At 44.8% G+C, this 72,089-nt stretch overlaps 1 protein-coding gene across 1 annotated transcript; it reads left to right on the top strand.

Annotated features, from left to right (window-relative positions):
- Positions 1–21,284: 21,284 nt before the first annotated feature.
- On the top strand, positions 21,285–50,983 carry LOC122941914 (gastrula zinc finger protein XlCGF26.1-like). Its single transcript, XM_044299411.1, has 3 exons — positions 21,285–21,381; positions 30,081–30,137; positions 46,925–50,983. The coding sequence occupies exons 1-3, from the start codon at positions 21,285–21,287 to the stop codon at positions 48,508–48,510; spliced, it is 1,740 nt and encodes a 579-aa protein (XP_044155346.1). The 3' UTR covers positions 48,511–50,983.
- Positions 50,984–72,089: the final 21,106 nt, after the last annotated feature.

Genomic DNA, 72,089 nt, shown 5'->3' with positions numbered 1-72,089 from the left:
ATATTGGTTTCATTTTGTTCCTTAACCTTTTATTCCCATACAGTATGTACCTCTCACAATGAGATTTTAAGATGCTTTTAAAAGATATCCCATTTTGTGTCTGTGTTTTTATTTTTGAGGACTTTGTCCCAGTTAGTTTGGCCTATGGTCTCTCTTAGTTGGCTAAATTTTGCTTTTTTGAAGTTTGGTATTTTTGCTCCTCCGTGTAGAAACGCTCTTTTCAATGATAATTGGAAGGTTATTACTTTATGGTCACTATTTCCCAGGTGTCCCCCAACCTGCACATCTGTTGTTCTGTCAGGCCTATTGGTTAATACTAGGTCCAGTATGGCCGTCCCTCTAGTCGGGTCCTGAACCAGTTGGGAGAGGTAATTGTCTTTGGTTATTGCCAAAAACCTGTTTCCTTTATGAGATATACAAGTTTCAGTTTCCCAGTCTATATCTTGAAGTCCCCCATAATAACCACCTCATTATGATTTGCTGCCTTGTCAATCTCATTTAGTAGTAGATTTTCTGTGGACTCTGGTATATTAGGTGGTTTATAGTAAACTCCTATTAGTAATTTATTATTGTTTTTAGCTCCATGTATCTCTACCCACAGTGACTCCACATGTTCATGTCCATCACTTATATCTTCTCGGACTGTGGGCTTTAGACAATACTTTACATAAAGGCAGACCCCTCCCCCTCTCCGGTTTTGACGATCCTTTCTAAACAGACTGTAACCTTGTACATTAACCGCCCAGTCATAGCTATCATCCAGCCATGTCTCAGTTATTCCCACTATGTCATAGTCCTCCTCACACATCACTAATTCCAGTTCACCAGTTTTATTAGTCAGGCTTCTGGCATTAGTATACATACATTTGAGAGGTTTATGTATATTTTTTACTCTACACCTTTCCTTCTGAACTGTTCTAGTCCCTCCTTCCATTCCTCCCCCAGTCCCACTACCTTGCCCCCGGTCTCTATCTGCACTATCTTCCCCTTCTATAATGTAATTTCCCTCCCACCCAGTCCCTAGTTTAAACACTCCTCCAACCTTCTAGCCATCTTTCTCCCCAGCACAGCTGCCCCTTCCCCATTGAGGTGCAGCCCGTCCCTACGATAGAGCCTGTAGCCGACAGAGAAGTTGGCCCAGTTCTCCAGGAACCCAAACCCCTCCTTCCTACACCAGTTCTTGAGCCACTTATTAATCTCCCGCTGCCTCTCTTGTGTGGCTCGTGGTACAGCCAGTATTTCGGAAAATACTATCTTTGAGGTCCTTGCCCTAAGCTTTTGACCTAAATCCCTGAAATCATTTTTAAGGACCCTCCACCTACCTCTAACTTTGTCATTTGTTCCGATATGGACCATGACCGCTGGATCTTCTCCAGCCCCTCCCAGTAATCTGTCAACCCATTCCGCGATGTGTCAAACTCTAGCGCCAGGAAGACAACACACTGTTTGGTGATCACGGTCTTTGTTACAGATTTCCCTATCTGTTCCCCTAATAATGGAGTCTCCCACTACCAGCACCGGTCTGCCCTGCTCTCCTGGTTCTCTGCTTACTGGAGCTGACATTCCCCTGACTGTCAGAGGAGATTTCCGGCTGCAGCAGTGCTGTCCCTGGACTGACATCCCCCTCATCTGCCAAACGTGCAAACTTGTTGGGGTGTATCAGATCAGGGCTAGCCTCACTACGTCACGTGCCTGCTCCTCCCAATTTATGAATGAAGCAAATGGAGCAGGCGCGTGACGTAGTGAATGACGTTATGCTGCCGCCGCCCGCCTGGCCTGCCTACAGGAGTTTCAAGTGCGTACCGTACTACATGGATTTCTCTATGCTGCAGAGGATTACTATAGTTTAAAACAGCAGCCATGCCTACACGTTACCTATTAATACTACGGTGAGCGGGGCCCGGTGTAATAGAATAAAGTGACTGCACCGGGCCCCGCTGCCATTACAACACCAGATGCCGGCTCCCTCCCTGTTGATTTACCGCCAGCTGCGCTGAGCAGCACTGCGGTCGGTGACGTATCAGTGTAAATGGCAGTATTTACCCTATAATACACACTGGCATCACCCCCCCCCACTTTTGGGGGGAAAAAGTGCGTCTTATAGGGCAAAAAATATGGCATATATATATACTTAAATAATAAGTAATTTTTATGATTATTTGCATATAAGATAGGATGTCCCTTATATTTTTAGTCTACATGGCATTGTATGGATTTTGTTATTCTGTTATATGCACTTTTTACTATTTTGTCTTGAATAATTGGATTTGCATCTGTTGCATCTTAATAGCCAGAAACGAGCAATTACGTTTATAAGATGTCACTCTCTCGGTGCAGCTCTGGTTGTGACTATGAATAGCTGTGTGTGAATGCGTTGTTTAGTTACAGGAAAGTTGGGTACTTGTATGAAGGCAAGTAAAGCATGCGTGCATACTAACAGTAAGTCATATTAATAGCAAGGAAAAGGGAATGTATAAATTGAGGTAGTAAATGTGTGGAGAGGAACCACTTACATTTCTATAATGTTTTATGTGTGTTATGTAATGTGCAGGTGTCATGTTTTTATTTGGCGCTTCAAGAACTCCGATGTGTGTGTGACAGGGGCCCTTTATGTTTGCCTGTTTCTATGTCTGTGGACTGTTGGTCTGACCTCATACAGTTGTTAGGCCTGGGCCTTTTGCCATACCTCCCTCTGTCTCACCTGTCATATCCCAGCATCTCCTGCCTCGCTGCCCGTTGCTGTCTCCGCCAGATAGGGCAGGCGCGTGCCTGCCAGACGAATCCTTCGGCCATGCTGCCTCTGTGCTCCATCCCATGCTAGCGTTCCATAGTGGTGTGCGCCCACAGCTTCCTGTCATTTATGATTCCAGGGGTGCGTGCTTCCTGCCCTGAGTGGGGTTACAAGTTTAAATAGCGGCTTCCTCTCCTAGGAAGTTGCCTGAGCATTGAGAAACTACCAGCAATAGCGAATGTGTCCTGTTCTGATCTTCTGTGTTTGACCCAGCCTGTTTGACCATTCTGTTTGCCTGCTGCCTGCATCGAACACCGGACCTGTCTGACACTGAACCTGTCTGATCCTCTGTACCGCACTCCTACCTGGTACCGGCTTCTGATCTCTGGCATGTCTCTGACCACGCTTCATCTTCTGTCTCTGACAACCATCATCATCTGCTACCATTACTCCAGTCCTCTCTGCAAAATACCACTTCTCACCACCCTGTCTGCAATTGGACTCAGTTCACACTAACTGCGGTTCTAACCGCATCTTGAGCTATTTGAGTGTTACCTGTTGTCTGACTCAGTGAGTCAGCTGTCAGCCATGTTTACTAATCCTGTAGGTAGTGGTTCAGTTTCTGTCTTGCTGAGTTCTGTCTTCTCTGAATAACACCCTAGGGGATCAGTGGCTGCCATCCCTAGGTTGACACAGAGAATCCAAAATATCTCTGGTTTGACCATCGGGTCCCACCTACTGGTCATAACAGTACGCTCAGGCCATGGATTCCTCTGACTCATAACCCGACATGGCCAAAGTCCTATGTGAGCTGCAACAACAGCGTACCATTTTAAAGCAAGTAACATCTTATCAGCATGTGACTGCTCATCTGGATTACTTTTCTGCGACTATTCAACCTCCACAGACTCCTATGGTTTCATCTGCCACTACTCCTGTGACTATTACTGCTCATTCTACTACTGGTCCACGTTTGTCTCCGTCTCGTCACTACAATGGAGATCCCAAGTCATGCAGAGGATTCCTAAAACTGTGCATCATCCCTTTTTTAACTTTTATGTTACCAATTTCCTTCTGAACATGCTAAAGTGGTAATTATTATTTCCCATATAGAAGGAAAGTCCTTCGCATTGGCAAATGCTATCTGGGAGAGAGCCAGTCCCATCACTAACAATATTGCTCTATTTCTGGACTCATTTCGCAAAGTGATTGAACCAGATTGTCTCTTATCTGCTTCCTCAGCTCTCCCATGCATCTGGTCAAGGTGCACGCTCTGTTGGACAATCTGCCATTAAATTCCGTACCTCATCCTCTAAACTGTCCTGGAATGAAAATGCTCTCATTGCTACCTTCTGGGAAGGCCTTAATGGCAAAATCAAGGATGTATTTGGAGGGAAAAGAGATTCCATCTGCTTTGGAAGCCTTAGTGACTCTGGCTACTAGAATCTACATCAGTCTGTCTGAAAGATCCCATGAATCCTTCAGAAGACTCTCTGAGCCCTGGGTGGCTCCATCTTTTGTGTCTGCTGTTCCTAAACCCATGCAGGTGAATCACATTAGGCTGTCAGATGAGGAAAGACGGCACCATCTCTCTGTTTGTCTTTGCCTTTACTGTGGTGGTTCCAGCCATCATGTCCACAACTGTCCTAGGAAGTTTGGACTCCAGTGCATTGGGTCATTAGTAGAGGTGACCCTAATTGAAGATAGTTAATCTCTGAAAACCTCTGTTTTACTGTCATTTGGTAATGCTAGGTTCTCTGTGACAGCCTCCATTGACTCTGGTTCAGCAGGAAACTTTCTGCATCAGGCTGTGGTGGATCAGTATCGAATCCCAGTTCAACTACTCAAGAATCCCTTGGTTGTGACGTCGGTCAACTGCAAAGCCCTATCCAAATTTGTGTTCTATGACACTGAGCCTCTGGATCTTCAAGTTGGAGTTCTACATTCTGAGGAGATTTCCCTGTATGTACTTCTCGAACTGTATCGCCCTGTCATGTTGGGGCTGCCCTGGCTCTGAGTCCATGAACCCATCCTGGAATGGAAATCAGGAGAGATAATCCGCTGGGAACAGTTGTGCCAGGGTGAGTGCCTGACCGCTGTACAGCCAAAAGTTCACTCCCAACCACCTGCAAATTTAGAAGGTCTACCTATCGTATACAATCGGTTTGCGTATGTCTTCAATAAAAAAAGGAGCAGAGACTCTTCCGCCTCATCATCCATACAATTTCCCCTTTGATCTCTTGTCTGGATCTACTCCTCTATGTGGTAGGGTGTATCCCTTCTCACCCGAATCTCAAGCAATGGCTGACTACATCAAGGAGAATCTGGAAAGAAGGTTAATTCGCAAGTCCATATATCTAGCTGGGGCTGGCTTCTTTTTTGTAAAAAAGGATGGATCTTCATCTTTGATTTCTGAACTTTTCTGATCTAAATTGGATCTGCATGGAGCCTACAATTTAATCCGTATTTGTGTAGGCAACAAGTGGAAAACGGCCTTCAGTACCCGTAACGGACATGAGTACCTAGCAATGCCGTTTGGTCTGTGCAACGCACCCCCCATTTTTTAGGAGTTTGTACATTACATTTTCAGAGACTTACTAAATTCATCAGTGGTCGATATACCTGGATGACATCCTCATCCTTTCCAAAGATCTTCCTTCTCACCGCAAACATGTTCAACAGTTACTCAAAAGTAAACCCTGACGTCCGTAGATTATCTCAATTCCGGACTTAACAATGTTGGTACATAACTGACTGCACTGCTCGCTGCACTTGAGGAATGCCCCAAGCCGCTTACCAAAACGCAGTCGTGAGACACGATACCAGTTGCCTGTGACAAAGCCTGGTCTGTGGAGACTGTCTCAACTCCACATTGGTAGCATAACAATAAACCAACACCACATCAATATCACAGTTCTTTGGACAGGACAATTATAACATATAAGACTCACACAGATCCTGAGCAGTCAACACAGGGAGGTACAGAGGGTCATTTTGTAAGAATAAAATTTCCTACCGTGCAGCTGCATTATGGTCTGTCCGTCCCGGTGGAGCACATGCCGTTGTTGATCCGAACGGTCTTACTAGATCTCCTGCCCCTCGTTGGGTGCCAATTTCTGTTGCAAACCGACCTTCTGATGTGATGCGGTGTCCTAAAAGTTCTGAAGTTGAGTGAGCTGGCTCGAGGTCAAGACCCAGAGACACATGCAAGATGTGTTTCTCATAATGGACCCTTTATTGTAATGAGCTGTGCAAGTATTTATACATGGAAAAACACAATAAAGGTGCCCTAGTGTAGACAAGGTTTAACCCCTTAAGGACCAGGCCATTTTTTGCAAATCTGACCGGTGTCACTTTATGTAGTGATAACTTTAAAACACTTTGACTTATCCAGCCATTCTGAGATAGTTTTTTCGTCACATATTGTACTTCATGACACTGGTAAAATGGAGTAAAAAAAATTAATTTTTATTTATAAAAAAAAATAAAAAATTTGCCCAAAATTTTCTAAAATTAGCAAATTTCCAAGTTTCAATTTCTCTACTTCTATAATACATAGTAATACCTACAAAAATAGTTATTACTTTACATTCACCATATGTCTACTTCATGTTTGGATCATTTTGGGAATGGCATTTTATTTTTTGGGGATGTTGCAAGGCTTAGAAGTTTAGAAGCAAATCTTGAAATTTTTCTGAAATTTTAAAAAACCCACTTTTTAAGGACCAGTTCAGGTCTGAAGTCACTTTGTGAGGCTTACATAATAGAAACCACCCAAAAATGACCCCATTCTAGAAACTACACCTCTTAAGGTATTCAAAACTGATTTTACAAATGTTGTTAACCCTTCAGGTGTTCCACAAGAATTAATGGAAAATAGAGATTCAATTTCAAAATGTCACTTTTTGGAAGGTTTTCCATTTAATTTTTTTTCCCCAGTTACAAAGCAAGGGTTAACAGCCAAACAAAACTCAATATTTATGGCTCTGATTCTGTAGTTTACAAAAACACCCCATATGTGGTCGTAAAATGCACGGCAGGGCGCAGAAGGAAAGGAATGCCATACGGTTTTTGGAAGGCAGATTTTGCTGGACTGGTTTTTTGACACCATGTCCCATTTGAAGCCCCCCTGATGCACCCCTAGGGTATAAACTCCAAAAAAGTGACCCCATTTTAGAAACTACGGGATAGGGTGGCAGTTTTGTTGGTACTATTTTAGGGTACATATGATTTTTGGTTGCTCTATATTACACTTTTTGTGAGGCAAGGTAACAAGAAATAGCTGTTTTGGCACCGTTTTTATATTTTATTTACAACATTCATCTGACAGTTTAGATCATGTGGAATTTTTATAGAGCAGGTTGTCACGGACGCGACAATACCAAATTTGGTTGTTTGTTTCAGTTTTACAGAACAAAACATTTTTTTATGATTTTAGTGTCAACACATTTTGAAAGCCATAGTTTATTTTTATTTATTTTTTGGGCAACTGTCGGGGCTAATTTTTTTGGGAATGAGATGACGGTTTGATTGGCATTATTTTGGGGTGCGTATAACTTTTTGATTGCTTGCTATAACACTTTTTATTTATGTAAGTTTTACACAATGATTTCATTTTTGAAACAAAAATAAATAAATCATGTTTTAGTGTCTCCATAGTCTGAGAGCCATAGTTCTTTCAGTTTTTGGGAAAATATCTTAGGTAGAGTCTCATTTTTTGTGGGATGAGATGACGGTTAGATTGGCATATGCCTTTTTGATCGCTTGCTGTTGTACTTTTTGTGATGTAAGGTGACAAAAAAACAAATTACTTACCGGTAATTCCCTTTTCATGAATCCTCCATGACGGCATCCCATGAGAGATGACCCGCCTCCAACCAGGTAGGGACAGGAAGTATAAATTTGACCCTCCTTCTGCTCTTCCTCAGTGTATTTCTGGACCGGCAGCCTAGAGAGTCTTATCCTCACATATAAAGGATTATTATATATCTATATTATATTTTTTTTATATATTTTTTTTGCATTCACACCAACACACTCCTTCACCTATTTATTAACCTATATGTGTGTCTCCATATACATATCCCTACATATATTTATTCATATACGTGCTTTTGGGTGGGAAATCCGTGCCGTCATGGAGGATTCATGAAAAACGAATTACCGGTAAGTAATTTGGTTTTTCCCTTTCATCCTCCATGACGGCATACCATGAGATATAACAGATTAATACTTCTATATAATGTTTAATAAATATATGAGGACTTGACCATGTTGCCGCTTTGCATATCTGTTCTAATGAGGCGCTCGCCCTCTCAGCCCAGGATGCTGCCACAGATCTTGTGGAATGTGCCGTAAAGGATTTTAGTGGAGGAATATCTAACACTTTATATGACTCCAAAATCGCCATTTTTATCCATCTGGATAAAGAGTTTTTTGTGGCTTTCTGCCCTTTATGTGTACCACTGAATTGGACGAATAGATAGTCTGTTTTTCTGAACGTTTTTGTAACCTTTAGATAGAGTAACACGGCCCTATGTATATCTTACTTGTGGAAATTCACTTCCCCTTCTGTTTCTGGGTTTGAGCAAAATGATGGGACAATGATCTCCTCCTGTCTGTGGAAGTTTGATACCACTTTAGGAAGAAAAGAATTGTCCAATCTGAATACAATTCTGTCAGGGAACACGATGCAGAAGGGTTCGACTATTTTTAGAGCTTGAATTTCACTTACTCTACGCGCTGAGGTAATTGACACCAAAAATAAAGTCTTTAGCGACACATGTCTCAACGAGGTTTCTGATGAAGGTTAAAACGGGGCGTTTGTCAAACCAGATAGTACCAAATTGAGATCTCAAAGGGGAAATTGTAGGTCTTAGGAATGGTCTTAACCTATCTGCACCTCTTAGAAAACGGATAACCCATGGATGTTCCACAATTTTTATCTCCAAATACTGCACTTAAGGCGGATATGTGCACCCTTAAAGTGTTCCTTTTTCGAAGCCTGACTGCAGGAATCCTAGAACTGCTTGAACCGAAAACTTCTGAGAAGAAGTTTTTTCCTGAATACACTAACAGCAGAACTTACTCCACACTTTACGTTAAATTTTTGAAGTTACATCTTTTCTGCTGGCTGACATAGGGTTGATAATGGCTTCTGATAGACCCTTTGATCTCAAAATCATCTTTTCAGGTTCCAGGCTGTTAGGTGTAACCTTTATATTTGGGGATGGTAGATCGGGCCCTGGGACAGTAAATCCTGTTGCCAAGGAAGAATCCTTGGGCTCTGGACTGAAAGGGTCTTCAATAATAGAAACCACGTTTTTTTCGGCCATAGAGGGGCTATTAGAATCACATGAGCCCTGTCTAGTCGAAGCTTTTTTAGGACCCTGGGAAATAATTGAAGAGGGGGAAGAGCATAGGCCAGTTGAAAGTCCCATTTTTGTGACAGCGCATCTATCCCTATGTTTCCGTCGAACGGATTTAGGGAAAAAAATAAGTTTTAGTTTTGTATTTGTGGCTAAAGCAAAAAGATCTACTTGTGGTGTTCACCACAATTCCGTGATTTGGAGAAAAACATGTTTTTCTAGGCTCCATTCTGTTGATTTTAAGGAAGTTCTGCTTTTATGTTTTGGGACCCTTTTAGATCAATCCGCCCAGGAAAATATTTTTTCCGTTAGTTTGCTCAGTGCTAAACTTCTTGTTCTGCCTTGATGGTTTAGGTAAACAACTACTGTTGTATTGTCTGTTCTTACCTGAACTGTTTTGTATGAGATGGGCAAACACCTTTATTGCTTCCCAGACTGCTGTCAATTCTCTTTGATTTGAAGACAGAGATTTTTGAGTGACAGACCATTTTCCTTTCCATAACTGCAGGGACTGAAATACTGGGGCAGGGATCTGAATTTTTAGCTCTAGAGAATCCGGGCTTCTGTTCTAACACTCTAATATCCATTGTTGTAGGATCTGGGTGTGGAACTTTGCCCATTTCACGGCCGGGATGCATGAGGTCAGGGAACCCAGTAGCTTCATTGCTTCCCTGATTGTACATATGGGTTGATTTTGGAAATTTGTCACCTTTTCGCTTATCCCCATTACCTTCTGGGTTGTAAGAACTGTCTCTTGGCGAATCGTAATTAGACAAACCCCTAGGTAGGTAAAATTCTAAGATGGGCAGGGATTTGACTTTTTCCAGTTTATTAACCAACCTGTTCGATACAGTGTCTGGCAAGTCAAAAACAGATTGTTTTCGAGAGCTGTCTCTGAATTCCCTGCAATCAACAGGTCGTCTAGGTAGGGTAAAATTAGGATGTTTCGTCTTTAAGTGAGCCACTACCTCCAGCATTACCTTGGTAAACACCCATGGGGCGGAAGTGATTCCAAATGAAAGTACTTGAAACGGAAAATCCCCCAAAAAACGCAATGCGGAGACATTTTTGAGATTCTTTGCATACCGGAATATGGAAATAAGCCTCTTTTAGGTCTATTGATGCTAAGAAATCTCCATCTTTTAACAGATTTATTATGGATCTTATCGTTTCCATTTTAAACCTGACATATTTTATAAATTTGTTTAATCTTTTTAAGTTTATTATTAGTCGAGATTTTCCGTCCGTTTTTTTTACCAGTAAAATAGTCAAATAATAACCTTTTCTCTGTTGTGAGAGAGGAATCGGAATAATGGCTTTTTGAGCCAACAGATTCCGAATCCCCTCTTCCAATTTCTCCTGTAAGACGGCCGATCTTTGGATGGGGGTTATTCTGAATACGTTTGGGGGAGGAGGAAGGCGAAAGGTAATGTTGTAACCCTTTGAAATAATATTTAACACCCAGGGATTTACTGTGAGATCTTTCCAGTCTTTTAAGAAAAACTTTAGTCTTCCTCCTACCTCCCTGGCGTCATTGTTTGGTAGAGTCTGTATTCCTTGGGGTAAATAGGAAACGAAAAGAACTCCCTTTTTTAATTCTCCAAAAGGGAAATTTCCTTTTATTTGTATCTTTAGGGAAGGACTTTTTTAAATCCGAGGCCTTCTAAAATAGACTCTAAGTCTTGGCCAAACATTAGTTTTCCATGAAAGGGTAAACTACAAAGTCTCGTCTTGGAACTGGTATCGCCAGACCAGGATTTCAGCCAGAAAGGTCTCCTAGCTACTACTGCTAGGCCTGAGGTCTTTGCTGCCATTCTGACCAACTCTGCAGTAAAGTCTGACAGAAAATGTATGGCTTTCACGAGAAGGGGAAATGAGTCTTTTAGTGTATCATAAGAGGCTCCTTCCTTTCGAAGAACTTCTAACTGTAACAGCCACCTTTTTAAAGATCTAGACACGGATGTGGCCGCCAGATTGGGCTTAAATAGCGCAGTGCTAGCATCCCGGACCTTTTTTAGAACCTGATCAGCCTTTTTGTCCATGGGGTCTTTTAAAATCCCCATATCTTCGAATGGGAGAGCATTAGCCCCTTTAAGTAGTTTAGATAGAGATACGTCGACTTTGGGGCAAGTTGTTAGTAGGGTCTCATCTTCTTTACAGAAGTGAAGGCGACGTTTCATCGTCTTTGGAATAAACTGTTTTCTGGAGATTTCCATTCTCTTTTAATTAATTCCATTTTAATTAATGTTTTTATGGACCGGAAATACTCTCTTTTTCCTTTGTTCTAGACCGCTATACATTTGGACCTGGACGGACCTCTGCACTTTTTCGTCCGAAAGCCCCATAGTAGCTCTGATAGCTTTTACTAATTTTTTTTTGGAGGAAAAAAGGAAGTTTTTATATTCTGAATCGGACCCCGAAGATACCTCAGAATCCGGATCCTCTGAATCCGATTCCAGTTCTGAGTCAGAGGATGATGACCCGGAGATGCTCATTTTAGTATCTCTGTGTTTTGAGCTAGATGTCCCAGGGGTAACTACAGGATGTTCTGCCATGTGTAGTGTCCCACTAGGTAGGAGTGGGCACTACACAAGGGTAAATTGGGTCACGTGTTATTTCTGCTCACAAGGGACAGTGATATTATATTTATCTATGCATTTAATGTATTTTTCTATGTGTTATTACATGTGTTGGTTCCCCATATATGCTCAGCAGGCCTATAGGGGTGTAGTTAAGACATCCTAGACACTAGAGGGAGATAGGGAGCCCCTAGTATAAATGTCCAGGCCCAGACAGGGAAGGGTTAGTCTGTAGTCAGGAGTCTGTGGAGACAGAAGTGAGAAGGCACCAGCCAGAGATATGCTGAGGGCCTCCTCCTGACATGCAGCTGGATAGTCCAGGCTTCTAGTCGCACCAGGAGGCTAGAGAAGGAGTACAGCCTGCCTGGAGACCAGTAAATCCAGCTAGCACAGATGAAGTAACCCCAGTAGTAGGAATGGACCTCCTGGGAGCAACCTGCAGCCACCTTCAAACCCAGCACAAGAACAGAACAACCAGCTCAGAGAAGTAAGCTGATGGGCAGAGGTACTATAAGATAGAAGCAAGGGTCAATACTGGAGGAAGATTTATATACCAAGGATTAAAGCCAGCATTTAGGCATCCGGGCCTTGGGATCCTGCCAGCTAGAATAGCTGAGGGGATAGTGCAGCATAGCTCTGCGAAGCATTAGCTGTTTACCCTCCAAGTATCTTGCAAGATTTATACCTGCCATATTGTGAAGTGAACCTGCTGTGGCATTTGTGACATAAGGGACTGCATCATCATCAACTGTCTGTAAAAAGTTGGGCTGTTCTTCCAAAGTAAAGCAACGTTTGGTTGACTTCAAGGATGGAAGATTTCTCCTCAGGCTATACACTAAACCCCTTACCTTACCAATAACCACTCTGACACCTTCTTGCTTGGCAAAATGACCCTTAGGCCAACTTTATTGTACACACAAATAACATAATAACAATAATCACTTTAAATACATCCTTCAACATCATGAACCACAGTGCCGTAACAATGATCCTGGAGGGCAACCCAAACAAGCGGTATCTTCCGTAACCATCTCTCCTTATACTTCAAGATTACCCTTGGCCGCACTCACCGACCCAAGGGCACCAAATCCTTGAAGTATCCAAGTATCTCCTCCTGTAGACCTTTTAGCCCAACAGGAGCCCCATCCTCGGCATTCACAAACCACATGAGATACAGGCTCCAACATGTCCTGCATCTCTTAAACCATTGTATTGCTCCCCCAGGATCTCATATCCATCAGCCCCAACATCCACTACCACACCAACCCCAAATCACCAAACTCAAGGGTGGGAGGGCGGGAAACACTCTGCCTTGCACTGACCCTGCTTACTCAAACCACTCCCCCACAGCCTATATACTGCCCGCGAAAACCTCTCTCCTCCCCTTCAACCAGCTTCCAACCTTAACCCTTTCCTAGCCTGACGACTTCCACCCAAGTCAAAGCGCACTCCGCTATATCTGCGCCTCGCTCCATTGCTATTCTGACTTCAAGGATGGAAGATTTCTCCTCAGGCTATACACTAAACCCCTTCCTTACCAATAACCACTCTGACACCTTCTTGCTTGGTAAAATGACCCTTAGGCCAACTTTATTGTACATACAAATAACATAATAACAATAATCACTTTAAATACATCCTTCAACATCATGAACCACAGTGCCGTAACAATGATCCTGGAGGGCAACCCAAACAAGCGGTATCTTCCGTAACCATCTCTCCTTATACTTCAAGATTACCCTTGGCCGCACTCACCGACCCAAGGGCACCAAATCCTTGAAGTATCCAAGTATCTCCTCCTGTAGACCTTTTAGCCCAAACAGGAGCCCCATCCTCGGCATTCACAAACCACATGAGATACAGGCTCCAACATGTCCTGCATCTCTTAAACCATTGTATTGCTCCCCCAGGATCTCATATCCATCAGCCACCAGAAGACCACTGGTGACACCTCACCTGTGGGCGTCCAGCCACACCCTAAGAGCCGTCTCCAGCCCCTCCTGGATACCTAAAGCCCACATATCAATACCTACATCATTCAAATGCACGCCATCAGATCTCAAGAATTGAGGCGACGCCGCCTCCAATTCCCGATGACGAACCACCACACCACCTTGTCTGCGGACAAAACGCCCCACCTCCTTATTCAACTTCGCCCGGGCTTTGTTGATTCGTTCCACAGACCTTGCAAAACGCCAATTGCTCCTCGCAACCACCTCCGACCAAACCAACAGCAAGCCCGGAAATTCCGACACCAAACGCAATACGTCCAACTTGATGTCCCGAATCACATCTCGCGACCGACGTACCCCCAAATCATTGCCCCCCGCATGCAGAACCAAAATGTCAGGCGAGCGATCCAACAAGACATTCGTATGTATTTCCGGCAGAACCCGCCCCCAGAGAACCCCCCGTACACCAATCCACCGAACTTGCAGATCCTCCATTGAGAAACCCAATTGACGGCCGTTCCGCCAAACATCCGCTCGCAAAGCCCCCCAGTAGACATATGAATGCCCAAAAATCCACGCAAGACAAGGTGCCGCCCCTGTAAAACAAACAAAATCAAATAAAACAATCGCCACTACCAGTGCCGATCCCCACACATTAATCATGAAAAAACAATACATCCCCACACACTACAAGAGATGAGGCCGAACATATGATCGAAAACAATCAGACTCCCACCGCCCTATAAGTTTTATGACCTCCTCTCCAAGCCCCCACCTGGAAGCCTCAGTCGCAGCCCCAATCCTGAAAGAGTGCGATGCAAATTCCTTCGCCGGAAAACCCGCAGCCGACAAACATTTCCTAAAAACAGCCACAAACTGGAACCGAGACAAACACGAACCATCCACATGAACCAGCAGCACACCCGCGCTGCCCGGCCGCAATGCCAAAAATTCCCTGACACAACGCACTGGGCACACGACCGACTCAGCAAGCGGCCTCAGCCATACCACCACACCCTTACCTACCTGATCTGTTTTCGACTTGCGCAGCAAACATCTCAAAGCACCATCCACCAGCGCAACGTCCTCCCACAACAAACCGTGCGACTTGCCGCCACCAGCTCAGAGATCCGAAAAGCCACGAAAAAGGCCAACACAAACGCCGCCCTAAACAGACACACTTCGTACCCCGATTTACAAACCAACCCCGCTTCCTTCCACAGCATCTGTAAGACCCCAAAAGAAACCGGCCTTCTAGTATCCTTCCGTACCACACTACGACGGTAACCCTTCAAGGCCTGCCGCACCATGAAACACTTAGACACATCAGCCAAGCCCCTCAGGCGCAACCAGAAAGCAACAGCCGCTACCCTCTTTGACGCCACCGAAAACGACAAACCTTCCGCATAAAACTGACCCACCCAAAATATCAACAACAACCTAAAATCTTCAAAAGAACTACAACCACCCGTCTGTTCAATCAAGTCCTCCCACAACGCCCAAACTGAGGAATAAGCCAACCACGTACCTCTGCTCAGAGATTGTCTAATCAGGCCCGCCGACACCCCAAGGCCACGCTCCAGAGCCACTGGGGGCAGGGCAACCCTCTGACCTCGGCACCCGGCGCCAGGCCGCGGAAACGATCCCACTGAAAGCGAGAAAGGGAATCAGCAAGTGAGTTATCCACTCTCGGCACATGCACCGCAACAAAACATGCATTTAACTGCAAACCACGTAAAACCAAATGCCGCAGCAAATTCAAAACTGGGGGCGAATTCGCCGTCTGGCTGTTAATTGCCTGAACCACACCCATGTTATCACAATAGAAGCGAACCCGCCGATTCCTAAGCAAGTCCCCCCACAACTCAGTAGCCAAAACAATCGGAAAAAGCTCCAATAATACCAAATTAGTAAGGAAACCGGTCTGCTTCCATTCCACCGGCCAAGCACCCGCACTCCACTGACCCGCACAAAAAACCCCATAGCCAAAGGAACCCGACGCATCAGAGAACAATTCCAGAACAACACTATCAACCACCGCTTCCATCCACACCGACCGGCCATTATATTCCAACAAAAAATTCTCCCACACCACTAAATCCTCCTTCACCGCAGCAGGCAAACGCAAGTAGTGAAAAGGTGCCGCAACGCCCGCAGTTGCCAGGGCCAAGCGACGACAAAACACCTGCCCCATCGACAAGATCCGACAAGCGAAGTTCAATTTACCTAAAACCGACTGAACCCGTTTGAGCTGGACCTTCTTAGCCTTCCGCAAGAACTGCACTTCATTCAACAGATCCGACACCTTATCAACAGGCAACCGGCACTCCATGGCCACACTGTCAATCTCAATCCCCAAAAACTTTATAACCGTGGAAGGGCCCTCCGTCTTATCAGCCGCCAACGGAATACCAAAGCGAGCCGCCACCCTCTCCATGGTATGTAACAAAACAGAACACACCCTAGATCCAGCCGGACCCAAGAACAGAAAATCATCTAAGTAGTGCAATACCGAACTCCAACCCGCTTCCTTCTTTATCACTCATTCCAAAAACGAACTAAACGACTCAAACAAGGAGCACGAAATCGCACAGCCCATCGGCAAACAACAATCAACGTAATAACAGCCATCCCACTGAAAACCCAATAAATGCAAGCTATCAGGGTGAATAGGCAACAACCGAAAGGCGGCCTCAATGTCCGTCTTTGCAAGTAGAGCGCCCTGCCCGAAACGTCGAACCCACCGCACTGCCTCATCAAAAGATGTGTACGACACTGAGCACAACTCATCCGCTATACCATCATTCACCGAACCCCCAAGCGGATAGGACAAATGATGAATTAGCCGAAACTTATTAGGCTCCTTCTTGGGCACCAAACCCAAAGGAGAAACCCACAAATCCGGCAACGGACACTCAACAAAGGGGCCTACAACCCTGCCAGCAGCAACCTCCCCGGCAATCTTGTCCCTCACCACAGCCGGATAGAGCAATGCCGAAGACAGATTCCGCAAAGCCCGATTGACACCCGCCAAACCGCATGGAATAACAAAACCTTCAGTAAAACCTTTCAACAACAACTGAGCCGCCTCCCTATTTGGATACATCCTTAAATACGGCTCCATCTCTTCCACCCTCACTGGCGTCACCCCTCTTCTGCACAACCTCGGATCCCTTACCCTTACCCCGCTTAAAGCATTGGGACAAGCTATGGGCACCGCCACACCCGGAACACTCATGTTTGTACCGGCAGTCGGACAAGAACCTGCAATGCCCCTCATTGTACTGCCAACAACAACCCCTCCTGCTACCCCCAGAAAACTCTGAGGCCGAGCCACCCCCGGCCCCTCCACGAAAGGGCTGAGGACCCCATTTCGGTGCCGCCATCAACTGCATCCACAGACCAATATCCTTATGGTCCCAACGAATGCTAGGCCTGACCGCCTTCCGCTGCCGGAACTGCTCGTCATACCTAAGCCACGACACACCTCCATAAGTCCGATGCGCCTCACCTATAGCATCCATATAACAGAAGAGAGCCGAGCATTGCTCAGGCGCCTTCTCCCCAACTACACTAGCCAGAATTGCAAAGGCCTGAAGCCAATTCTGAAAAGTACACGGAATTAGCCTGTACCGCCTCCTTTCTTCCTCCTCCTTCCTGCTCTCATCCGGCCTCCCCCTATCCAAATTAAATTTTTCCAAGGGAAGCAATGCAAAAATCTCCACATACTCATCCCTCCATATCTTATCCTTAATCTCCTGCTTCAAGTGAGACCCCAGCGGCCCCTCGAAACATACATAAATCTCCCCTTTCGCCGCATCAGCCAACCGAACACCATCACCCACATCCTTTGCTACCGCTACCGCTCCCGACCCAGATCCAATACCATCACCTGCCCCAACAGGCACCAGCGCCGCACCCTGCTCCCGTTCAACAGCCTGCACCGGAGCCCATACAGGTACTGGAGACCCCGCAGGCCCGGAACCTAACCGAGATAATAAAGACACCACCCCTGACAATACCTCCCGCACTAAAGCATCAGAACCCCCCACATTAATACCAACAGAGCCCACATCCCCCCCAACATGACTTTGCCCAGCCGGTCTCTCACCTGGCCGTCCCCGGACATCATCACCGGCAGCCGCAGAACTCATCCCAGACGTCCTCAGTGGCGTAGTCGAACAGCACGGCACTGCCAATTCCCTTTGAGGGACCTCCATGGCGCCTGCTGCCAAATCTTCACCCGGCTCCACCTCTCCTTCCTCCAACGGCGACATATCCCCATCACCCTGCTCCTGCAAGAGACCGTCGTCCTGGAATTCATAAGCCGGACCGGCCCCAACACATGGCCGCACGCTTCCTTCTTCCATCCTCCCCACCATAACCTGCTCTCCAGCCGGATTGCCGGAAGCCACATCCCGAAATGACCGACCAGGGGACCAGGCAACCACCCTATCTTCTTCCACGCTGTCATGTCGCCGACCCACCGCCAGGGGCCGCGACGCACTCACAATGCGCTCTCCTCTTCTGCGCACGTCCGTCCTCCTGCGCTCCAGCCGCCGACCAGAAGCCGCCGGCCGCGGCGCAGAAGACCTCGCTGACCTGCTTCCAGGAAGGCCCAGGCCGCCAGGCCGCACCACCCCTCCGAACCACAGGTAAGGCCGCCAGGGTTCGCTCACCACTCCGGACCGCATCCGGTGAGACGCCTGCTCGCCCGCGCTCCCTGCCTCTCGTCGCCTGGGAGACGGGACCAGGGTCAACCCGTCCCTCTCCCGCCGCTCCACCACGCACCGAAGCAGTCCTCCCGCTGCGCCTGGGAGCACTGCTGGGAACAGACACCTCAGGCCGCAGCGGAGGGTTCACAGGGGGACTCCGGAGACGCCGGCGCACATGTGGGGTAGACTCAGGGCTCAGCCGCTCCGGGGGAACCGACCTCCTAGACCTGGAAGGTCGCTCCGTCACCACCGCCATAGGAGAAGGGGCAAGAGCCGCCTGAATGGTCTCATGCAGACGCTCCGCACCATGTACTTGAACTGCCGCCCTGACTGCTGCCAACAGATCCTCCAGAGACGACATCCTGCTGCTCAAACACTTTGCCTTGCACTGACCCTGCTCACTCAAACCACTCCCCCATTCCTATATACTGCCCGCGAAAAACCTCTCTCCTCCCCCTCAACCAGCTTCCAACCTTAACCCTTTCCTAGCCTGACGACTTCCACCCAAGTCAAAGCGCACTCCACTATATCTGCGCCTCGCTCCATTGCTGTTCTTACCATCTGTGTACTCCATTACTACTCCTATAAACCGGTGTGCCACCGTTACAGGCACTGGCGTCACGATCCTTAAAGGGACCTTGCCTCAGGCACTCAAAACACCTGCAACAGCCAGGGCACCTCATCCACCATCAGGCCTGGTCCCTACATCCAGAGTGTGCCCCACAGGAACTTGTGTCTACCTCTCCTTCACTGCCGCATGCCTGCCCAGGGTTCCCCTCTAAAAAGTGAGTAACCCTCGATTGCCCATAACCGTGACCTCACTATCGCAATACCCTGCAGGTCTGGCGTGCAGCACATGGCAGATCTCATTTCTTCTCTTATTACATCTCTTAGCTCCTCTCTAATAGACGGGACTAAGTCCTTCACCATATTAGAGGTACATTTCTTACAGAGCTTTTTGTTATATGTGTCGGGCAATCTAACTGAGCACATAACACATTTTTTCGTATTTGGACTAGCTTTTTTCTGAGCTACATCCTTCTCACTCTGCGATCACACAGGGAGAGAAATAGAGAGAGAGAGAGAGAGAGAGACAGGTATATACTGGGGTTAGCAAAAGGTAATGTAAACAGCATCCCCCCCTCCCCAGGAGACCTTGACTTACGATAGAGGGTCCCTGAGAGGCTTCCATCTGACCAGCTTGTTCAGACATGTTTACACTATCCTCTCTAAACCCCTCTTAAATACTCTCACCTGCAGACCTCAGATCAGTGGGCGACTTCTGCCATTATCCAGCGAGCCGATTGTAGCTCCGCTCTCTCTCAGCGTGCGTTCCACAGACCGGAAGTACCTTTTGGAACGCACGTGAGCCGCATACGACTTCCGGTGGCGTCATCGTGAGAGCCGAAACTATCGGATCACTATGAGGAGCTTTGCGAACAGACCGGAGGGACTTCTTGAGCGTCCGGTCGCACATGGACTTCCGCGCCCCCGACGCGCACTGCGGGAGGTAAGGAGCAGCGATACCTGGCCATCTTCACAGCACCTCAATACCCAACTAGGGTACGGGCGCTGTTGCTCCCTCATGTGCAGATAAGGCATTCTTTTTCTTCTTACCGCCTGCCTGAAAACAGAACGGGATCATAGCATGTGCCATGAGGATGATCCTTCTCCTACCTGGATGGACAGGAAGACACAGAGGAAAAGCTGAAGGAGGGTAAAATTTATACTTCCTGTCCCTACCTAGTTGGAGGCAGGTCATCTCTCATGGCATGCCGTCATGGAGGATGAAAGGGAAAAAAATTGTTTATTTAGCACAGTTTTTTTTTTTTTTTTACGGTGTTCATCTGAGGGGTTAGGTCATGTGATATGTTTATAGAGCCGGTCGATACGGACGTGGCGATACCTAATATACTTTTTTTCTTCCCTATTTTGTTACTTTATTTGGGGAAAATGACGTTTTTGTTTTATTTTACTCAAAACTTTATTTCTTGGGGGGCAACTTTTTTTTACTTTACTTTTTGTCCCACTTTGGGACTTGAGCTTTTGGGGGTATATTCCTTTACAATGCATTCCAATACTTCTGTATTGGAATGCATTGGCTGTATGAGTAATACTGTGCTGCATTCCCTGCTACCGGGTCCCCCCTATAGCAGTATGGGGACCCGATAGCCACTGCACTCGCCGCCCGAACCACCCGGAAACGCCGCAAACCACAGGTCTGAATTGACAGGACCCCTCCGGCCTGATTTCAGCAGGCACCCAGTTCCAATCACTGCGTGGCAGTGATCAGAAATACACATGACGTACCGGTACGTCATATGTCCCCAACACGTTACGTTACTATGTTTGGTTAAGAAAAGAAATGGTCAGAATGGGGGGAGTATAGGTCTACGGCACTGCTACATACACATCACAGCTCTACGGCACTGCTACATACACATCACAGCTCTACGGCACTGCTACATACACATCACAGCTCTACGGCACTGCTACATACACATCACAGCTCTACGGCACTGCTACATACACATCACAGCTCAACGGCACTGCTACATACACATCACAGCTCAACGGCACTGGTACATACACATCACAGCTCTACCGCATTGCTACATACACATCACAGCTCTACCGCACTGCTACATACACATCACAGCTCTACCGCACTGCTACATACACACTGGTATTACAAACAGCACAGCAGAGCCCTGCATACACGGAGCAGATAAACCTGGTCATGTGATCTCTATTACTCCGCCCACACATGATCACATGGTGATGACATCACCACAGGTCTTTTACTTCCACCTACAGCACAACCTGGAGTCTGACTCCTCCCACACGTGATCACATGGTCATGACATCACCACAGGTCCTTTACTTCCACCTACAGCACAACCTGGAGTCTGACTCCTCCCACACGTGATCACATGGTCATGACATCATCACAGGTCCTGTACTGCTTCCTGACTCACAGAACTTACAGGACAGTTAATGGTGCAGGGTCATCAGAGCAGGACATGCCCCACCCAGGTAAGTGGAACACTCACCGGATCCACACATATAAAAGTCCCTTTACACAGGACTAGAGATGAGCGAATCTCATATTTTGACATTTGTTTACACTTCGTTTGTTGGTAAAAGGTGAATTGCGTTATGGATTCCGTTACCACGGACCATAACGGAATGCCGTTAGAGGCATTTATTATTAATTCCATCATAATAGAAGTCTATGGGCTGCAAAACGGATCCGTCTGGTTTCCGTTATGCATTCTGTCTTGGAATTGCCTTATGGTCCGTGGTAACGGAATCCATAACGCAATTCAGTAAATACCACAACACAAACCCGCACACAAACTTCAAAATATGAAATTCGCTCATCCCTAATAGTGATACCTCATAAAATAGTTTATTTTTTGGGGACGTTAGATGGATTGGAAGTTTAGAAGCAATTGTTAAAATTTTTAAGAAAATTTCCAAAACCCACTTTTTTAAGGACTAGTTCAGTTCTGAAGTCACTTTGTGGGGCTACACAGTAGAAACCACCCATAAATGACCCCATTTTAGAAACCACACCCCTCAAGTTATTCAAAACTGATTTGACTAACTTTATTAACCCTTTAGGTATTTCGCAAGAATTAAAGGAAAATGGAGGTGAAACTTTTTGGGCACATTTTCCATTTTAATAATTTTTTTCCCCTGTAGGACAGCAAGGGTTAACAGCCAAGCAAACCTCAATATCTATTACCCTGATTCTGCAGTTTGCAGATACACCCCATGTGGGGTAGAAAACTCATGTAAGGGCAGACGGCAGGGCACAGAAGAAAAGGTGCGCCGTATGGATTTTGGAAGGCAGATTTTGCTGGACTGGTTTTTTGACACCATGTCCCATTTGAAGCCCCCCTGATGACATCCCTATAGTAGAAACTCTCAAAAAGTTACACCATTTTGGAAACTACAAATAAGGGTACTTTCACACTAGCGTTTTTCTTTTCCGGCATAGAGTTCCGTCACAGGAGCTCTATACCGGAAAAGAACTGATCAGTTTTATCCCCATGCATTCTGAATGGAGAGCAATCCGTTCAGTTTGCATCAGGACGTCTTCAGTTCAGTCATTTTGACTGATCAGGCAAAAGAGAAAACCGCAGCATGCTACGGTTTTCTCTCCGGCGAAAAAAACTGAAGACTTGCCTGAACGCCGGATCCGGCATTTTTTCCCATAGGAATGTATTAGCGCCGGATCCGGCATTCAGAATACCGGAATGCTGGATCCGTCGTTCCGGCATGCGCAGATCGGTAAAAATGAGAAAAAATGTACAAGACGGATCCGTCGGTCCGTATGACAAGCGGAGAGACGGATCCGTCCTTGCAATGCATTTGTCAGACGGATCCGCATCCGGATCCATCTCACAAATGCTTTCAGTCAGCGGCAGATCGGCGGATCCGGCGGCCAGTTCCGACGACGGAACTGCCCGCCGGATCACACTGACAGGTTAGATCATGTGAGGTTTTATAGAGCAGGTTGTTACGGATGAAGAGATACCGAATATGTCTGTTTTTTGTTTCAGTTTACATAATTTTCGAAAAGACATCATGTTTTGTGTCTCCAAATTATTTTCATTTTATGGCCAATTGTTTTATTTAGAGGCTCATTTTTTGCGGGATGAGGAGACGGTTTGATTGGTCCTAATTTGGTGTACATATGACTTTTTTTATCACTTTATATATCACTTTTGGGGAAGTGAGGTGGGCAAAATTGCAATTCCATCAAAGTTTTTTGTTTTTTTTATTGCCTTCACCGTGCAGTAAAAGTAATGTGATGTTTTTATAGATCAGGTGGTTACGAATGCGGCGATACCAAACATGTATAGTGTATTTAATTTTATTTTTTTCATTTTACCTTTTTATTTATTTTAAACACTTTTTGGAACCAGACCTTGGTTCTTGAAGATCCAGTGGGTCTGATGGCTCTTCAGTACACTGTATAGTGTACTGCAGTGTATTTTTGCTTACACTACTCCTGATCAGGCTCAGATACCATGGCAAGCCGGTATGCCTGTGAAGCCATCAGGTTGACATGGTAACCATCGGGGCACTGCCACAGCAGAGCAGAGGTTCGAAGGGGGAGGGAACTCCCCCCTGTAATCCCTTTCATACAGTGGTCCCTATGGACCACGGCATAGTAAGGGTTAAACCGCCGACAACGGTCCAGCACATGCGTATTTTACAGCTGACACTCTGCTTTTACCGAACGGTAAAAGCAGAGTGTCAGCTGTAAAATACATATGTGCTGGACCGTTGTTGGCCGTTTAACCCTTACTATGCCGTGGTCCATAGGGACCACCTGTATAAAAGGGATTACAGGGGGGGAGTTCCCTCCCCCTTCGAGCCTCTGCTCTTCAACACTCACTGAGGAGATCGGATCATGCGCTGTTGAATGCTGCAATTGGTCAGTCAAAGCTGACTGACAAGTCGCAGTGATCCGAAGGCAGGGACCGCACTAATTGGTCCCCTGCTGGGTGCCTGGATAGCTCTGCCATCCGTGACAGCCGTTTAGATGCTGATACTTTGATCTCATTACATACTGCATATATCATGATGCGTTAACTACCACTACATCATGACGTACACAGTATGTCATTGATCATTAAAGGGTTAAAGGGGTTGTCTCACTTCAGCAAATAGCATTTATTATGTAGATAAATTTAATACAAGGCACTTACTAATGTATTGTGATTCTCCATATTGCCTCCTTTGCTGGATTGATGTATTTTCCATCGATACAACCACCCTGCAATCCATCACCAGTGGCTGCACTTGCACACTATAGGAAAAAGCACCAGCCTACGTGCGCTCCCACAGTTCTGGCACCCAGAGAGGCAGACACATTTCTTTTCTAGTGTGCAAGCACGACCCCCACTGATGGATTGCAGGGTGGTCATAACCATATAAACAAGCAGTGTATAATGTGATGGGAAAAATAATTCCAGTGAGCAAAGAAAGAAATATGGAAAATCACAATACATTAGTAAGTGCCTGGTATTAACTTTCTCTACGTGATAAACGCCACTTGGTGAAGTGAGACAACCCCTTTAAGGCTCCACAGTCGTAAAGATCCGCAGCTCCACGCACCAGAAAGCAACTGATTCCAGAGAACATGAACCATGGAAGTAAAAACGCAGGCTTCTGGGGCAGGACACGAGCTTAAAATTTATATAATAAAATACAAATCCCAAGAGGTTGATTCTAGTGTATAACGCGTTTCGATGGGCCTGTTTTGATGATAAGAGCAAGACTTCAGGTTCGGATACTCTTTAGAGAGAGACTCTTAACTGAACTACAGCTAAACTTCAAAGGAAGGTTTATAATATGATTTAATTAAATATAATCAGTAGTATATACATATAGCCATTAGGGATGAGTGAATCGACCTCGGATGAAACATCCGCAGTCGAGTCACATAAAACTTTGTTCCAATACTGTACGGAGCAGGAGCTCCGTACAGTATTAGAAAGTATTGGCTCCGATGAGCCAAAGTTATTGCTTTGAAGTCTCGCGAGACTTCGGTAATATCATAAATTGATTTGTACTGTAAAATACCCATTTCCGGAACACGAGTTCAGGATAACAAGGATAAAGAACATAATACACAATAACATCAACACTTCAGCTGGAGTTCTGACTACATCCCGAATGAAGGTATATACATTTCCGATCGAGTTAACATCATCTGACAGAGACACATCAGCTGGGAAGTCCACTTCAGTGAAAGCAGTCACAGTCTCGATCGGGAAAGCACCGATGTAGGATGAGCTTCTGACTTAAAGGGTTACAGCTTTATACGGATTAAACAAAAATCTCCATTCCCCAGTGGAACGTAGCCAGCGCATGAGCTCCATAATTGTCACTGTGTATGTGTTCATCCAGCCAGTTTCCAGGTCCACAGCAAGTCATAATCCCAAAACAACCTTGAGAAAATATGTAGACAAAGCCCTATTCCCTTGCACCTGCATTCACAGGTCTTAAAATGGAATTCAGATGATCAGAAACGACATCTTCACACTTTAGGGCCGTCCCCTTTCTCAGGTGTAACAAAAGCCTGGTGCATGGGACATTATATAGAAGACATATCCAGGAGATCTCCGAGACATGGACTGTACCAGGGGGAGTTACATAGAAGACATATCCAGGAGATCTCCGAGACATGGACTGGACCAGGGGGCGTTACATAGAAGACATATCCAGGAGATCTCAGAGATGTGGACTGGAGCAGGGGGTGTTATATAGAAGACATATCCAGGAGATCTCAGAGATGTGGACTGGAGGAGGGGGCGTTATATAGAAGACATATCCAGGAGATCTCAGAGATGTGGACTGGAGCAGGGGACTTTATGTAGATGACATATTCAGGAGATCTTAGAGACGTGGACTGGAGCAGGGTCGTTACATAGAAGACATATCCAGGAGATCTCAGAGATGTGGACTGGAGGAGGGGACTTTATGTAGAGGACATATCCAGGAGATCTCAGAGACGTGGACTACAGCAGGGGACGTTATAAAGAAGACATCTCCAGGAGATCTCATAAAACGGCGAAAGGAAATTCACAAGTAAACTGACTGAAATAAATAATGGTAAAATACAATGAGATAAAATTACCAACCCATATGACAGGCACATCTGTAGGGAATGCGTCTTCCCCAAAGTGCGTTTAAGCTGCCGCATTTGTCTTGGGGGTGGCGATCAGTGTCGTACCTCCCAAAGAGGCAGACCATGTAGCTGCTATGGGGCCTGTGGGGAATGGGACCCCCCACAGTGGAGGATAGGCCCCTTTCATCCCATACCTTCAATACTGGCTCCCATCAAGCTTCAGCCTACAATTCCTATTGTCAGTGGAAAAAGCTAAAGGACCTTTGATATCATCACAGGTCCTGTACATCTAGCAAGGGAACTGCCAGAGAATAGTGTAGTTCCCAGGACCTGTGATGATATCATCACAGGTCCTTTAACACCTGACAGCAAGGATTAGAAGTGCACAATGTGCTGTGCATTGATCCATAGAGATTGGAATATAGTGGTAAGAGAAGGTACTCCACTCTTCTCTTCATTCCCCCCCATGTCCTCTTTTACTCAGTGCTTATATATAATACTGATCACATTGCGTGCAAAACCATCAGTTTTGTTCGGAACAGAGGCCTACTGCTTGTTCAGGGGTGTTGGGAGTTGGATCCCGATATTGATTTTGTATTGATGACTTATCCTGAGTACATAGTGTAACTAGAAATGACTGGACGCCATGGCAAATTTTTGAACGCCCTTCAGCAACGTCTTTTCCACCCCCACTCTTGTGGCTACTTAAAATCGCTTTGTTAGACCAAGCCTGGCAGCTGCTCCTCCCGTTTCCTACAGTGTCACTATATAGCACTACTATATGTACTGGTGCCCTGACAATAAAATATTTCAGTCCTTCTCCTGAGTGGGTCCCTTCTGAATTTGGGCCCCAAAGCAGATGCTTACCCTACAGCTACATCCCTGTGCCAGAACCCTTTAATGATATTTCATCATGCCGCTTGTTAAAAATAAATCTATTAAACATCAACATCTGTGTGGTCGTGAGGAGCTGTCAAACAAAATCTGCCAACCCAATGTCTGTCTAAATGGTAATAACTGACAACGTCTTTTATCAGCTGTAGGGTCTTGTGAAGGTGTGACATAACATGAAACTGCTTTGACCTCTGTTTCAAAATGTGAATTCAAAAGATATGAACATGAATAAGCCTAGTTGGATAAGTGAATAAATATATTTACGAAGTGTGATTAAATATAAGATAACACAGACAAATCACATACAGAATAATAAAAACTAAATAAACCTCACTAGCCAAAGGGGTAGGACTTCAGTCACTATGCCATAGCACATGGCTGACACCCGAGGGCCTACAAGAGATATGGCTAATCAATAATTACATCCTACCTAGGGTGAAGTTCCAAGTGGTGTCCCACCAGTTATTCCCATCAACCCCAACTTCAGTGTGGATCATGCATGTCTCTGAGATCACTCAAGAATGCGGTCATATCAGCACAATGGGGGGTGGGTACTAACTAACTTTCTCTAACTCACCCCATTAGGCTAGTTTCACACTAGCGTTCGGCTGTCCGCTAGTGAGCTCCGTTTGAAGGGGCTCACGAGCGGACCCGAATGCTTCCGTCCAGCCCTGATGCAGTCTGAATGGATGCGGATCCGCTCAGACTGCATCAGTCTGGCGGCGTTCAGCCTCCGCTCCGCTCAGCAGGCGGACACCTGAACGCTGCTTGCAGCGTTCGGGTGTCCGTCTGGCCGTGTGGAGACGTGCGGATCCGTCCAGACTTACAATGTAAGTCAATGGGGATGGATCCGTTTGAAGATGCCACAATATGGCTCAATCTTCAAGCGGATCCGTCCCCCATTGACTTTCAATGTAAAAGTCTGGACGGATCCGCTCAGGCTAATTTCACACAAGCTTTTTTTTTGCCAATATAATGCAGATGGATCCGTTCTGATCGGAGCCTCCGTCTGCATTATTATGATCGGATCCGTTCAGAACGGATCCGATCGAACGCTAGTGTGAAAGTAGCCTTAGAAGGCACTTTATTATACAGAATACTACAGGTTAAATTCAAGAGACAGAATTAAAGGGGGACAGAACCAATCAGGGACTAAAAAATACCCTTACCATACAACCTCACACATCGAGGAACGACCTTGACTAAGCTATTCAACTCTGGTTCCAATTTATACAAAGAGAGAGAACACATCGACACTTTATTATCTCCTCCCATGTCTCCTCTTATCTCCAGTATTTTACATGGGATTTTGTAGGATTTTCCATCGCTTAATCTTCTTTCCATTTGGGTTCCTACAATATAGGACCTGCTCAGTGGAGATCTTCTATATAAGACCCTTCTCCTGATTGACCCATCAAGGATGGACAGGGACAAGATGGCGGAGAGTATAATAAATCTCATCCTAGAGATCCTCTTCCGGCTTACTGGAGAGGTGAGAGATTCTGATGATGTCACATTACATCATCTTATCTATGTTACTAACAGATGGACATGACTGGAGAGGTGAGGGACTCTGGAGATGTATGGCGTGATATTTATTACTGTGTCTCTTCATAACCAGGACTATACAGTAGTGAAGAAGACCTCTAGTGAGCGCTGTCAGGCCCCTGTGTCTGAAGGATGGGGAAGAACCCTGAGCCCAATCACGGGGCCTCCACTTCATCCTCTGATACATGAGGAAATCAATAGAGAGAAGATCCTAGAACTCACCAACAAGATGATTGAGCTGCTGACTGGAGAGGTGACACTGCTGGGAATGCTGGGACATTATACAGGAACGCTAAGAAGAGATCTGGGTAATGACTGTATCATTGTGTTGTCAGGTTCCTATAAGGTGTCAGGATGTCACAGTCTATTTCTCCATGGAGGAGTGGGAGTATTTAGAAGGACACAAAGATCTGTACAAGGACGTCATGATGGAGGATCACCGGTCCCTCACATCACCAGGTAATAGACATGACTAAATCCACACGTCCTCTCATTGTCTGTATGTAAGGAATGAATTCAGTCACTGGATGTGTTTCCTACAGTTAAGGAAGAGAGAAGAACACCGGAGAGATGTCCCAGTCCTCTTCTTCCACAGGATGGTTCAGAAGAACATTACAATGTCCCACAGGATGATCAGGTAGATGGAGATAAGGTCTCATGAAATGTCTCCTATGATCTGTAGAAGGCTGTGAAGATCCTGCGTTCAGTCTTGTTACATCCACCAGTATTATATGTTGTATAATGAGTAATGTGGAGATGGCAGCTGACCATAGCTTTTTGGTTCTTCTCACAATTTAGAGACTTTAGAGTTGGGTTCCTCTGTGAACTGCTGCAGAATTTTTGTGGTTGCACAAGGGTAGAACTACAGTTCTTGTAGCAGTTCTCAGCTGGAACCATGTGATACTACAATTTGTCAACCAGTGTTGAGTTATGCACAGATTGTCAGCTTTTGCCTGTCCTACAATGCATCTTTAGATATCCAGGATGCTACTACCTTCCTATGGCCTTCCCTGCCTGGGAATTTCAGAGTGCACCATTCACTGAGAAAGTTCTATTGATGATAATAAGTATTCACCTCTCATTTTATCCCTCCTTTCCTAATTCTTTAAACAGTGATCTGTAGAGTGTTTAATTAATAATAGATAATCAGTTGTCATCTCTCCACTGTTTTCCCCTGTCCTTATAGTATAAATAGTGATAGCCAGGGTGTTCTAGTGGTAATAGATAATCAGTTCTCTCCTCTCCTGTGTTGTCCCCTGTTTTATATTATAAACTGTGATAAGCAGGGTACCCACAGCCCTGGGGTGGCTAGTAAGGGCAAGATGTGCAAAAACAATGTCCTGTTATACATGCACACAATTTATTGTCAGGGGTAGAATATAAGGGCTACTCTCTCTGCATTGTAAACTTCTGGTTGGAATAACGAAGCAATAAGATTGGATTTATACAGGAGACCTGCAGATATTTGGGTCAGATAAGTCCTGCTGTCCGATCATTTTTGTGCAGCATTCTAATTACTGATCTTCTCTGGTCATATAAAACCTTCCACACGACTTCTCCAACCGTCTGATGACTTATACAATATTTATTTCACAGCTTGTGAATCCGGGTGAAGATCTGAACATTATATATGTTACAGAGACATATGTGAGGGGTGATGAGCACAGTACAGAGGACATTCCTACAGATAACTGCCCAGGTGAGTAGTGACCACTAAGTAAAGCAGAGAGGTCTCTAAGATTCTACTCCTTCACTGGATACTACAATTTTATGTTAAGTTTTTCAGTTTTGTCTTCTTTTAATTGTTTTTAGCATTATTACATAGTTACATAGTTAATATGGTTGAAAAAAGAAAAAAGTCCATCAAGTTTAACCAAGGGATAGGTGGGGACGCAAATCCCAGAAGGAGTGTAGATTTCTACACATTTCCATAAGCATTAATGTTGTTTACTTTAAAGAAATCATTTAAACCCTTATTAAAACTGTCCACTGTTCCTGCTGTGACCACGTCCTGAGGAAGGCTATTCCACAGATTCACAGTTCTTACAGTAAAGAAGTTTTGACACTTCTCGAGACTGAACTTTTTCTTCTTCAGTCGGAGGCAGTGCCCCTTTATCTTTTGAGCGCATTTCACATGGAACTGTTTTTCACCGTATTTTTTTTATGGACCATTTATATACCGTATTTGTATAGGTTAATCATGTCTTAGACGTCTCTCCTCAATACTAAATAAATTCAATTATTTTAATCTTTCTTCATAACTAAGACCCTACATGCCCCTGATCAGTTTAGTCGCTCTTCTCTGTACTTTTTCCAGCTACAGTGCCTCCTTTCTATGGACTGGTGCCCAGAACTGAACTGCATATTCCAAATGAGGCTGCACCAACACTTTGTAAAGTGGTAATATTACATCCCTGTCCTGCAAGTCCATGCCTTGTTTAATGCATGACAATATCCTGGTGGCCTTAGAAGCAGCTGATTGACATTGTATGCTGTAATTTAATCTACCATCCACAAGGACACCCAAATCCTTCTCTATAAGTGACTCTCCCAGTGTTACATCACCTAGGACATAGATATGAAGCACAGAGATTATTACTACCAAGATGCAGAACTTTACATTTATCCACATTGAACCTCATTTGCCAAGATGATGCCGAATCACTCAGTGTTCAAGTCAGCTTGTAGTTTGTGGACTTCTTCCTTAGACTGCACAGTACTACATAGCTTAGTGTCATCTGCAAAAATAGAAATGGTGCTATTAATCTCTTCTTCGATATCATTAGTAAATTAATTAATAGAGAGTCCATCACTTAACCTTGGAGTACACCACTAATAACCTGGCACTATTCTGAATATAAATCATTGACCACAACTCTCTGGACACGATCCTTCAGACAGTTTTCAATCCAATTACAAACTGTACTTTCCAAGCCTATAAACCTTACATTACCTATTAAACGTCTATGAGGGACAGTATCAAAAGCCTTTGCAAAATCCAGAAACTCTACATCCACAGCCGCCCCTCTGTCCAGGCTTCTACTCACCTCACTACATCCACAGTCGCCCCCCTGTCCAGGCTACTACTCACCTCCTCATAAAAACAAATCAGGTTAGTCTGACAACTTCTGTCCTTGGTAAACCCATGTTAGTTATCACTTATAATATTATTTACAGTCACATACTCTGTATATAGTCCCTTAAGAGTTCCTTCAAACATTTTTCACATAACAGAAGTTTAACTAACTGGTATAGAATTGCCTGTGAAGGACCTTTTATCCTTTTTTGAATATGGGCACCACGTTTGCCTTGGCACTGTACTAATACCTAGAGAATCTGTAAAAATTATAAACAGGGGCACATCAATGACTGAACTGAGCTCTTTAAGCACTCTTGGGTGTAATCCATCTGCACCCAGAGCCTTGTTCACATTTACCCTATTTAACTTCTCTTGGACCATATCTACAGTTAGCCAATTGAGTATATCACTGGATGTACTAACAGCCCTAGCACCACAGATATCTGCTCCTTTCTCTTCTTTTGTATATACAGAGCTAGAAAACACATTTAGTAACTCTGCCTTTTTCTTATCTTCAGTAACTACCCCCTTTACCATTATTTAGGGCACCTACCTGCTCAGACCTTGGTTTTTTAGCATTTATATATTTAAAGATTTGTTTAGGATTTGTTTTGCTCTGTTTAGCTACCTGCTGTTCATTTTGTATTTTTGCTAATTTTATCTCCTTTTTCAAGATTTTATTGCCCTTTTCAAAGTAGCTGTAAGCCATGGGGGGGGGGGGGGGATAATTTTAGCCGTTTATAGTTGTTACCTAAAGGGATACATTTTTAGTGCAATTACTCAATGTGGATTTAAAGCTCTCCCATATATACTCAGTATTATTATGTGACAGTAGCTGCTCCCACTCTATGCCATGAAATGCTGCTCTCAATCCAGGGAAATTAGCCTTTTTAAAATTCAGCGTCTTTGCTCTGCCTGACAGAGATTGCGTCTTATAGTTTAGGAGGAATATCATTATATTGTCAACAAGCTCTGCATCATTAGAGATTACCAGATCCAACAGAGCATTGCTCCTAGTGGGATCTTCTACAAACTGGTCCATAACGTGAGCCAATTCAGTTAAAATTCAAATTAAATATGTATGAAAATGTGATAGCGTTACAGGTGATCTGTCATAGGGCGCAGCTCAGTCTGATTCAGTTGAAAGTGTCTGAGCTGCAATGCCAAGTACATTCACTATCTAATAGACAGCGCTGTGCATGGTAAGCTCTCAGGAGGGCTTGGCGTGCACTGGAGCTCCGGCGAGCCCTGAGGCTTCCTAAGTTGATTGGTGGGGTGCAGGGAGCTGGACCTCCGCTGATCTCATATTGATGACCTATGGTGAGGAAAATCTTGGAGAACACCTTTAATGATTTGCAAATTATAAAAAAGTGGCAACAAAATAAGTGGAAACAAGAAACTCTAATTAGTGTCAAGTATGACAGCAAAGTGCATAAATACATTCACATACTAACCTTGGCATGCTATCAGTGAGGTTACTAATAATTGAGGACTTCTCCCTTGCTGAATGCATTTAGGGAAGCAAATCATCAAGATCTGCTGCTGGTACCTAACTTTCCAATTTCTGACCGATGGGAGACAAGTCCAGAGACACTTCAGGACATGGTAGAACATTTAGGCCATGCAGGCTTCTGACAGTAGCACAAGCAACATGAGGCCTTGTGCTGTCCTGTTGAAAAACTGCTCCTGGGACATTTTGTAGGAATGACTGTACCAAAAGTTCCAAGGCCAAATCAATGTAAAGACAAGCTGTAAGAGTATCCGAAGTAGAGGGACCTGACTACTGTACATTATGCCACCCAGGAGTGGGACTAGTGTGGGAGTCTTTTGTGAAGACTTTTTCATGGCGTTACCCACGTGGTCTTCAGACCCATCTCCAGCTCTCATTGTATCCAAGACAAAAGCAGGACACATTGCTGAAGGGGATAAACCACCACTGCAGCCTCCATTGCTGTCTTGTTGTGCTCCATGATAATCTTTAAGTGAGGTGGAGTGAGGTCAAAGGAACACCTGTAGTTGTACATCTGACTTGTAGCTCAGTGTCATGCAAATGTCTTATCATTTGTGTAGACATTGTTTGCCGCTCTAATCTTGGGATGTGATGTCAATTTCAGATCTCTATGGGCCAGTCTTGTAATCAAACGATCTGTCCAGGAAGAGGTTCTCCCTGCACCTCATGCTGCTGTTCCAGTTTGTCATAGTTCTCCCAACTACCGGGACACACAATGTTGAACAGTGCTGACGTCTCAGCCTAATTGTGTAATGATGTGCCGGAGTTCAGTTCAAGGGTTTTGTCCCTCCCAATCTGCAACAATTAATGATAATTGGCACGTCGATGATATGGTCATGGGGACTCATCCTGGCATGTACTGCCTGGTGACGGAGCAAAATTTATTTTCTTGTTTGTTCCTGTATATTGCTAGTGGCTGCTGTCATTTATTCTCACTCCTGCATTGATTTTTAAATTGTGTACCTGGAACCTGTTTTCCTTCTGGCTTTGATCCTTGGCCATGTTTCTGAACATGCTCTTGTCCTTTTGGCCAGTTGCATTTTGACAGAACTACTACTGATGAGCCTTGGCTCCTGCGTGACCTCCACCTCTTCCGTCGAACTGCACACGTCACTCAGATGACCTGGATCCCATGTGAGGTCTAGGGACCTCATCATCCTCCACATCATCTCCTGCCCTCCTTGCCAGTCTGCACACTGCAGAAAGCCGCAGCATTTGACACCTATGTTTCGACATCATCAGAGACATGCTGCAGCAGTCCTCCCACAGCCTCATCCTCAAACATAAGTGGTTGGGCATCAGTGCATCTCTGTAACTTCTGGGGCAGGGCCAGGTGGATGGCCCACAAACCCCGCCAGCAGAGTCGTCAAAAAGCATAAGTGGCTGCTGCATGACTTGGGACTGATGTGCAAGGGGTTGAGGTGGAAGATGCCCATGGGCTGCAGGTGCCAACTCTGTGCTTTCAGCATAGGATCAGGTGGGAGACAATGTGCATGAATTGGAGCCACTGTCAGCCATCCTATCTCTAATTGTTCAGGCCTCACCATTTGTAGAGCGGTATTCGGGCCTAGAAAATGATTCAGAACGTCCTGTCGTCTGCGTGCACCAGAGGAAGATGTGTCATTTGGGCGCGTAGCTGGCACAGATCGACAACATGCTCTTCTTGCAGCAGGAGCTTCACCAACACCAGCAGCACCATGGCCATGTCCCTTATTTGATGCTCTCCTCTTTTTTTATGGTCGCCCTCAAAAGTGTCTGACAGGCGACCATTTGTATTTTTGTGTCATGGGTGCAAATGAGGTGTATCTCCCCCCCCCCCCCCCCCCCAAAAAAAATTGCTTTATGTCACCGACACAGTTAATGGACTGATTTAAAATTCTATTTCAAAGGCGGGTTTTAGACCTCCAAAATTGGCTTTATGTAACGGACACAATTAAGGCTACTTTCACACTAGCGTTCAGAGCGGGTCCGTCTGATGTTTCATCAGACGGATCCGCTCCTATAATGCAGACGGTGGCTCCGTTCAGAACGGATCCGTCTGCATTATAACTTAGAAAAATTTCTAAGTGTGAAAGTAGCCTGAGTTACATTGAAAGTCAATAGGGGACGGACCCGCTTGAAGATTGAGCCATATGGTGTCATCTTCAAGCAGATCCGTCCCCATTGACTTCCATTATAAGTCTGGACGGATCCGCACGGCCAGGCGGACACCCGAACGCTGCTCACTGAGCGGAGCGGAGGCTGACCGCTGGCAGACGGATGCATTCTCAGTGGATCCGCCTCCACTGAGAATGCATTAGGGCCAGACGGCTGCGTTCAGGGCCGCTCGTGAGCCCCTTCAAACGGAGCTCACGAGCGGACACCTGAACGCAGGTGTGAAAGGAGCCTAACAGACTGATTATTGGATTTCTGTGTCACTGGTGCACAGGAGGTGTAGTGCACCGATCACAAATGCCTACAGGTCACCCACAGACTGAACAGCCACAATAAAAGCCTAACACTGTCCCTCACTGCAGCAGCGTCCTGTCCCTACACTAGTCAGAGCAGAATGGTGGCGCACCATGTGATTCGGCATTTATGCATGCATGGTCACATGGTGATCCGGCTAATCACAGCCATGCCAATACTAGGCATGACTGTGATGGCTTCCAAGTGCTCGCAGCTTAAAAGCTTGTTGATTGGCTGCACAGCAGACTTTCAACAAGCTTTATTTCAAATTCAAACACGGACTTTCGCGCCAATGTCTGTGTTCGGGAGGCCGGACTCTGTAATGTTCTGTACGAACCAGAATATTCTGGTTCGGGTCTGCTCATTCCTAATCAGAATTGCACCTGAAACTAATTTCAAGAAAATCATTCACCGCTAATGATACACTTTTCATCATCTTTGGATGGTGTGTGTTAGAGATGAGCGACGTTTGGAATAATTAGATTCGGACGATCGGACGTAATTCATCAATAAATTCGATTTGATCTGAATTAATTTGTCATGAATCACTATTCATTATATTCCGCAGACTGCAGCAGTGAGCCCGCTCCAAACGTGGCGGGTGCCAGCTGTATCATACAGCAGACAGACAGCCGCAATGATGGGGAACGGCGATTGCACCGCCCCCGTCATTTACCCCTCAGATGACATGATCAACACCGATCAAGGCATCTGTTAGGCAGAGGGATGCGGTTCCCACAGTGAAATCTCAGGGCTCCGGTTGGTTACCATGGCAGCCTCAATGCTTGTAAAGATTTCCATGGCTGCCATGGTATCCTCCCTGCTGCGCTGTGTCAAAATTCTATTCACCCTAATAGATCCAAAGATCCAAGGTTCTAGCCCCCTAAGGGGGTTAAACTTTATCATTTTAAACGTAAAAAAAATAATTTAAAGTTTAAATCATCCCCCTGATTTCTATATTTGAAGTCTAAAATTTTTTAAATATATACTAATTACCGAATGGTATTTTACTTTTAAAATGTATTTGGGTTAAAACCTGAGTGGTTGAACATGGTGACCGCTGAATTATTGCCGTAAGGGAGAGGAGCATGCCATATAATATATCAAACAGCTGTTGCTGCTATGAGGTTTGGCTGGTTAGGTGGGCCCACAATTTACCAACTAATGTAGTTGTGGCCATCAATCTTTTTTAAAAAAAAACATTTTTAAACTTGAATTTTTATTAGTATTTATAAAAAAAATATATATTATTAATATAGTTGTCTTATTTTTAAGTAGTATTAAATTGTCTGTTTCGTTATTCCGTTGGGTCAAAACATACAACATTACAATACTGAGGGCTCATGCACGCGACCGTATGTATTTTGCGGTCCCAAAAAAACGCTGTTGATGTCCGTGTGACATCCATATTGCATCTGTTTTTTTTTTATTTGCGGATCCATTGTAACAATGGCTATACTTGTCCCCAAAACGGATAAGAATAGGACATGTTCTCTCTTTTTTTGCGGAACGACCATGCGGATATACGGAAACTGAAATGCACGCAGTAGGGCTGAAACGATTATTCGAGTAATCGTTACATCACATGATCACGGAGCAGGAGTGAAATTAAGCGTCTCACTCACCGCTTCCGTGTCCTCCGGAGGCCAGAGAGGCAGGACTTTGTGTAATGCGCAGTTGTGCTCATACATCATCAGCACGCTGGCTAACGATGTGTGTCTGACGTCACTTAAGGTCCCAGTTAGGGGTGGGCGGTATAGGCGATATGAATTTGGGCCACGATATGGATTTTCGCCATATCGCCTATATCGCTGGACCGCGATATGATCATTTTCTCCTGAGCCGGTCGGCACAGCGGAGGGAGGAGGAGGAGGGAGTCTCTCCCTCCCCACTGTGCGCGGCTGCCGCTGAACACCAATGAGGACAGAGTAGGAGGAGGAGGGGAGGGACTGTGGCCACTACGCCACCAATGAATGTGCCGGCCATATCCCACAGGGTCCCCCTCCTCCCCCCCATCATTGGTGGCAGTTTGCAGTTCCGATCGGAGCCCCAGCAGTGTAATGCTGGGGCTCCGATCGGTTACCATGGCAGCCAGGAGTCACGCTACTGAAGTCCTGGCTGCCATGGTATGTTAATGAGCAGAGAGCAGCGCATTATACTCACGTGCGCTGTGGCCGCCGGTCGCTCCTTCTGTCTGTGCGGCGGATTGCTAATGCTTACAGCATTAGCAATGCGCCGCACAGACCTATGAGAAGAAGGAGCGACCGGCGGCCACGGCGCACGTGAGTATAATGCTGCTCATTAACATACCATGGCAGCCAGGACTTCAGTAGCGTGACTCCTGGCTGCCATGGTAACCGATCGGAGCCCCAGCATTACACTGCTGGGGCTCCGATCGGAACTGCAAACTGCCACCAATGATGGGGGGGAGGAGGGGGACCCTGTGGCCACTGCCACCAGTGATTAATACTGGGGAGGGAGGGGGGGGGGGTTTGCGTTACCAGAGGGGGCAGATCAGAGGCGGGGGGGAGGCAGATCAGAGGCTGGGGGGGAGGCAGATCAGAGGCTGGGAGGGCACATGAGAGGCTGCCGCCATGGTCAGCTGCATGCTGTTGTGTGCACTATGCACAGGGCAGCAGGGAGAGTGTAAAGTCCTATTCACCCTAATAGAGCTCTATTAGGGTGAATATGACAAGAGTTCTAGCCCTTAAGGAGGCCAATAGTTAATAAATAAAAAGTAAAATAAAAGTTTAAACACACCCCCCCCCCCCCCCCAATATAGAAAACAATATATTGCATATCGCACATGCTTAAAATTATATCGCAATATAGATTTTAGGCCATATCGCCCACCCCTAGTCCCAGTGCGTGCTGGGATGAAGACGGTCTCGGACTCCATGTGTCTGCGGCTGCGCCCTCCTCACTAGTGCCAGTGCCATTAGGTAATTTAAGTTAACAGCACTTAAGGCACACCAGGGGGGAATCAGGGGCACTAAGTCACTGTAAATTGATATTGAAATGAAAGGCAGATGGAGAGAGAGTGGTTAATGGAGGCTGCAGGCACCACCTTGGCATGTATAAAGTTATTGGTTTAGAGAGGGGTTAATGAAGGCACCTCCAAGGTGCTTTCATTAACCTCTTCAAACCAATAACTTTATACATGCCTATTGGGTTTGGAGGGGTTAATGGAAGCACCTTGGCATTAGGCATGTATAAAGTTATTAACCCCTTCAAACCAATAACTTTATACATGCCTAATGCCAAGGTGCTTCCATTAACCCCTCCAAACCCAATGGGCATGTATAAAGTTATTGGTTTGGAGGGGTTAATGGAAGCACCTTGGCATTAGGCATGTATAAAGTTATTGGTTTGAAGGGGTTAATAACTTTATACATGCCTAATGCCAAGGTGCTTCCATTAACCCCTCCAAACCAATAACTTTATACATGCCAAGGTGCTTCCATTAACCCCTCCAAACCAATAACTTTATACATACCTAATGCCAAGGTGTTTCCATTAACCCCTTCAAACCAATAACTTTATACATGCCTAATTACGTACGTTATTTTAAGTAGCTTTTTCTTATTAGATTACTCGATGAATCGAGAAATATAATCGATAGAATACTCGATTACAAAAATATTCGTTTACTGCAGCCCTAGCACGCAGACTAATTTCCATTTTTTGTGGACACATTGAAATTAATCGTTTCGCATACGGGCTGCAAAAAAACACGCACAGGAAAAAAAAATACATAATACAGGGGTGTGGAAATTTTTAAAAAAACTACTTGTCGAAGGACTAAAGCGGGGTCTCAATCTACTTGTCCCTCATGACAATCTGCTTGTCCTGATACAAAAAGTAATTTTAAATCAAAACCATATTTAAGTGAATCCCTTTAATGTGCATGCCATACTGGGCCAGTGAATCCCTTTAATGTACATGCCATACTGGGCCAGTGAATCCCTTTAATGTACATGCCATACTGGGCCAGTGAATCCCTTTAATGTGCATGCCATACTGGGCCAGTGAATCCCTTTAATGTGCATGCCATACTGGGCCAGTGAATCCCTTTAATGTGCATGCCATACTGGGCCAGTGAATCCCTTTAATGTACATGCCATACTGGGCCAGTGAATCCCTTTAATGTACATGCCATACTGGGCCAGTGAATCCCCTTGATGTACATGCCAGTATGGGGAAGTCCCCCCTATTCATGGAGGGTGAGTGGCTGGAAGTTGGAACCTGGCAGCACTCCTATTGACACTTCAATGCCAGGGAGAAGAAGCAGAGCGGCAGCCTGACAGCAGAGCATAGCTGACCCAGAGCAGTCACCACACACTACCTGCTGGGCTATCTATCACGGCACGGGCTGCCACCATGTCAGGAGCTCCTACTACAGCCGCTGACTAACGTGTGCCTCCGCTGGGAGCTGACTTCCGGCCCGTGGCGCCCGACTTCCGGCCTGCACAGGAGCGCTGATAACTAGTGATGGGAAGTTAGGATCTTTTAGGTGAATCGGTTCATTTGAATCAGCTCATTCAAATGAACCGATTCATGAATCGGATCTTCGGTTCACTTGGTGAGTCAGACTGCTGAGCTGACTCGCAAGTGAACCGCAGACTCTAGGTGCCGGTGCGCATGCGCAGATGCTATACACATTCGATTCACTTGCTGCTGCTGACTCAGTGCAGTCGGCTCTTCAGCTCTCTGAACTCTGATTAGTATTGAGTGAGTCAGGAAGAGTGATTTATTATAGTAAAGGGAAGCTGAGGCTGACGCCGGACAGGAGGACAATAGACTTATGGCGTAAAGCAAAATGGAAGGCTTTAAAAGGCATTCCATTTGCTTTCCGTCCTAATAGAAGTCTATGCAAATCAAAATGGATCCGTCTGGGTCCCGTTATGCAAGACGGAAAACTAAGTCCTGTCGACACGACAGGACCCAGACGGATCTGTTATGATTTCCATAGACTTTTACGATGACTGAAAGCAAAACGGAATGCCTCTTAAAGGTTTCCGTTTTGCATTCCATTTTATGGATTACGTTATTTTCTGTTATAACCCTTTTATAACGGAAAGCCATAACGGAATCCATAAAGGTGATGTGAACCCACCCTTAGTTATATAGCTACTGAATTAGATACCTTTAACATATATATCTCCTGAGAAGCCAATTTGATTCTAAAGGGTTAATTTAATTCAACCTGTAATCTAAACACTGTTTCATCTGTCCCTTCTCTTATCTCTCTGCTCCTTTCCCTTAATCTTATCACTGCTGCAACAAAAGAAGCCAGACAGCCTCAGCCTCAGTGTAATGTAACCTGTTCTAGTGACTCACGGCTCTTTTAACTCAATGAATCGATTGAGTCACAAACTAAGTCGGATCTTTAGATTCTTTTAACTTGTGACTCATTCGATTCATTTCTATTCTTAGACTCCCTGCACTTGTGTGACTCAGACAGAGCTGCTAGTGCTTTCCCCGCCCCCTCAGCTCTGGTCGGTGATTGGTTGGTGGGCGGGGAGGGGTGGGGCTGGCAGAACCCAGCTTCCACTCTAAGATCATATTACGCTCCTCCCCGTCCCTCCCTCAGGCTCCTCCCTGCTGCCAGCCTCTGTGTGACTGAGCTGAGCCGTTTCAAACGGATCGGATCAGTCAAATTCGATTCGTTCATGGACCGGACGATTCGTTCATGAACCGGACATCACTACAAAACACTGCGGTAAGCAGCCCGGACTTGCTGCACCGGGCTGTGTATTAGAGGAAAACACGGCACAACCCTAGCCCTGCTACTTGCCCGCAGGGCTAAGCTGCCTGCACAAACTACCTGCCCGGCACCCGGAACTGCATGTCCCGGGCGTCGGGGGATAGGAATTCCACACCCCTGTAATATATAAACCAAAATGAACAGAAGGAACTAACAGAAAGGAAAAAGAACGATGGAGGACTCTGCTGCTGATCCCTGTGTATATATACTAATTGATCTCTCCGTGGATGTGCTGCTAAATCTTTAATCAAGCACTGCTCTTGATTATCAAAGGACAGCTGTGACTTACTGGCCGGGGAACTGTGTACTAAGGAGGTCGGTGAAGATTCTGAGCGCACAGCGTCTCCCTTGGTGCCTCTCTGCTGCATGCTGCTGCCGCCATCTTGATTGCTGCAGGGAGCCGACATGAAGGCTTCTATTTTATTTGGCATCGATTCTTTCCTTCTGGTTCGGCCCATTTTGTGCAGTTAAGCAAGTTGTGCACTGAAAGGCCCTGTGGACTATGGTACAGAGTGAATCTTTGGATTCAGGAGTGCTTTTTGCAGTGTTAGCTAGCGGTACCCATTGGATCTAACTTAGACTTCATGCACACGGCCATTGTCCAGCCGTGGCTGTATTGCAGCCCGCAAACGGCATGTCCGCAATATGCGGGCACCGGCCTTGTGCTCCCCGCATCACGGATGCAGACCCATTCGGTCCGCAAAATGGAGCTGCGGTGCAGACAAGAGGCATGGAACCCCACGGAAGCACTACAGAAGCACCTGAAGCATGGAACCCCACGGAAGCAACGGCCACCGCACGGATGTTACCCATGCATTGGGGACCGGAAATTGTGGTCCCCAATGCAAGGAACGGCCGCACAACAGCCGTGTGCATGAGGCCTTACTGAGCGTCCGCTTAGCTTCTCATCCGGGCCTGCCTCGTTAGATTGCCTGTTGAGACCGAGTCTGATGCATAGTAAAGTCTTTGTATATAATAACAGGTTAAGTATGAATGGAGAAGTAGGTGAATTAGATAAACGCAGCGATATGTTAGACCGCCTGTTGAGACTAAATCTGATGCACAGTAAGTCTATGTATATAATAGATTAAGTATGAATGGCGCAGCCGGTGAATAACACGGTGATATATTACAACTCCCTTTAATACTGAGTCTGACGCACAGTAAAAAAAAAATATAATAATTTTATATATATATATATATATATATATATTAGATTAAGTATTAATGATGCAGCAGGTGAAGAAGATAAATGCGGCAAATATGGTCTGATGCACAGTATGTCTATGTATAAAGGAACAGATTAAGTATGAATGATCTCCCTGCACGCTCCCATATTCTTTAACTGTTTGTAGTAACACTGTCCCTTGCGCATTTGCACTTTTTTTTTATTTTTTATATACAATCTTTATTATGTATTGTCTTACGACGTACAAAACATTGTACACATTTAACATTACAACAAGTACATATTTACCCCCCTCCCAATTTCCCTTTTATTTGCTACAAAAAAACAAACAGAAACTTGAATAATCCCTCCCCGCGTTCTCTCACTCCCCATCTCCCGGGGTCCCAGCCCCCAGAAGAAAGAGTACCCAAAAAAGGAAAGAACAAAACATAACCAAGAGAAGCTTACAATAACCATAACTTCCATAGTTTTGCAAATCTATTTTTCTTTTGGATATTTACCAAATGGGATTCTTCTCTGGTTAATACACTTTTTGTGCGTCTCTCCCATTCCTTAATCGAGGGGGTAGTCTTGCTTCCCCAATGTCTCATAATACATTTCCTAGCCTGAAAGAGGAACTTGGATGTAATTTCTTGATGTTGGAGGGTATCCCTTTTGTCCATCACTCCCAATACACAAATCTCGAATTAATTGGGTATTATAAACTGATGAAATTGTTCTATTTTGTCCCTAACCTGTCCCCAGAATTCCTGAGTCCTTCTACATGTCCAGAGTATATGGACATCGTCCACTCCTATTTCCCCACATTTTAAACAGCTAAATACTTTAGGTTTATAACATTTCATATGTTTACCAGGGGAGTAATAGAGGCGGTTTAGTATATAAAATTGGGTAATCCTTTGTGAAAAATTCTTTGAAACCCTATTTTTTTGCTGTATTGCTGATACCCAGAACTCTTCTTGCTGGGGGTTTATCACCTCCCTCCACTTATACATTAGGCTGGATATTGCTTTTCCCTTGGTCTTTTGGTGTAACAAACATTCATATATTTTTGACACTAACTTCCCCTTTACCGTTAATCTGGATATATTAAGCAGCGGCTGCAGAAGGGTCTCTATTTGTGTAGTTTTTCCTACCAGCCTACGTATTGCACATTTTAGCTGTAGATAGAAAAGCTCCCTTCTCAGTTGCCCACTTTATAGTCCTTTTTAAGGTCTTCATATGTTATTATATCACCTTGTTTCTATATTTGCCCCAATTTATAGACTCCATGTTTCCATCACACTATCTTTCTTGAATCGTTCCACATTATCAATAATCTTGAAATTAGTATTTCTTTATATTGGGCATAGACTTCAAACAGGATGCCATCTATTCCTGGAGATTTATTTTTCGTAATGGTAGATAGTGTTTGATCCACCTCCAGGGCGTTCAAGGGGGCCTCTAGCTTCTTACTTTGCTCTACTGTTAGCATGGAAATAGTTATTGACTCCAAAAATTGTTGAATTTGCTCCGGATTCTTATTTATCTTAGTATTATATATGTCTTTGAAATATTCTTGGATCAGTTCTATTTTCGCCACTTGTTCAGTGGTTTTGTTTCCTGCTTTATCTAACAGGCAATGTATATAATTATTTTTCCTTATCTGTGTCGCTACTAGGGCCGCTAACTTTTTGCCCGGTATATGCGCATTGATATAATTATCCCTCACGTAGTTCTCTGTTGTTCTACCATTAAGAGTCGCTCATCTTCCAATTTTGAAACTTTCTCTATCCATACCTCATAATTACTTTCTGTAGGATTCTTAATATAATTGTCCTCATACTTTTCCACCTCTTGTTGCAATTTAGTTATTTTTTTCCCTTATCTCTTTCTTGTATATTGCTGTGTACTTTATAAAAATCCCTCTCATATAGGCCTTCGCAGCCTCTCAAACTATATTTACTGATGCTGTATCATCGTTCAGTTCAACAAATTCCCCTAGCTCTTTTAAGATCTTATCGTGTATCCCCATTATGTTTATCCACCCTATATTTATGTGCATCCTCATAGATTTTTTTGTGTTTATAATAATTGGGTTATGGTCAGAAATCCCGTGTTGACTATATTTAACCCCTTCAATTTCCAATACTCCTCTATTATTTGTGAAAACGAAGTCAATCCGTGATAATCTCCTATGTGTCTTTGAAAAGCATTAATATTTTTTAAATTTAGGATGTAATACCCTCCAAACATCTATCCAGCCCATTTCTTCCGTAATACTTTTTAGTTTAGAACCCGTGCAAACATTTTGAACCTTACCAACTGTCATGGAACCATGAACCAGACGTACAACAAGAGATGAGTGGAAATAAGAAGGCTTTATTGAAAATAAAGCTGTAAGGCAAAAGTCCAAACGGATGGCTAAACCGAAGCAGGGTCTTGCGAAACCAGAGATCAGGAACCAGAAGGGTAGTCAGATGAAGCCAGGATCAGGAACCAACAGGGTAGTCAGACGAAGCCAGGATCAGGAATCAGCAGGGTAGTCAGACGAAGCCAGGATCAGGAACCAGAAGCAGCAGCAGTCTTAGAAGCATGTGAGCACAGGAGGACCAAGCAGGGAACTGAAGCCACAGACCTCCTATATATATGAGCTAGGCATCCAGCTCCTCCCAGTGGGAAGGAGGAGCCGCAGGGTGGGAGGCTACAAGAAACCCAGAAACCAAGATGGCCGCCAGCACATGTCAAACGAAGGAGAACAGCAAGGAGGTAAGACCATGACACCAACCCTGCATCTATCTAATTTACTATCCATAATATTATTGAAATCCCCCATAATTAGAAGTGTTTTTTCTCCTACCTTAAGCAGAAAGTCATACATTTTTAGTAGGACTTCAATTTTAAAAGGTGGTGGTATATATACGTTAGCTATTATCCATGGTCTTCCTTCCAGAAAACAATCGATCAAGACATATCGGCCCTCCTGATCTTTAACTATTTCCCTTATTTTAATATCAATATCCTGGTGTATCAAAATACTAACAACTCTTGCGTATGATGAATAAACTGAGTGGAAAGTGTGCTGCCCCTTTATCGTTTCACTTGTCAAGTGCGTCTCCTGTAAACAGATTATGGCAGGTAAAAATTTGCACTTTATTCATTTATTTTACACACTTTTATAGCGCTGCTATACAGACATTAGGATCAAGCTGTCCACAATAACTACCATAGCGGCAGACCATACGACTGCTATGGGGTCTAAGGCAAGAGGGGGCCCAGTTTTAGTTGGGCTAATCTCTTCTTCTACTGGAAGTAAAAACTTAGTCAGCTAAAGGAACAACTTTTAGCAAATGAGGCAGTGGAAAAATGGCTCAAGGGTAATTGAAAATGGTTTAGGCAGAAACCCTTCTGTCCTTGCAATAGGGCCCTTACTTCTCTATGTATGCCACTGCCAATGGGGCTCACAATCTAATCTTCCTATCAGTATGTCTTTGGAGTCTGGAAAAAAACTGGAGAACCCTGAGGAAACCCACACAAACACGCAGAGAACATACAAACATTTATATGTTGTCCATGGTTGGATTTGAAACCTAGGACCTCAGCTCTAACCACTGAGCCACCGTTCTGCCCACTTCTCACATCTCTCCCTATGCTCAGCTAACAGGGCAATGGCGGAGACCGTGCGGTATGAAGCTTTTATAGTGCTGTGACATCACAGGGGATGACTATCTGTGAATTGGCTGTCTGCCTGGCATTATGGGAGATCCCGCGTTCCCGGGCTTCTAACTTTCACTTTGTAAAACGTGCAGGCATCATATTAAGGAAAAATACTATTCGTGACCATGAAGTGCAAAAAAATTCAGAACTCGTTGCAAATAAAAATTTTCGGAAACTTTGAATCAAATTCCATTTTGGATGCTTCGATTCGCTCAACACTAATGTGTATATATGAATTGCAAAGCACTTAATTTAAATCCATGAAAAAATGAAGATGTTAGGCGCTGTGGGCCATGCAGTTTGTTTACTTGAGAGTGACAGGACTGAGATTTGGAGAGACAGTGGTGTGCACAGTGTCCTAGTTGCAGTGATGATTATGATGTTTGGGTCACAGGATTATTGCTATATATTAGTTTGTGTAATGGGGAAGGCTGCAGGATAAGACTATATTCACACAACAGTAAAAAACGGCTATTGCACAACTATTTTTAGAATGAATTAAAGTCAATGAAGCTATTCACAATTGGACCCTTTTTAATGCCCATTAGAACGGAGTGCACTCTTGTAACGATCGTTTAAAATGGGTACAGTAATGAAAAATGGCTTTTTAAGGGTTAAAATTTGTGATAAGCGAAGCAAGCTTCGGAAGCTACATCTGAAATCGCTTCGCTCAAAACTTCGGATTGATACTTGAATTTTGCGCCATGCCTTGTACTTTCTGTGGATTTTTTTATATAGAAATAGTATTTTTATGGTATGTTATTCATCAATAATAAAATGTGTTTTATTCTTGGCAGATGACTGTACCAGGAACTCCGAGAAACATCTGGTATATTCACATTTTAAAGTAGATGATTGTGGTATCACACAAGATACATATGAAGAGCATGCCAACATCCAAGATATATCATCATCCAATCAAAGCAACAATACATCATTTGATCCTTTTAAAAAGCTCCAATCTTCTGATTCAAGAAGAGGTGTTAAACATGAAACAGCTCATATAAGAGAGAAGCCATTTTCTTGTTTGGAATGTGGGAAATGTTTTTACCATAAATCAAATCTTGTTATGCATCAGAGAAGTCACACAGGGAAGTATCCATTTTCATGTTCAGAATGTAGGAAATGTTTTCACCACAAATCATCTCTTGATACACATCAGAGAATTCACACAGGGGAGAAGCCATTTTCATGTTCTGAATGTGGTAAAGGTTTTAAGCAGAAATCAGCTCTTGTTACACATCAGAGAATTCACACAGGGGAGAAGCCATTTTCATGTTCAAAATGTGGGAAATGCTTTAAGCATAAATCAGCTATTGTTGCACATCAGAGAGTTCACATAGGGGAGAAGCCATTTTCATGTTTAGAATGTGGGAAATGTTTTTACCAGAATTCTGACCTGGTTATTCATCAGAGAATTCACACAGGGGAGAAGCCATTTTCATGTTCAGAATGTGGGAAATGTTTTCACTCTAATTCATCTCTTCTTACACATCAGAGAATTCACATAGGAGAGAAGCCATTTTCGTGTTCAGAATGTGGGAAATGTTTTCACCAGAATTCAGATCTTGTTATTCATCAAAGAGTTCACACTGGAGAGAAACCATTTTCATGTCCAGAATGTGGGAAATGTTTTCACTGTAATTCAAATCTTCTTAAACATCAGATAATTCACAGAGTTGAGAAGCCATTTTCATGTTCAGAATGTGGAAAATGTTTTCACCGTAATTCATATCTTGTTAAACATCAGAGAATTCACACAGGGGAGAAGCCATTTTCATGCTCAGAATGTGGGAAATCTTTTTGCCAGAATTCAGATCTTGTTGTTCATCAAAGAATTCACACTGGGGAGAAGCCATTTTCATGTTCAGAATGTGGGAAATGTTTTCACAAGAAATCATATCTTGTTAATCATCAGAGAAATCACACCGGGGAGAAGCCATTTTCATGTTCGGAATGTGGGAAATGTTTTAACCAGAAATCGGACCTTGTTAATCATCAGAGAATTCACACAGGGGAGAAGCCATTTTCATGTTCAGAATGTGGGAAATGTTTTCACAAGAAATCACATCTTGTTAATCATCAGAGAAGTCACATAGGGGAGAAGCCATTTTCATGTTCAGACTGTGGGAAATGCTTTAAACACAAATCAACTCTTATTGTACATCAGAGAATTCACACAGGGGAGAAGCCGTATTCATGTTTAGAATGTGGTAAAAGTTTTAAGCATAAATCAGCTCTTGTTGTACATCAGAGAATTCACACAGGAGAGAAGCCATTATCATGTTCAGAATGTGGGAAATGTTTTAAGAAAAAATCAGCTCTTGTTGCACATCAAAAAACTCACACAGAAAAGAAGCCATCTTTATACTTAGCCCATTAGTGACCACCAGGGGCGTATATAGAAATCACTGGGCCCCATAGCAAGAATCTGAATTGGGCCCCCTAAACCCGCCTACTCCCCACCCCTGCCCCATCCCACCTTCTATCCTGGCTCCTCCCCTGCAACACCCCTATTTGCCAATAAAATCATTTCTCTTACCCCAAAAAAGTGATCAGAAAGTCACACACACTCTAAAATGGTATTAATAAAAACTACAGTTCATTCCACCAAAAATTAGACCCCACACGGCTCAGTAGATATAACTATAAAATTAAGTTATGGATGTCAGAATATGGTGATGTAATAAAGTAAATACTTTTTTTTTTTCAATGTTTTAATTAATTTTTACACTATTTAGAAATAAAAAAACCTATATATGTGGTATCATTTTAATTGTACTGACCCAGAGAATGAAGGACACATTTCGTTTTTTCAACAAAGGCAATGCTGCAGGAACAAAACCCGTAAAACGGTGGGGATTTTTTTTTCTTCTAAAATTCGACCCTATTTGGATTTTTTTTGCCCGCTTCCCACTACATTGGATGCCATATTAAAGTAAAAATTCTCCCGCAAAAAACACGCCCTTCATACATCTATGTGAACGGAAAAATAAAAAAGTTGTGTTTCTTGGAAGATAGGGAAGGAAAAAGCAAAAGCAAAAACAAAAAAAACTCCGGTATACTAAGGGTTAAAGGGGCTATCTAACCCCTATTATGCCCCCCAAAATGCCCAGACACCGCATATAAATAAAACTTATGTCCAATGGGGGGGGTGCTATTGATTGCCCCCCATGTCGCTGGATGTTTTCATCTGCGTGACGGAGGCAGTGGCTGTTGTGTGGGCATCAGGAGCAATGCGGGTGCCGGGAAATAAGGTAAATAAGGTGCCCGGGCATTTTGGGGGGCATTATAGGGGTTGGATAACCCCTTTAACTCCTTGCTGCTGATGCCACCAATCATATCATCCCCCCCTGCAAAGTGACTGATAAGCTGGGGGGGCCCTGTAGGCTTATAGAGGACTCAGGAGTACATTGTGCTTACCCCCCTCCCCCGGAGGGAGGAGTAGGAGGAAAGCACACTGTCCTCTATGAGCATACAGGGTGCCCCCCCAAACACCACTGCTTGCTGCTGCCCTTCTCCCCATCAGGAATACTTCCTATATCCAACCAACCATATATTAACTTTTTATGAAGTCTGCTGGGGGGGGGGGGGGGGATGCACTCACTGGTTGATGACTTGAAGTTGAACTGATGGCGGGCAGCACGTGAGGGCAGAGAACTGCCACGCCGGGTGCACGCCTCTGTGTGTGCTTCAGCGGCGCCTGCTCCTGCTGCCTGCCAGCGATACACTGGCCAATCAGCAGCACGATCTTTGCGCTGCTAAAAACTGATTGGCCAGTGTGAAATGCAGCAGAAACAGGAATAGGGAGCCCGCAGCCCGGATCAGATGGAGCGGAGAACAGACAGGGAGGGAGCCAGGAGGGGTCGTGTGCGCGTCAACCAAGGTGCGTGGGGTGGGGGCGCGGACGGTTTATGCCGGAGGCCGGGAAAACACAAGTGGACGGGCCACCTCAATGCCCGAATTAACTGTAGTCTCTTGTGCAGCAAAAATGACTTGGACGTAGGGGGGGAGGGGCCTTCCATGTGCTCTGTGCCCCCCTGTGCCGCGGGCCCCATAGCAACTGCATGGTCTGCCTATATTGGCAGTACGCCACTGATGACCACCCTCTTTTTTTTTTTTTTTTTTTACAGGGAGATAAAACAGTACCTTGCTTTCAGCTACCAGAGGTAGATCTTTTCGGTAGAAAGATCTACCGATTCCAGGCTCAGTCTGTTCTACCCCTATAAGTATTTGTAACATTAAAAAGAAATGGGCATTACATCAAATATTGGCTTGTCAGGAAACCGTCAGCTCTGGTCTTACTGGGCACATTTCATCAGTAATGTGCAAGTTCTCTCAAAAAGTGACCCAGGATAGGATTGCCTAATTACATAGAAGCCATTACTCGCCCTCGTAAGGCCCCTTTCTAGCAAGCGATCATAAATCAATATAATGCTATGCGATCCATCAGTGCTGGGAGGTCAGGACGGGTGCTCTTGCTGTCCAATGCATGGAACTCTCTAGTTTTAAAGGGACCTAAAGGTATATCATCTTAATCTGTACACCCTGACCAAAATGTAGCTGTAGATAAACCCCTGCCACCCCTGTATTTGTAGAAGTCATGTGGTTCACTTATCTCACATGAATTTAACAGTGGGTGAATGCTTGGTTATTTTTTATTGTATGTCCTACCAGCTCTGGATTGTTTGGCTTTATAATTGAAGACTTGATATACAATATATTCATTGGATATAAAGAATTTTTTTATCATTTTGTTTCCTATGACTATTTTCATTCCTATTGTCAATATGTTTTATTTGGAGGATCTCTAATATTCAGGCTGTTCCATGGGCGCAGTTACAGTTTTGTTTGGGTTTTTAATCGATGTCTCAGACCTGACAATACTTCTACAGTTAATGAAAATACCTCGAATGGGGGGGGGGGGGGGGGGTAGTGATCCTTTACTGTTTCTATGGATGGTTTTGGACTCTGCCCCTTAATATATTCTGTCGGTGATTGCTTGTTTTGTGCACATAGTGGTTTCTACCTTTCCAGGCAGGGCTGTTATGGTGCAGAAGAATCACTTGTCACATTTGGATGCCCCAGTTACAGTGATGTGTAACTGTCCAATAGGCCAAAATATATTTTAAAAGTCTCAAGATATATAATAAAATAGGAAAAAACTGTCCATACCTGCCGAAACCGTTGGCATAGTCAATTTCACATAAAAAATAAAAAAAAAATAAAATAATTATCAAAATAAGGAACCAATTTTTAACCATTTATTTGTTCTCAATTTGCATATTTAACCCCTTCAAGCAACAGCCTGTTTGGACCAAATGTCAGAGTCCCAGTTTTCAAATCTGACACGTGTCACTTTATGTGGTAATAACTTTGGAACACTTTTACTTATCCAAGCCATTCTGAGATTGTTTTCTCGTGACACATTACACTTTATGTTAGTGGTGAATTTGAGTTGATATGTTTTACCTTTTTGTATAAGCAAACCCCAAATTTGCAAAAAATTTGAAAAAATTCGCTATTTTCAAAATAAGAATTTCTCTGCTTTTAAGACGGCTAGTGATACTTCATAAAATAGATATGACTTTACATTCACCATATGTTTACTTTATGTTGGCATCATTTTGTAAATGTCATTTTTTTTTTTTTTTTAGGATGTTAGGCTTAGAATTTTAGAAGCAAATTTAAAAAAGTTTCCAAAAACCACTTTAAGAACCAGTTCAGATATGAAGTCACTTTGTGGGGCTTACATAGTAGAAACCACCCATAAATTACCCCATTTTAGAAAGTATACCCCTCAAATTATTCATAACTGATTTTAAAAACGTTTAAATTTCACTTTTTTGTGCAGATTTTCCAATTTAACATATTTTTCCTGTAACACAGCAAGGGTTAACAGCAAAAAAATAATTAAAACTCCATATTCATTACCCTAATTCTGAAGTTTACAGAAACACCCCATATTTAGCCATAAATCTATTCATAGGAACACTGTAGGGCTCAGAATGAAAGGAGCGCCATGTGGTTTTTGGAGGCAGATTTTTGCTGGAATGCTTTTGGGACACCATGTCACATTTGCAGAGACCCAGAGGTACCTGAACAGTGAAAACTCCCCAAAAGAGACCCCATTTTGAAAACTATACCCCTCAAGGACGTTATCTAGGAGTGCAGTGATTGTTTTGGCCCCATAGGTGATTGCACCCAGTAGTTTGTTACACATTTTCTCCTGAATATGGCAATACCCTATATGTGGTCATAAACTGCTGTATGGGCACACAACAAGGCTTGGAAGGGAAGGAGAGCTATTATGATTTTGGAGGGCAGATTTTGCTGGACAAATGCAGAGGCTTTAAGGTGAACCCAAATAAAGAAACGAGCTTGAAGTGACCCTATTTTGAAGACTATACCCTCAAGGAATTCATCTAGGAGTATAGCAAGAACTTTGTGGAAAGTGACACCCCTCAGGGTATTCATCTAGGGGTATAGTAAGAATTTTGGGTTTCTGAGGTGACACCCTTCATGATATTCATCTAGGGGTCTTGTGAGAATTTATAGTGAGGTGACCGAGGGAAAGCTGGAAATCCTGCACTGGGGGAGGGGGAATGGCAGGTCCCACTACCAACCTACATACCATTCCATAAAATATGGGCTCAAAAAAGCTTATCAAAACCTCAGAAAAAATGCTAAGGCTATGCAAGTAAGCTAACCCAGCTATGCAAGTAAGGTGAAAGAGACCCTCCCTCTAGTACTTTTCCAGTTGCTGACAATATACTGAGTATTGTGAGAATACCTGTGGGTTTGCTTTTGAGGTTGCAATAATATTATAATTTGCTAGCTATGGTGCTGGTCAGTTAAATAAAAAATAAATAAAAAAAATGGTCAGTATGTGTGGCATTAGGGGAAGATATAGAGTTAAAATAAATTAAAAATCCAAGGAAGTATGATAAATTTCAAAACAGTTCTTAATGCACAGACCTGGTTTTGTGGGGCATGTTTACATTGGTGGTTGTGTCCTTTCTAATCCCACATTTTGCGCACACATGACATCTTCTTTGGGGCCTCCGTTTTTTTTTTCAGTGGGGGGAATATCTGTGGGGAAATGCTGGCCAGGAATTATCCTGCAGACATCACTGTCAGATGCACTGTGACCTGCTTCCTGGTCAGTAAACATCAGGGATTTGATAACTTTTTCCTGAAATTACAGGAAGGTATTGTATTGCCAGCATATCTGTACAGCAGAAAGGCATTGTACAGAGCAACATGGGTCAGATGGACAGCCAACTTCTTGTACCATACTTTTGTTTTGCGCATGGCATTGCATGGCTAGATGTCTGAAAGGTCCACGCCGCCCATTAATTTATTATACTCCTGTACGCAAACAGGTTTGTTGGCTTGAGTGGTGGACCCATGTACAGGGACAAGTGTACTGCTGCCATCATGGATTGTGGTTAAAATTAGGACATCTCTCTTATCCCTATATTTCACAAGCAGCAGATTTTCGCTGCAGACAGCCATGCTCTCTCCCACGCTAATTGATAGTCCCAGGAAAGTTTTGGGAAAGACCCCTCTGATTCTTACGAATTGTGCCACAGGCTGCAGTGGCTCTAGACAAAAGGGCTTTCAGCAAAGGGACACTATTATAGAAGTTATCTATATATAAGTAATACCCTTTGTCTAGTTGAGAATGTGTAAGATCCCATACGATCTTACCACTAACGCCTAGCGATGGGGGGCATTCTGGGAGGTCAAGTTTAGTGTCCTTCCCCTCATAGATTTGGAAACGGTAGGGATACCCGGTGGCACTCTCACAGATCTTATAGACTGTAATACCATACTGGGCCCTTTTATTTGGGAGATATTGCCAAAATTTGATCCTCCCCTTAAAATGAACAAGGGATTCATCTACAACAATAAAATTGGGAAAAGGTACTAGAATAATGATTAATAAGTGGCCCTATTTTATAGAGTCGATCAAAATTTGTGTCTTCAAGTGGTGGACAGAGACTATTATCAGTGAAGTGAAGGAATTTGAGGATAGCCTCAAAACATTTTTGGCTTATAAGTGTGCAGTAGAGGAGGGTGCTATATATAATATCTGGGGACAAATAACTGCAAATACTTGGCTTTTTTTATGATACCAAAATATAAGAAATATGCCCCAAAATGTGCGTAGTTCTGCTGCATTTGTGGGGTCCAATTCCTGACCCATTCATTTCAATGGGGTTGTGCACATGAGCGATGTTTTTCATGCATCACTTGTGCGTTGCTTGAAAATCGCAGCATGTTCTATATTCTGCAATTTTTCACGCAACGCAGGCCCTATAGAAGTGAATGGGGCTGTGTGAAAATCACATTGCATCCGCAAGGAAGTGCGGATGCAATGCGATTTTCACGGATAGTTGCTTAGGAGATGATGAGATGAGCCCGGGACCCCATTAAAGTCCATTTACTGTATTATTTTCCATTATAACATGGTCATAATGGAAAATAATAGCATTCTTTAATACAGAATGCTAAGTAAAATGTCCATCAAGGGTTAAAAAATACCAATATTACTTACCTCATCCACTTGATCACTCAGCCGTTATTGTCTTCTTTCTTCTTCTTGCAGGACCTGCGCTGACGTCATCTTGCTCACCACGTGGTGAGCTCAGTGACGTCAGCGCAGGTCCTGCTGAATGAAGATAGAAGGACCTTCAGTGAAAAAGTTTGGGTTCGGGTCTGGGTACCACATTCAGTTTTTTATCACGTGCGTGCAAAACGCATTAAAACGCTTTGCATTCGCGCAGAAAAAACTGAACAACGCAATCGCAGGCAAAACTAACTGAAATTGTGTGCGCACTCGCGTGGGTTTCCCCCAACGCATCCGGCCCTCACCTGCGATGCCTGTGTGAAAGAGGCCTAACTGATTGGAGGGGTCTGACACCTTGCACTTCGCCATTCAGCTGTTCTGCAGTAGCTTCAGCCCAGAGGTTTGTGCTGGAAGTACAGATCTCTGTTCATTATGTAGAGCAGGCATCCTCAAACTGCGGGCCTCCAGCTGTTGCAAAACTACAACTCCCAGCATGCCCAAACAGCCTACAGGTATCAGCCTAGAGCAGGGCATTATGGAAGTTGTAGTTTTACAACAGCTGGAGGGCCGCAGTTTGAGGATGCCTGATGTAGAGGATGGGGACGGTTATTGCACCACTTTCTCCTATTCGAGCAGTGCTGAAGTAATCAGCTCTGCTCACTACTGAATGGATGGAGTTGTGCAGTTCAAGTCCTGGAGCTACACTAAAGCACATGGAGGTGCAGAGTGTTGAACCTCACCAAGCAGAAAGTGATGGCCTGTCCTAAGAATGGACCATCACTGGTAAAATTCTAACTTCAGTATGCTGATAATTATTTGATGCTGATATTATTAAAGAGTAACTAAACCTTTGTAACAATTTTTTATATGATGGCCCTAATAAAACTATTTCTAATATACTTTATTAATCAATTTAGTTTTTGGTTTTATTTTTACTTTTTTTTTTCTATCTATATCGGTGCACTTAAAACTGAGTTCTCTGTACACCGCTGACAGCTCAGCGGTGTACGGAGTGTGAAATTTATGAATGGGGACACAGCAGCACCGTGAGTGTGGGCAGGAGCAGGAATATGTGCCCTCCGGAGCATTACTAACTCCTGGCATAGCACATGGGTACCCTCTACCCATGTATTATGCCAGGATTAGCTGAGCGGAGCGGGCAGAAGTTTTGTACCCACTCCTGATTTTAGCTTCCAAATCATGAGCATATTCTGATGCAAAATAGGGACCGTGTGATACAGGCCTTAAGGATGCTCCAAAGACAGTATCCGTTGTGTATTTTTAATTTTTCTGTACTTCTGACAGATCAGAAGTGGGGAGGCGTGGGGCAACAGCAGTGGCAGTAAAAGATTGTGCGTGGCAGTAAAAGAAGATGGCAGCAGGTGTGTGGCATCAGGCGGGTGGCAGCATTAGAATAGTGTCTCAAGCAGGTGACCAAAAAAAAATTGTCTTTTTTCACAAAGTTTTGGTGTAGCACCCAGAATGGTGTAGTCCGATGCATCAGGCAGTGGCGTGTTGAAATCCTGTCTGACACATGCCTGATTCATCTTTACAAAGGTTATTCTCTCAACATTTTGTGTTGAAAGGCGAGTTCTCTTTTGGGTAACTATGTCCCGCCCCCCCTGCACTAACCTACAGGTCTGATGCCACACTACTGGCTGGGCAAGAAAGCTTGTCCAGGGCAAACTCGGCTAGTTGCGGCTACAAATCAAGTTTGGCTGCTCAATAGTCCAGGGGATTTTTGATCTGGGATGGCCGGGTGCCACCACCAGCTGGTTCAGGTTATGCTTTTGCTGCTGGTGCTGGGTGGTTTCTTCAATAGGCGGGTAAAGAAAAGTGCTCATTAGACACTCCAGACTTAAGTTTCTGCTGGTGCTGCTCCTGTTCCTTCTCCAGTAGTCATGGCAGTGGAGCATGAGAGCAGAAGGCCCCCTGGTCAGACATTCATGAGGATGGGCAATGGTGCACATAGGCAGTGACTAACTGACGATATGGGATGTCTTGATAGGAGTTTATCCTCCCTCTCAGCAGGTGGACTGGTAGCGAGGGTCTAATATGGTGGAGAGCCAGTAGTCATCCCTCTGCCGAATGGTGATAATACCACTGTCACTACTCGAGCAACTCAGCATGCATCTGGCTATTTGCGCCCTCCAGCTACTCCTGCTTCTGTCACTTGTGCATATACAGTTGCAAGAAACAGTATGTGAACCTTTTGGAATTATATGGATTTCTGCACAAATTGGTCATAAAATGTGATCTGATCTTCATCTAAGTCACAACAATAGACAATCACAGTCTGCTTAAACTAATAACACACAAAGAATTAAAGTTACCATGTTTTTATTGAACACACCATGTAAACATTCACAGTGTAGGTGGAAAAAGTATCTCCAAGAGCTAATTGGAGTGAGGTGTCAGCCAACTGGAGTCTAATCAATGAGATGAGATTGGAGGTGTTGATTACAGCTGCCCTGCCGTATAAAAAACACACGCCAGTTCTGGGTTTGCTTTTCACAAGAAGCATTGCCTGATGTGAATGATGCCTCACACAAAAGAGCTCTCAGAAGACCTACGATTAAGAATTGACTTGCATAAAGCTGGAAAGGGTATCTCCAAAATGTATGAGATGTGAAGGAGTGAGCATACACTTCGAAACGCGTATGGTTTGGATTCCCATATCGCACAACCTAGTCTTGACTTTTTATCGAAAAAACATCTGACAAATAGAAGCGCTTCTTTTCTACGAACTTTTATACCACCTCGGATATCCAAGACTCGACCGTACAGCCAAGAACCAAATTTACCTGAACCTGTTGGACGCCGAGCTGACACCTCCAGGACCAAGGTCGGATACTGACCGCTCCGTGGGACGCCACATAGTAGCGGAGGTAGAGATCGACAATCAACTACTATCGATTTCTATTATTCGATTTCATCATCCAAAAAAGTCACTTTTCAACATCTATTTTCTTGAAGTATTTCATACTGACTCAACTGTCTAATATAGTTAAAACTGTGTTTTTTGTCTGCTAAACATCAAGTGAGAGGACCATCCAAATACCACCCATAGGCTTTAAGAATTGGGACTATAATTTATACCAATGTGAATTTATGTTGCTGTGTTATAATTGCGATTTTTAGCCATACGATTATACCTATGTGAATTATTACAGTTATCATATGCGTTCTTTTCTGCGATTTTATACATACTGTATTAATTATAAGTTCTCTTATCTGCAATTTTATACATATTGTATGAACCATCTCATACGCATTTTACTTTTTACTCTGCAAATAAATTGTATATTCTTTATACTAACTCATGGTGTCAAAGGTTGAGTGCCAGTCACTTCATTCTATATCCAATTTTTGTTCCTTCTCTTGACTGGGTGGGTCAATATGTGACTAGAGCAGTGTTTCCCAACCAGTGTGCCTCCAGCTGTTGCAAAACTACAACTCCCAGCATGCCCGGACAGCATTTGGCTGTGCAGGCATGCTGGGAGTTGTAGTTTTGTAACAGCTGGAGGCACACTGGTTGGGAAACACTGGACTAGAGCACCTATCCATACCTTCAGTTGAGTGAGCCTCTATTCCTTCTTCTTTTTTCTATATTACACAACACTATGTGTGGAAAAATAGAGGCATATCACACCAACATCAAAACCTCATCCCAACTGTGAAGTATGGTGGTGGGGGCATCATGGTTTGGGGCTGCTTTGCTGTGTCAGGGCCTGGACGGATTGCTATCATCGAAGGAAAAATGTATTCCCAAGTTTATCAAGACATTTTGCAGGAGAACTTAAGGCCATCTAATTGAAATTTTGCCCACCTTATTTCCCAAAAAAGGTTATAAAAGTGATCAAAAAAGTTGCATATACGCCAAAATAGTACCAATCATCTCACCGTAATCATACCCTACCCAAGATAATCGCCCAAAAACTGAAAAAACTATGGTTCTTAGACTATGGAAAGACTAAAACATGAAATCATTGTGTAAAACTTATATAAATAAAAAGAAAATAAATATTAGGTATTGCCGCGTTCGTATCGACTGGCTGTATAAAAATATTACATGACCTAACCCCTCAGATGACCACCGTAAAAAAATAAAAACGGTGTCAAAAAAGCAATTTTTTGTCATCTTACGTCACAAAAAGTGTAATAGCAAGCGATCAAAAAGTCATATGCACCCCAAAATAGTGCCAATCAAACCGTCATCTCATCCCACAAAAAATGAAATCCCTACCTAAGATAATCGCCCAAAAACTGAAAAAACTATGGCTCTCAGACTATGGAAACTAAAACATGATTTTTTTTGTTTAAAAAATGAAATCATTGTGTAAAACTTACATAAATAAAAAAATTGTATACATATTAGGTATCGCCGCGTCCGTGACAACCTGCTCTATAAAAATACCACATGATCTAATCTGTCAGATGAATGTTGTAAATAACAAAAAAAACGGTGCCAAAAAAGTTATTTCTTGTTACCTTGCCTCACAAAAAGTGTAATATAGAGCAACCAAAAATCATATGTACCCTAAACTAGTACCAACAAAACTGCCACCCTATCCCGTAGTTTATAAAATGGGGTCACTTTTTAGGAGTTTCTACTCTAGGGGTGCATCAGGGGGGCTTCAAATGGGACATGGTGTCAAAAAAAACAGTCCAGCAAAATCTGCCTTCCAAAAACCGTATGGCATTCCTTTCCTTCTGCACCCTGCCGTGTGCCCATACATCAGTTTTACGACCACATATGGGGTGTTTCTGTAAACTACAGAATCAGGTCCATAAATAATGAGTTATGTTTGGCTGTTAACCCTTGCTTTGTAACTGGAAAAAAAATATTAAAATGGAAAATCTGCCAAAAAAGTTAAATTTTGAAATTGTATCTCTATTTTCCATTAAATCTTGTGGAACACCTAGAGGGTTAACAAAGTTTGTAAAATCAGTTTTGAATACCTTGAGGGGTGTAGTTTCTTAGATGGGGTCACTTTTATGGAGTTTCTACTCTAGGGGTGCATCAGGGGGGCTTCAAATGGGACATGGTGTAAATAAACCAGTCCAGCAAAATATGCCTTCCAAAAACCATACGGCGCACCTTTCCCTCTATGTCCTACTGTGTGCCAGTACAGTAGTTTACGGCCACATATGGGGGGTTTCTGCAAACTACAGAATCGAGGCAATAAATATAGCATTTTGTTTGGCTGTTAACCCTTGCTTTGTTACTGGAAAAAATTGATTAAAATGGAAAATTTGGCAAAAAATCTAAATTCTGAAATGTTATCACCGTTTGCCATTACCTCTTGTGGAACACCTAAAGGGTTAACAACGTTTGTAAAATTAGTTTTGAATACCTTGAGGGGTGTAGTTTCTAGAATGGATTTGCTTCTAAACTTCTAAGCCTTGTAACATCCCCCAAAAATAAAATATCATTCCCAAATTGATCCAAACACGAAGTAGACATATGGGGAATGTAAAGTAATAACTATTTTTGTAGGTATTACTATGTATTATAGAAGTAGAGAAATTGAAACTTGGAAATTTGCAATTTTTTTTTAAATTTTTGGTAAATAAATAAATAAAAATATGTTTTTTTTTACCTCATTTTACCAGTGTAATGAAGTACAATATGTGACGAAAAAACCATCTCAGAATGGTCTGGATAAGTCAAAGCGTTTTAAAGTTATCAGCACTTAAAGTGACACTGGTCAGATTTGCAAAAAATGGCCTGGTCCTTAAGGTGAAATAAGGCTGTGTCCTTAAGGGGTTAAGCAGACTGTGATTGTCTATTGTTGTGACTTATATGAAGATCAGATCACATTTTATGACCAATTTTTGCAGAAATCCATATAATTCCAAAGGGTTCACATACTTTTTCTTGCAACTGTAAACCACCCATTTTTCTTTGCATTGCTTGTGCGTGATTATCCTCTCCTCCTCCCCTGCCAGTTCAGCCCGCACAGGACTGCTCCAGGATGTGAAGGAGTGGAACAACATCATTCATGCCATAGTTCTGGTGACTGACAAATAAGGTGGCCTCCTCAAAGGGTCTGAGCAAATGGCAGGTGTCACGCATGAGCTGCCACTCGCTAACGTCGAACTTACACATTGGATTACTCCAGTCCACCTGCATCATCAAGAAATCAATCATGGCCTTCTTTTGCTCATACAGTTGGTCCAACTTGTGTAGGGTGGAGTTCCAACAGGTGGAAACGTTGCATATGAAGTGATGCCTTTGAAGTTCAAGGAGGGAGTGTTTTGCAATGAAAGATTGACCTTCAGAAATCGGTTTATAACGACATTAAAGACGTGCACCATGCAAGGCTCATGGGCTAGCCCTCCCCGACACAGTGCCAACAATGTTCTTCCTGTTATCGGTGACCATGGTTAGGATCTTCAGTTGGTGAGGAGATAGCCAGAATTTAATTTCCTCTTGAAAGACGTGGAGCAGTCGCCCAGGCAAACCAGGTGCAGAACAGCATGACACCGCCTTGCTCTGCATAGTTGGTATGCTGGAGGCGCACTCCGAATTGTGCCTGCAGTGGAGGCTGAGGATAATGTTGAGGATGATAAAGAAGAGGGGGACAATGGCGCAGGACTCACAGCTTGAGAACCTGGCCAAGTTGCTGGTGTGTCTTGGCAGGAACCACATTTATCCAATGGGCCATAAAGGACATATATTGTCGTTGACCGTAGTTATAACTCCACACATCTGCGCTGCCATGAACTTTAGCAGACCCCGAAAGGCTCAAGGACTGGCCCACTTTCTGTTCAACATACGTGTGAAGAGCTTGTACAGCCTTTTTGGAGAAGTAATGACAGCTTGGGACTCTCCACCTTTGCTTCACACAAGCCATCGGTACTCAGAAAGGTGCAGAGTCAACTACATGGAAAGGGAGGGACGGTAGTACCAGCAACTTGGGCAGGAGCATGTTCTGTTGGATGAGTGCACACATACTGCAATCACCTCTGTGATTAATTGCTGGTGAAATGAGTGACTAGGAGGAGGAGCATCAGGACCAGTAGGTGATGGGAAGGTAACACAGCTCCCTTCTGCTGAGGTGGTGGAAATACCTCAGGCAGTACCACAACATTATTGCCATGTTTTTCCTAGGCCACTTTTTGGTGACCCTGCATGTGTTGACGCAGGGCTATGGTACCAACATTGGCACCCTGGCCACGCTTCACCTTCTGCCCACATATTCTACACACGGCCACGCTGATGTCATCTGGCGACTTGATGAAAATTTCCCACACCGGCGAGTAAGGAATTTTACCTCTACCACAGCGTGCTGACAACCTTCTGTTGCCTCTATGAACGATTGGCTGCTGGATGATACTGGGAGCTCTGGCATCTCACTGAGACTGCTGCTACCATTCCCCATTTCTTCTGCTGCTACTTCTGCCAGATGCAGAAATATTTTTGCCACTGCCTGTTCACTTAGAAGGGCCTGTCACCTGTCTGTAACTAAGTGTAAAATAGCAGTACTGCCAGGACGAAAAGAACTTGAACACCACAAAATGTGTACAAAAGAACTTGAACACCACAAAATGTGTAGTATCAGGCCGCAATTTCATCCCAGTTACACAATTAGGATTAAAGGATTGAATTATGTGAAAAAGAACGTGAGCACCATAAAATCTGTAGTATCAGGCCACAATTTCACTTCAGAATCAAGGATGAATGGATGTACTGTGGGGTTTCGCTCTGGTAGACAGGATTAGCGAACGCAGTATAGAGGCAACAACAAGTTCTTTGGATCAAACAGTTCAGTGTTTTATTCACACTTCAGGCAAATGACAAGCAGTTATAATAAAAAAAAATAACCTTGCGGTGTTGGTGTTAATTCACACCATGCAGCAATTCTGCCTCAAAGAGTTCTTGTGTCACGGGCGCCAAAGGCGCACTCGGTCTCCCATCAGCCACAGACCTACTGCTTAGCTTCGGGAGCAAGGATCTGTGTTTGGCCTCGTTCCCAGGGCGGCTTTGCTAGCTGGGAGGCTCCCTGCTCCTAGGTCTGACTTGAGCGCCGAGTAGGGATGAGCGAACTCGAACTGTATAGTTCGGGTTCGTACCGAATTTTGGGGTGTCCGTGACACGGACCCGAACCCGGACATTTTCGTAAAAGTCCGGGTTCGGGTTCGGTGTTCGTTGCTTTCTTGGTGCTTTTGTGACGCTTTCTTGGCGCTTTTTGAAAGGCTGCAAAGCAGCCAATCAACAAGCGTCATACTACTTGCCCCAAGAGGCCATCACAGCCATGCCTACTATTGGCATGGCTGTGATTGGCCAGAGCACCATGTGACCCAGCCTCTATTTAAGCTGGAGTCACATAGCGCCGCCCGTCACTCTGCTCTGATTAGCGTAGGGAGAGGTTGCGGCTGCGACAGTAGGGCGAGATTAGGCAGATTAACTCCTCCAAAGTACTTGATTATTGATCGATCTGCAGCTGTGCATCATTGAGCTGCTGATACTCAATTGCTCACTGTTTTTAGGCTGCCCAGACCGTTTGTCAGTCACATTTTTCTGGGGTGATCGGCGGCCATTTTGTGTCTTGTGGTGCACCAGCACAAGCTGCCACCAAGTGCATTTAACCCTCAATGTTGTGGTTGTTTTTTGGCTAAAGCCTACATCAGGGTGAAGCTGTCACACCAAGTGCATTTAACCAGCAATAGTCTGTTTATTTTTTGGCCATATACTACATCAGGGGCAAGCTGCGCCCGTCACCAAGTGCATTTAACCCTCAGTAGTGTGGTTGGTCAAGCTATCACACCAAGTGCATTTAACCAGCAATAGTCTGTTCATTTTTTGGCCATATACTAAATCAGGGGCAAGCTGCGCCCGTCACCAAGTGCATTTAACCAGCAATAGTCTGTTCATTTTTTGGCCATATACTACATCAGGGGCAAGCTGCACCCGTCACCAAGTGCATTTAACCCTCAGTAGTGTGGTTGGTCACGTTATCACACCAAGTGCATTTAACCAGCAATAGTCTGTTCATTTTTTGGCCATATACTACATCAGGGGCAAGCTGCGCCCGTCACCAAGTGCATTTAACCAGCAATAGTGTGGTTATTTCTTGGCCATATCCCAGTCTAATTCTGTCACTAAATCCATACCGGTCACCCAGCGCCTAAATACTAGGCCTCAAATTTATATCCCGCTAAATCTGTCGTTACCGCTGTACTGTTGTGGCTGGGCAAGTTATTTAGTGTCCGTCAAAGCACATTTTTTGTTCAGGGTTGAAATACAATTCCCAATTTAGCAATTTCATAATTTAGTGGTTTCTGCTATATCAGAGCTATTTGAAATCTATCCCTAAAAGGGTATATAATATTCAAGGTGCACATAGGGTCATTCAGAATAACTTCACACACACGCTACTGTGCATTTCCAAGTCCAATTCTGTTAGTAAATCCATACCGGTCACCCAGCGCCTAAATACTAGGCCTCAAATTTATATCCCGCTAAATCTCTCGTTACCGCTGTCCTGTTGTGGCTGGGAAAGTTATTTAGTGTCCGTCAAAGCACATTTTTTGTTCTGGGTTGAAATACATTTCCCAATTTAGCAATTTCATAATTTAGTGGTTTCTGCTATATCAGAGCTATTTGAAATCTATCCCTAAAAGGGTATATAATATTCAAGGTGCACATAGGGTCATTCAGAATAACTTCACACACACGCTACTGTGCATTTCCAAGTCTAATTCTGTCACTAAATCCATACCGGTCACCCAGCGCCTAAATACTAGGCCTCAAATTTATATCCCGCTAAATCTCTCGTTACCGCTGTCCTGTTGTGGCTGGGAAACTTATTTAGTGTCCGTCAAAGCACATTTTTTGTTCTGGGTTGAAATACAATTCCCAATTTAGCAATTTCATAATTTAGTGGTTTCTGCTATATCAGAGCTATTTGAAATCTATCCCTAAAAGGGTATATAATATTCAAGGTGCACATAGGGTCATTCAGAATAACTTCACACACACGCTACTGTGCATTTCCAAGTTCAATTCTGTTAGTAAATCCATACCGGTCACCCAGTGCCTAAATACCAGGCCTCAAATTTATATCCCGCTAAATCTCTCGTTACCGCTGTCCTGTTGTGGCTGGGAAAGTTATTTAGTGTCTGTCAAAGCACATTTTTTGTTCTGGGTTGAAATACATTTCCCAATTTAGCAATTTCATAATTTAGTGGTTTCTGCTATATCAGAGCTATTTGAAATCTATCCCTAAAAGGGTATATAATATTCAAGGTGCACATAGGGTCATTCAGAATAACTTCACACACACGCTACTGTGCATTTCCAAGTCCAATTCTGTTAGTAAATCCATACCGGTCACCCAGCGCCTAAATACTAGGCCTCAAATTTATATCCCGCTGAATTTGAATACAATACATTGGGCCAAATAATATTTTTGTTGTTGTGGTGAACCATAACAATGAGGAAAACATCTAGTAAGGGACGCGGACGTGGACATGGTCGTGGTGATGTTAGTGGACCCTCTGGTGCTGGGAGAGGACGTGGCCGTCTGCCACATCCACACGTCCTAGTGTACCAATTACCTCAGGTCCCAGTAGCCGCCAGAATTTACAGCGATATATGGTGGGGCCCAATGCCGTTCTAAGGATGGTAAGGCCTGAGCAGGTACAGGCATTAGTCAATTGGGTGGCCGACAGTGGATCCAGCACGTTCACATTATCTCCCACCCAGTCTTCTGCAGAAAGCGCACAGATGGCGCCTGAAAACCAACCCCATCAGTGTGTCACATCACCCCCATGCATACCAGGGAAACTGTCTCAGCCTCAAGTTATGCAGCAGTCTCTTATGCTGTTTGAAGACTCCGCTGGCAGGGTTTCCCAAGGGCATCCACCTAGCCCTTCCCCAGCGGTGAAAGACATAGAATGCACTGACGCACAACCACTTATGTTTCCTGATGATGAGGACATGGGAATACCACCTCAGCATGTCTCTGATGATGACGAAACACAGGTGCCAACTGCTGCGTCTTTCTGCAGTGTGCAGACTGAACAGGAGGTCAGGGATCAAGACTGGGTGGAAGACGATGCAGGGGACGATGAGGTCCTAGACCCCACATGGAATGAAGGTCGTGCCACTGACTTTCACAGTTCGGAGGAAGAGGCAGTGGTGAGACCGAGCCAACAGCGTAGCAAAAGAGGGAGCAATGGGCAAAAGCATAACACCCGCCGCCAAGAGACTCCGCCTGCTACTGACCGCCGCCATCTGGGACCGAGCACCCCAAAGGCAGCTTCAAGGAGTTCCCTGGCATGGCACTTCTTCAAACAATGTGCTGATGACAAGACCCGAGTGGTTTGCACGCTGTGCCATCAGAGCCTGAAGCGAGGCATTAACGTTCTGAACCTGAGCACAACCTGCATGACCAGGCACCTGCATGCAAAGCATGAACTGCAGTGGAGTAAACACCTTAAAACCAAGGAAGTCACTCAGGCTCCCCCTGCTACCTCTTCTGCTGCTGCCGCCTCGGCCTCTTCTGCTGCTGCCGCCTCGGCCTCTTCCTCCGCCTCTGGAGGAACGTTGGCACCTGCCGCCCAGCAAACAGGGGATGTACCACCAACACCACCACCACCTCTGTCACCAAGCGTCTCAACCATGTCACACGGCAGCGTTCAGCTCTCCATCTCACAAACATTTGAGAGAAAGCGTAAATTCCCACCTAGCCACCCTCGATCCCTGGCCCTGAATGCCAGCATTTCTAAACTACTGGCCTATGAAATGCTGTCATTTAGGCTGGTGGACACAGACAGCTTCAAACAGCTCATGTCGCTTGCTGTCCCACAGTATGTTGTTCCCAGCCGCCACTACTTCTCCAAGAGAGCCGTGCCTTCCCTGCACAACCAAGTATCCGATAAAATCAAGTGTGCACTGCGCAACGCCATCTGTAGCAAGGTCCACCTAACCACAGATACGTGGACCAGTAAGCACGACCAGGGACGCTATATCTCCCTAACTGCACACTGGGTAAATGTAGTGGCAGCTGGGCCCCAGGCGGAGAGCTGTTTGGCGCACGTCCTTCCGCCGCCAAGGATCGCAGGGCAACATTCTTTGCCTCCTGTTGCCACCTCCTCCTCTTCTTCCACCTGCTCATCCAGTCAGCCACACACCTTCACCACCAACTTCAGCACAGCCCGGGGTAAACGTCAGCAGGCCATTCTGAAACTCATATGTTTGGGGGACAGGCCCCACACCGCACAGGAGTTGTGGCGGGGTATAGAACAACAGACCGATGAGTGGTTGCTGCCGAGGAGCCTCAAGCCCGGCCTGGTGGTGTGTGATAATGGTAGAAATCTCGTTGCAGCTCTGGGACTAGCCAATTTGACGCACATCCCTTGCTTGGCGCATGTGCTGAATTTGGTGGTGCAGAAGTTCATACACAACTACCCCGACATGTCAGAGCTGCTGCATAAAGTGCGGGCCGTCTGTTCGCGCTTCCGGCGTTCACATCCTGCTGCTGCTCGCCTGTCTGCGCTACAGCGTAACTTCGGCCTTCCCGCTCACCGCCTCATATGCGACGTGCCCACCAGGTGGAACTCCACCTTGCACATGCTGGACAGACTGTGCGAGCAGCAGCAGGCCATAGTGGAGTTTCAGCTGCAGCACGCACGGGTCAGTCGCACTACAGAACAGCACCACTTCACCACCAATGACTGGGCCTCCATGCGAGACCTGTGTGCCCTGTTGTGCTGTTTCGAGTACTCCACCAACATGGCCAGTGGCGATGACGCCGTTATCAGCGTTACAATACCACTTCTATGTCTCCTTGAGAAAACACTTAGGGCGATGATGGAAGAGGAGGTGGCCCAGGAGGAGGAGGAGGAGGAAGAGGGGTCATTTTTAGCACTTTCAGGCCAGTCTCTTCGAAGTGACTCAGAGGGAGGTTTTTGGCAACAGCAGAAGCCAGGTACAAATGTGGCCAGCCAGGGCCCACTACTGGAGGACGAGGATGAGGAGGAGGTGGAGGAGGATGAGGATGAAGCATGGTCACAGCGGGGTGGCACCCAACGCAGCTCGGGTCCATCACTGGTGCGTGGCTGGGGGGAAAGGCAGGACGATGACGATACGCCTCCCACAGAGGACAGCTTGTCCTTATCCCTGGGCAGCCTGGCACACATGAGCGACTACATGCTGCAGTGCCTGCGCAACGACAGCAGAGTTGCCCACATTTTAACCTGTGCGGACTACTGGGTTGCCACCCTGCTAGATCCATGCTACAAAGACAATGTGCCCACCTTACTTCCTGCACTGGAGCGTGATAGGAAGATGCGCGAGTACAAGCGCACGTTGGTAGACGCGCTACTGAGAGCATTCCCAAATGTCACAGGGGAACAAGTGGAAGCCCAAGGCCAAGGCAGAGGAGGAGCAAGAGGTCGCCAAGGCAGCTGTGTCAATGCCAGCTCCTTTGAGGGCAGGGTTAGCATGGCAGAGATGTGGAAAACTTTTGTCAACACGCCACAGCTAACTGCACCACCACCTGATACGCAACGTGTTAGCAGGAGGCAACATTTCACTAACATGGTGGAACAGTACATGTGCACACCCCTCCACGTACTGACTGATGGTTCGGCCCCATTCAACTTCTGGGTCTCTAAATTGTCCACGTGGCCAGAGCTAGCCTTTTATGCCTTGGAGGTGCTGGCCTGCCCGGCGGCCAGCGTTTTGTCTGAACGTGTATTCAGCACGGCAGGGGGCGTCATTACAGACAAACGCAGCCGCCTGTCTACAGCCAATATGGACAAGCTGACGTTCATAAAAATGAACCAGGCATGGATCCCACAGGATCTGTCCGTCCCTTGTCCAGATTAGACATTAACTACCTCCCCTTAACCATATATTATTGGACTCCAGGGCACTTCCTCATTCAATCCTATTTTTATTTTCATTTTACCATTATATTGCGAGGCTACCCAAAGTTGAATGAACCTCTCCTCTGTCTGGGTGCCGGGGCCTAAATATATGCCAATGGACTGTTCCAATGTTGGGTGACGTGAAGCCTGATTCTCTGCTATGACATGCAGAATGATTCTCTGCTGACATGAAGCCAGATCCTCTGTTACGGGACCTCTCTCCTCTGCCTGGGTGCTGGGCCTAAATTTATGGAAATGGACTCTTACAGTGGTGGGTGACGTGAAGCCTCATTCTCTGCTATGACATGCAGACTAATTCTCTGCTGACATGAAGTCAGATCCTCTGTTACGGGACCTCTCTCCTCTGCCTGGGTGCTGGGCCTAAACTTATGAAAATGGACTCTTACAGTGGTGGGTGACGTGAAGCCTCATTCTCTGCTATGACATGCAGACTAATTCTCTGCTGACATGAAGCCAGATTGTCTGTTACGGGACCTCTCTCCTCTGCCTGGGTGCTGGGCCTAAATTTATGACAATGGACTGTTGCAGTGGTGGGTGACGTGAAGCCTGATTCTCTGCTATGACATGCAGACTGATTCTCTACTGACATGAAGCCAGATTGTCTGTTACGGGACCTCTCTCCTCTGCCTGTGTGCTGGGCCTAAATATATGCCAATGGACTGTTGCAGTGGTGGCTGACGTGAAGCCTCATTCTCTGCTATGACATGCAGACTAATTCTCTGCTGACATGAAGCCAGATTGTCTGTTACGGGACCTCTCTCCTCTGCCTGGGTGCTGGGCCTAAATATATGCCAATGGACTGTTGCAGTGGTGGCTGACGTGAAGCCTGATTCTCTGCTATGACATGCAGACTGATTCTCTGCTGACATGAAGCCAGATTGTCTGTTACGGGACCTCTCTCCTCTGCCTGGGTGCTGGGCCTAAATATATGCCGATGGACTGTTGCAGTGGTGGGTGACGTGAAGCCTCATTCTCTGCTATGACATGCAGACTAATTCTCTGCTGACATGAAGCCAGATTGTCTGTTACGGGACCTCTCTCCTCTGCCTGGGTGCTTGGCCTAAACTTATGAAAATGGACTGTTGCAGTGGTGGGTGACGTGAAGCCTGATTCTCTGCTATGACATGCAGACTGATTCTCTACTGACATGAAGCCAGATTGTCTGTTACGGGACCTCTCTCCTCTGCCTGTGTGCTGGGCCTAAATATATGCCAATGGACTGTTGCAGTGGTGGCTGACGTGAAGCCTCATTCTCTGCTATGACATGCAGACTAATTCTCTGCTGACATGAAGCCAGATTGTCTGTTACGGGACCTCTCTCCTCTGCCTGTGTGCTGGGCCTAAATATATGCCAATGGACTGTTGCAGTGGTGGCTGACGTGAAGCCTCATTCTCTGCTATGACATGCAAACTAATTCTCTGCTGACATGAAGCCAGATTGTCTGTTACGGGACCTCTCTCCTCTGCCTGTGTGCTGGGCCTAAATATATGCCAATGGACTGTTGCAGTGGTGGGTGACGTGAAGCCTCATTCTCTGCTATGACATGCAGACTGATTCTCTGCTGACATGAAGCCAGATTGTCTGTTACGGGACCTCTCTCATCTGCCTGGGTGCTGGGCCTAAACTTATGAAAATGGACTCTTACAGTGGTGGCTGACGTGAAGCCTGATTCTCTGCTATGACATGAAGACTGATTCTCTGCTGACATGAAGCCAGATCCTCTGTTACGGGACCTCTCTCCTCTGCCTGGGTGCTGGGCCTAAACTTATGAAAATGGACTCTTACAGTGGTGGGTGACGTGAAGCCTCATTCTCTGCTATGACATGCAGACTAATTCTCTGCTGACATGAAGCCAGATTGTCTGTTACGGGACCTCTCTCCTCTGCCTGGGTGCTGGGCCTAAATTTATGACAATGGACTGTTGCAGTGGTGGGTGACGTGAAGCCTGATTCTCTGCTATGACATGCAGACTGATTCTCTGCTGACATGAAGCCAGATTGTCTGTTACGGGACCTCTCTCCTCTGCCTGTGTGCTGGGCCTAAATATATGCCAATGGACTGTTGCAGTGGTGGCTGACGTGAAGCCTCATTCTCTGCTATGACATGCAGACTAATTCTCTGCTGACATGAAGCCAGATCCTCTGTTACGGGACCTCTCTCCTCTGCCTGGGTGCTGGGCCTAAATTTATGAAAATGGACTCTTACAGTGGTGGGTGACGTGAAGCCTGATTCTCTGCTATGACATGAAGACTGATTCTCTGCTGACATGAAGCCAGATTGTCTGTTACGGGACCTCTCTCCTCTGCCTGGGTGCTGGGCCTAAATATATGCCAATGGACTGTTGCAGTGGTGGCTGACGTGAAGCCTCATTCTCTGCTATGACATGCAGACTAATTCTCTGCTGACATGAAGCCAGATTCTCTGTTACGGGACCTCTCTCCTCTGCCTGGGTTCCGGGGCCTAAATATCTGAGAATGGACTGTTCCAGTGGTGGGTGACGGGAAGCCAGATTCTCTGCTATGGGACCTCTCTCCAATTGATTTTGGTTAATTTTTATTTATTTAATTTTTATTTTAATTCATTTCCCTATCCACATTTGTTTGCAGGGGATTTACCTACATGTTGCTGCCCTTTGCAGCCCTCTAGCCCTTTCCTGGGCTGTTTTACAGCCTTTTTAGTGCCGAAAAGTTCGGGTCCCCATTGACTTCAATGGGGTTCGGGACGAAGTTCGGATCGGGTTCGGATCCCGAACCCGAACATTTTCGGGAAGTTCGGCCGAACTTCTCGAACCCGAACATCCAGGTGTTCGCTCAACTCTAGCGCCGAGCTGATCACTAGTTGCTCAACTTGTCTGTCTGTCGGTCATGTGACGCTGGCCACGTCACATAACCCTCAGACCCCACTATAAATACAGGCAGCCTGCTGGCCACAGGTTGCCTGTTAATTCTAGGTTCCTGGCTATTTGTTGGACTACTGCATACTACCTGATGCTGTTCCCTGATGATCCTTTGCCTGCTCCTCCTGTACTGCGCATCTCTCCTGGTATCCTGACCCCGGCTTCCACCTGACGATTCTTTGCGGACTCCTGTTGTACTTTGTTTCTCTCCTGGTATTTGACCTCGGCTTTTTCTGACTATTCTCTGCTCATTCCTTAGTACTGCGTAGCTCTCTAGGTATTGACCCGGTCCGTTCACGTTCCGTTATTTGTCTTGTCTGTCTTCCCAGCACGTATCCTAAGTTAGGGACTGCCGTCTAGTTGTCCCCTGTCATTAGGACTTGCGAGGCAAGTAGGCAAGGCCAGGGGTGAGGGTGGAGCGCAGTGGTCACTATCCACCCCCTGTGTGTAGTGTACGTGACCATCACACCTTGACCATAGCAGCACCAACCTGTTTTCACACCAAACAGGTAGCAAGCCTTCATCTAGACACAAGGCTCCCAGATCGCAAAACATAGACCTCGCTTCTGAGCCCAGCTGCCTATT

The sequence above is a fragment of the Bufo gargarizans genome, chromosome 6 (assembly GCF_014858855.1).
Source record: "Bufo gargarizans isolate SCDJY-AF-19 chromosome 6, ASM1485885v1, whole genome shotgun sequence".
In the NCBI taxonomy this organism is placed as follows: domain Eukaryota; kingdom Metazoa; phylum Chordata; class Amphibia; order Anura; family Bufonidae; genus Bufo; species Bufo gargarizans.
Note: the sequence above shows the minus strand (reverse complement) of the source record. Positions and strands in the feature narration are given on the sequence as shown.

Bases quoted from the DNA above. Each gene is read 5' to 3' on its own strand.
- LOC122941914 (XM_044299411.1), top strand. From the start codon at position 21,285: ATGACATCATCACAGGTCCTGTACTGCTTCCTGACTCACAGAACTTAC. The intron at 21,382-30,080 runs GTAAGTGGAACA...ATGTTACAGAGA, and splicing joins GCAGGACATGCCCCACCCAG to CATATGTGAGGGGTGATGAG. The intron at 30,138-46,924 runs GTGAGTAGTGAC...TATTCTTGGCAG, and splicing joins TCCTACAGATAACTGCCCAG to ATGACTGTACCAGGAACTCC.